Below are 72,089 nucleotides of genomic sequence, written 5' to 3'. Positions count from 1 at the left end.
ACTTCTTTACTTGATTTTTGGAGCTCTATTCCTTCATTTTACCTTCTTTCCAATGTTAAAAACATGTTTAGCCACAGTGGAAAGGGACAAACTTTCTGGATATTCATGATTTGTGGGAAATGGGTGAATTGACCTCAGAGTGACTGGGAAGGAACAGACAGTTGGTTTGTCCCACAGACGCAAGCTTTAGAGAAAGATGTGTTCTCATTCCCTGCCTCCCTTTGTTGTGAACATTCCTTCCAGGCCTAATGGTCTATGCTGCTCTTTCTGTAGCAGGAAAGCTATTAGGCTGCCTCTTTTTACAATCAAGGGCTATGGAATGTATTACTATTCATGGAGAATTTGTCATTTAAAAAATGACAACTTAACATCCTATTCAACCATTGCTTATCAAAAATGGACAACTTGTCAAGAGCAAGCCCTTAAATTGCCTTTGGTCTTTCAAAATACAGGATGATTCCTTGAATGTATGAATTTTAGGAAAGAATGCTAATGGAGTACCATTAAGCATGCTATTTTCCATGCATTTATTTAAAAGGCTACCTCAATATGAGACCCTGGGTACAAATAAAGCTGGATTCTTTCATCAGGGGAGCTATACATGGCTGCAAGTCTGGGCTAGATAGCCATAGGTGACAGCAATAACACATCTAAAATATACCTGGAGTGAGAGGAATTTTGTTTCTTCCAGATTAATTGGTTCTGACTTTGACCCCTGCTGGCAAAAATAAATTGAAGATCTGTTTTCATACATTGTGTAACAGGCAGCACAGGATGGCAAATCTTGAGAGAAAGAAAATGAATAAGGTGAGCCTTAGAATCATCTTTAAAATACTGTTTTACCATAAAAATACTCACTTATACTTCAGCCTTCATGAGCGGTATACAAGTAAACAATATCTCTTGCTTTTAGAGATTCTTTCTTGAAAATGTGCCCTCTTTCTCTTAGAGTTTAAGGACAACTTTTCCTTAATCTGCTCAATTATAGAGTAACTAATTGTTCAACCATTATTCAGCTTTGTCTTCACCAAGATTAACTATATGGTGATATTAAAATCTGTTTTTGAATATTTTTTTTCCTAGCAATTTGTTAAGATTAAATCATGTGAACAAACATCTTTGCTATACATAAGTGTATATTCAGTTTCACAAGTTTCATACTAATATAATAAGGCAAATGTCAATTCTTTAACTTTGAAAATATTAGAACTAGTCTCACAGTTTAGTTGTTATGAGTGAAAAGTAATAATTTGTTTTTGCCACAAACAATTTAAATATTAAACTTTTAACAGTAACACAGTAATACATTCCTAATTTTGAAGGTAAATAACACCACTAATCTCTAGACTATGTAAAAGTAGTTCATTGTCAAATCGTTCTAGTCATGTTCATTCATAGTCTACTACTTGTCTTTTATAGCCATTGGAGTTTTTCTCCTTAGCTCTGTTACACAGCTCTTAACTGCATTTTCTTTTTTCCCCACTAACTTCAACTTAATATGCAAAACACCAAACCTTAAAAAAAAAGCTTACAAACTTAATGAAAATTTGTCAGTGTTTCATCAGTCATATAAATAAAAATTTGAAGCCTCAAAGGCAGACAATGACATCACAAGAGATCATGGCTCTTCAGGTGTGTGAATTGATGAGATCTTGAAATTAACAGCTAACTCCTCTGGGGCATAGTGGAATAGAAAACCTATAGTCAGCACAGTTCTGCAGGTCAACAGTTCAATATGGTATAGGGAAAGAGAAACTTTTCCTCTGCCCTCTTAGGTCCTCTTATTAGGCCTAACAGTTAAGTTAATGTAAAACAGATTGACATAAGAAAAATGACATAAATTTTATTTAATGTTCTTTCTAAAAATATTTGAGAGAGAGAGAGATAGAGAAAGAGAAAATGAGAGAGATGGGGGAGAGAGAGAGAGAGAGAGAGAGAGAGAGCGAGATCTTCCATTTCCTCTGGGTATCCTATTTGCTGCTCACAATAGGTGGGGCCAGGGGACACCGAAAATCAGGAGGCAGGAATTCAATGTAGGTATCCCACATGGGTAGCAGACACTCAGGTAACCACTGCTTCAAAGGGTGCACATTAGTAGTAAGCTGGAATCATTAGTGGAGACCAGCTCAAACCCCAGCACTCTGATATGAGATGCAGGCATCCCACATGGTGTGTTAACCACTACACCAAATTACCATGGCTGTTTAATATTTTTATGTGTTCACCTTCATAGAAAAAAGAATGAAGTCCTGAAGAAGCAGTTAGGTTTGAAAGCTTATATATCCTTTTTTTTTTTTTTTAAATGGGCTTCCTATTTATGGAGAATAGAAAGGAAGAAAGAAAGATTTCAGTTTTAGGAGCGGTAGGTTGTGAGAAAGTGATTAGGAAATATATGGGGGAAGATAAGGGTTATTTTCATACATTTTCTAGACACATCAATTTTGGTGTCAACTCCCAGTCTGCAGCAACAAGAATGTTTTCTTCCTGGTACAGGAGGATATCTTTCCAAATTTCTGGGAAATAGTATGACGTGCTTTTAGGTAGAAGTAGGAAGGTCAGATAACCTTTAGGGCATTTCTAATTTCTAAAGTATCTTCAGCTCAAAAGTAATATGTCAAAGTGACATATTTTGGGTGTTATGTTATGAATTCCTTCAATTAACATTACTGGGTATCACAAAACTGAAAACAAAATGTAGGCTAGGCTGAACTGTTGTCTGGCGATTCTGGAGAACAGCCACGTTACAGTTCATTCTTGTTTTTGGCAGAGTTGTTTCTTTTTTATTGTAGGACTGAGGTTTCCAATTCCTTGTCATCTGTTATTCAAAGCTAACTCTCAGCATCTACAGGCTGATAGATGGCCCTTACATCTTTAAACCCAAAATGGAGCATCAAATCCTTTTGGTGCTTCTCATCTTCAACTACTTCTTTCTGCAATCTTCTTTTGTGTATTTACAAAGCTTAATGGAGATTGTGAACCTGCTAAAAGAGCTATAGTAGATCCCAATGTCCAAAATAAGTGTTTTGGGATTATAGTTGTCAAGTGTGGCCTTGATTACCCTGTTACTATGTAAGTTTGTAGTTGAAATGCAGACATTCAAATGTCATGGTGCTTGAAGGATATCCAATTCATCCAAATTGATATCTTCTAAAGTAATAGACAACATACATTCTCTAGTCTCTCATCCAATTTTGGATGATGAAGATCAAGTCTTTTGAGAAATAATGATAATTTTCTTCCTTTTTTATTATTATGTTTGCTGTTTTTCTACCACTTGTCACACAGTAAGTCCTAGGTACATTTTAGAATAATTATTGGTCTTTGTTATACTATCCCATCTATTTTGACTTTTTACTTATGACTCATACTTTCAGGCATTATTTATGCCAACTATGTCATAGAACATTTGGATCTTTTTTGCCTATTTCCTTCGTACTGTTGGCTTCCAAATATGCATTTACATTCCCCCATTTCTTCTTTCAATCTACTTTTTCAGAACAAAATTCTTCATATTTGATTCATAAAGATGCCAGCCTGAGTTAGGCTGGACTTTGCCAAAAATCTTGTGAGTGCTTAGCTAACATACACTCTCTCCTACAATAAAGAACTTAGTTGAGCGGGAGATGGGATGGATGCGGGTGGGAGGGAGGTTATGGGGGGAAAAAGCCACTGAAATCCAAAAGCTGTACTTTGGAAATTTATATTTATTAAATAAAAGTTAAAAAAAAGACCTTAGTTGAAAACATCAATAATTAATAATGGCTTATTAATTAATCAAAATTTTACACTACTTGTTTTGCATAGATTGAGTTAAAAAAGAAACTGTTGGCCGGCACCATGGCTTAACAGGCTAATCCTCCGCCTTGCGGCGCCGGCACACCGGGTTCTAGTCCCGGTCGGGGCGCCGGATTCTATCCCGGTTGCCCCTCTTCCAGGCCAGCTCTCTGCTGTGGCCAGGGAGTGCAGTGGAGGATGGCCCAAGTGCTTGGGCCCTGCACCCGCATGGGAGACCAGGAGAAGCACCTGGCTCCTGGCTTCGGATCAGCGAGATGTGCCGGCTGCAGCGGCCATTGGAGGGTGAACCAACGGCAAAGGAAGACCTTTCTCTATGTCTCTTTCTCTCTCACTATACACTTTGCCTGTAAAAAAAAAAAAAAAGAAAGAAAGAAAGAAAGAAACTGTTAATTTTACACTTTTAGAAAGGAATGGTTTTCTGATTTTCATTTCAAAATGTCTGATCATTAGATATTTTTCAGAATTTCACTTGTATAAATGATATTTGGCCCTTTGAATCGCCATGTGTGTAATTCAATCATCTGGATATTATGCAAGCATCTCTAAAACTTGGCTATAACGCACTACTTTCTGTATCCAATATGCTAGCCAAGTCCCTGAATTAGTATTGTTTAGAGATATGTGTCTTTCTGAGACAAGTCTGATTAAAATGAAATGCTTTTTGGTGAACAACTTTCAGGCTTTAAGACGTCTGTGCACTCTGTTCAGTTCATCACAGTAATTCAAAATATTTGGCATCAGAGAAATGATTGTAAATCCCCAAAATCATGCATTAAAACTTTTTCCCAAGTAGCCACATTATGGCAGTATTATTACAGGTTGTTATTTAATATATCATGTTTATCACACCTGCCAAATATATATATATGTTTCAAACATGGAAAAGTATGTAAAGGAATCCAAAATATTGTCTTGTTGTCTTATCACTGGCCAACATTGGAGGGACTTTTCTGATGAACGAGGTTCTTGAGCTATCTTTCATTGTTTCATTGCCCAGCAACATATTTATTTTTGCCATTCCTTAGACTTCCATTCTTCTGCACCACTACCTAGATTCTCTCAAGTCTCCATTTCTTAGGAATGTTGTATTTGTGTGGGTGTGGGCTTGTGGAAAAGTGGGAGGAGTGTAAGAGTTCCAGAAACAACCTAATTTTGCAAAGTGTCTGTAATTATCCAGTACATTAGGCAAATATCTCTGAAACGTGTGATAAGTTTCACTTTCCAAAGAAACACTGATAATCTTCGGAAGTAGTTAACTCACTGTCATTTTATATCTCCATTCCTTGGAAAATCTGGCTTTGATGTTCTTGTTGAGAAATAAGAAATATTCTACTCTGCTTCATTAAGTCAAGTAATGACACGAGAAGTGGAGGCGTCCATATCCAGCAGGGAAAGAGGTGACCAGGAGAAGTTGAGCAAATAGGAAGTTTAAATGACTTCCCAGCTTTCCTGAGTCAGGGTTCCATGGTTCACTTTTATTACTTTGTCTGAAATGCAGATTCTTAGAATGCCAGACGCTCCCATATGCCAAAGCTAGTACAAAAGCAAAATATAAAGCCAATCAGGATTGAATTTTTTATTGCCTATCACTTTGATCTTGTCCCTTCTCCATCCACTATTCACACCCTATTTAACTTAATTAATCAAAAGCCATTTAATATGGAAACCAAATGCAATAAGGTAATTTCTTTTGTAGATAGGTACCCACCACCACAAGCCTCCTCTTCTTGCTGAATTCTCTGAACACTATCAGTATTATTGATGTGTTATTTCTCACTGATACACCTGACCTTTACTGAGAGAGGAAATTCACAAAGACTCACATATTCAGACCTTTCTGCTCTTGGTTCTGTTTTCTTTTCTCACACAAGATTAAGAGGTTGGCTTACTTGAGATTCTATGTTCTGGCAAGCTTTGTTGCTGAACTTGGCAGGAACATTAAAATATCTTTATTAGGATCCATGAATCAAGTTCCATTGCAGAATTCATAACCTTCCAAATCTGGCTCCTTCTTTTGTCAACCTTACTGAAAGGTGTGGCTTAAAGTAAAGTTTATTTTGAAGTACAAAAATCCAATGATAATGGTAAATCTTGGTCTATAAAGTATAAGGTAAGTCTTCACTTAAAATACAGCAATTTGCAATTAAAAAAAATCTGTTTACAGAAGCTCCAAATATAATCTGGAGACGTTTGCCCCTGAAAAGAGTTTGGGCTGGATGAAAATAACTGCAATGGATTTTGAAAAGGACCAATATATTTTTGAGCCTGAGGAAAATCCATTTGCTTTGGTTCTTGAAAGATGTGTTTTCAGTTAGTTACAATAGGAAATTCTATTAGTTCCTTTTAGAATAAAGATTTGAAATATTGCTCTCAAAATTCCCCCTCTCCCAATAGCAGAAAACTAGCCCTAGGTATTTTAAAATCTCAGAGATCTGCAAGACTTAGCTTGTCATCAGGCATGGGTCCAGTTATCAACAAAAGCTGTAGACAACGAGTGGTGAAAGTTTAACATGTGTATAGCATAGGCTGTCCTGAGCCTGTGTCTTGCTTTTATGGAGTGAACTGTGACCAGGAGGCCCCTCATAATGAAAGGTGACATACAATCCAAGCCAGTTCCTCTATCAAAGTGAAAGTTGTAGAAAGATACAACATCAGCTCAGAGATTAATAACGGAAGAGAGCATCTTCAAGGACGGATTTGCTGTGAACTTACTTTCTGTGCAGGTGATAGTGGGTAGACTACAATAAAAAATCATGCTCAATTCTGATAATCACAAAAACGTCCAGATAAACACGATTTAATGCCATATTTTAGAAGACTGATAGGTAGTCCAATCATGTCTATGTGAGGACTGTGGATATGAATGCTTTAGAGACCTATTGCGTTGTACAAAGTAAAACTCTTCTACTTTATTGTTTATGAAAACTTCGATGAATTGAAGGCATTACCTTTGTATAAAAATTTAGCATAAAATAATTCTGTGGTAAAAGAAAAGTACTAGCCATTTCAGCTCCTATTTCTGAATGTGCGATACTTTGATAACTGACTTTTGAATTTAGTGAATTACACCATTAACGGATATTATGTCCCTTTCAGTCTCAGATTATACAGGAATGCATTTTTTTTTAAGTTGTGTAACAGCAACTGACTGAGAACACAATTTAAATCCTACTGTTTTCACAGTGTCTATTGCTCTTAATTGTTCAGAGGTTGTATGCACAGCCCTGCTATCTTTGAGAGGATAAATTAGGAAATGGAACACTTTAGCTATGTATGAGTGTGCTCAACCCTCCACCCGTGTGCTTACAGCCGATGTGTTTTACTATGTGAACATGGCTCACTGGCTGAGAAGACAACCCATATTGTTTTCCCTCTGTTGTCATCCATTAAGAACATTTTGACTGGGCAGCTTATCCTTCCCTTCCTCTGCATCTAAGGCCTCTGTCAAGCATCAGATTGAGTTTGAGCAAACTTCCGAAGATCTGGGAGGTGTTTGATTGCTTTGTACTGAAACTGTTCTGCTTGTTTTCTGTTTATTTGGCAATTGCTATGTCTGCCTCCTCTGCTACAAAGTCCCCGTCCCAGAAATCCCCTTAAATTAAACTTCTTTCACTGAGGTGGAGAGATATTTTAGTTTCCTCCATAGAATAATGCATATTTGTTTTATGTTATGAGAGGCTGACAGGTTTAGGCTCTGCTTCCAGATGTCCAGATGGTTTAATAAAATGAATAATAATACATGACATATTTTCTTTTTCTGATCCAGAAAGGAACAGCTTCATGTCAAGTCAGCTCATAAATTATAAGTTGAAGGAAACTGTTATGTAAATTTAAAAGACTGATAAAATAGAAGAAAACAGGGCAGGTAGAGGCACCCTGCCCAGGACAAAAAAGGCATATAATAAAAATAACTTCTTTTAAACAAAGGCTGAAATGTTTATATGATTTACTGCAGTCTGAGTTTATATGTAGCTCTAGCCTCTGAGGTAATCGCAATTCCAATACATTTGCAAATAACCAGTGTCCAAAGTCTTCATTTTATAATACATTAAGAAGACCATGTTTTTAGTTAAAGCTAAATGAAAAGAGAAGCAGTATGAGTAAGCAAATGAAGATTATGAAGGCTTTTCCAAGGGCACAGGCTTCACCCACACAGACAATTTGGAGCAAACTTGATTTATACTTACACAAACCTCCTAAGCCTCTAAAAATTAAAGCTTGCCTTTCCACTGTGAAGCATTTTAAAGTCTCTTGGTTTTAAAATTTAACAAAAATGGGGTCAGTATTGTGGCACAGTTAAGCTAAACTGCCACCTGCATCTCAGACATCCCATGTCAGGATGAAGATTTTGTTCCTGACTGCTCCACTTCCCATCCATCTACCTGCTGATGCGCCTGGCAAAGCAGCAGAAGATGGCCCAAGTGCTTGGGCCCCTGCACCCATATGGGAGACTGGGATGGAGTTCCTGGCTCCAGACTTCAACCTGGATCAGCCCCAGCTGTTGCAGCCATCTGGGAAGTGAACAAGTGGTTGAAGATTCTCTCTCTCTCTCCTTCTCTCTCTCTCTCTTTCTCTGTTACGCTACCTTTCAAATAAGCAAATAAATAAATAAGTCATAAACTCATTCTTTTGTTCAGTAGCCACCTAAACTAAGAAAGACTAAAAGAGATCTTAGTTAAGGATTTTGCTGTATCATATTGGATCTATCAACAATTTAGCAAGAACAAACAAGAAATAGGAGTTTGGAATCACAAGTTAAGATACTGCTTGGGGCACCTGCATCATTCGCCTGAGTGCCTGTGTTCAAGTTCAGCTTCCTGGTGATGTGCATTCGAGGAGACCAGCACCTGTCACTCATGTGCAAGACCTGGATCAAGTTCCTGGTTTCTGGCTTCGGCCCAGTCCAGTCCCTGAATACAGCAGATACTTGGGGAGTGAGTCAGTGGATAGGAAGTGCCTTCGCCACTCCAAATAAATAAACTGAAAAATAAATAAATGAGAAAAAAAAACCAGGTTTTTGAGAGGAAAAATTTGAATGTAAAATATTCAAAGTATTTTAAAAAGGAGACTTAAAAAATTTAGTAATATGCACAATACATTGTATGTGCAACCATATTTAAGACTAAAATATTGAAAGGAAATCCATTTAATGTATAAAAATGCTTTCTTCAGTAATTAATTTTGCACACAATAATTCTACCAAATTCATTACATTATTATTGAACATTCTTAGTACATGATAATGATTTAACTCATGAAGGTTCTCATATTCTTTCACTGAAAGAAATGTGTGTGTACAGAGATGCTCTTAAACTTACAATGGGACACCCAGCACTTGGACTGTCTCCCATTGCTTTTCCCAGGCACATTAACAGGGAACTGTATCAGAAATGGAACAACCAGGACTCAAATAGGTGCCAATAGGAAATGCCTCAGGTAAGAATTTCATAGAGAAAAGCAAGGAGGTAATTGAAAAAAAGAATTGGCTCTATCACAAGGGAATAAACTTCGCACCCATGAAGGAAGTCACCGTAATTAATATGTTCTTCTGCTGTCATTCAGAGGCCTTTGGACACTATCATTGGGGTAGGTGCCATATGAACTGGCCAATATATAACTTAGTAGAATGAACTTTGGATGTATATGGAAATCTTAGGTATTACTCTTAGGTCTATTAGTGAGACAAGTGACTTTAAGTATGTCAGGGAGTGTTGAGTAATCTATTAAAAACAGAAAGTAAAAGCAATATGCTAAAATGCTTTAAAGGAAAGATATTTTGAACTCAACATATTGTCATTATTATTACTAGAATAGAAGTGTAACCCATTGCTACAGTCCTGAAATATTAATCCTGGAGCCCAGGTTCCCCAGTGTTTAAAATATTTGGCCCATTTCCTTGATAGTATGTGATATGTATTTTTTTCCCTTCTTGGAAATATGCCAGTATATTGAAAGTTAGAAGTCACACTAAAGAATTTGCTCCTTTAAGCAAATTTCAGACTAAGGCTGCCACTCAGAAAAGCTTCTTTGTGACAGAGGCTTTCAGAGGAAAGTATACAAAATCTTAAGTTTCTGTCATGTCATTTTCCAAGTTACTTCTGGTCACTATTTTACACAATTTCCAGAAATTGGATTTGAATTCTTTGGCAATTAAGAATCAAGTGTAATTATTAAGTGGTTATGAGACCACACTGAGGAAGGTGGCTGACTTTCTGAACTTTTGATATCACACAAATGAATGTTTTATTAAAGATCCACAAACAAATTCAAATCTTTCTTCTGAATCTAGAATTCTCTCCTATATCTATTTAACTTATTAATTCCAAATTTCTTTTCTGGATTGTGTCACTAATTTCCAGAGTGCAAGTAAGGATGGGAATGGTGCGAGTAGGGGAGTAAATGAGGAAAATGAAGACTTTATAACTCCTGCAATTTCATAAACTTTGATGTCCTACCAGACTTGGTCTGTTTCTGCCAGAACCCCAATGACGGAAGACAAGCTGCCTGCAAATGAGCTGATCTGAGAGCTAAAATGCTAACCAGTGAAATTTTAAATATTTCTTGGCTAAATAAAATAAAAGGTTAGGATCTAAAAAGTAGGACCATTTGACATTAATCAACTGGTAAATTGGTACCATAGTGTAAAGAGACCAGAACGGTGCTTGCTTCTTTTTTTCCTCAAATCAAACCACAAACCTCACATATAGAACAGAATTTGTTATTTATAAAAATGTACACAACATTACATTTTTGAATACTGTAATTTTACACACTTATGTGTTTTTATTTTATTTTTTTTTAAATTTGAAAGAATTACAAGTAGAGAAGGAGAGATGGAGCCAGAGCCAGAGAGAGAGAAAGAGAGAGAGAATCTTCCATCTGCTGGTTGATTTCCCATATGTCTGCAATGGCTGGGGCTGTATAAGGCTGAAGCCAGGAGCCCAGTGATTCTCTGGGTCTCCCATATAGGTGCAGAGGCCCAAACACTTGGGCCACCTTCTGCTGCTTTCCAAGGAGCATTAGCAGAGAGCTGGATTGGAAGAACAGCAGCTGGATTTCAGCAGCTATATGGAATGCCAGAATCACTTGTGGTGGCTTAACTCCCTATGCAATAATGCTGGCCCCCTACTTAAGTGTTTTTTAATATTGTGTTTTTAAAATAAAATTTTAGCCCAATATCCAGCAATAGTTTTACCTCTTAATAATCTCTCTCATTCTGTCTCTCTTTTTAGAAAAAATTAAACCACGTTTCTAAGACCTTTATGCTGTAGGGAAAAATACCTTCCCCAGAGGGATTTTATAAAGATTTTCTTTCAAGCTACTTGAAAGAAAAATATTTGGAAGCCTCTCTCAACTCAAATAATCTTTTATTTGCTGCATTAGAAAAAAGGCAGCCAAAGATGTAGTAGATAGATAACAGAATGGAAAGAAAAAGAAAGGCTTCGTTTCTTTTGGCCCTTCTTTGGAAAAGCAAAGTTTATTAAATAAGAGTTGAATCAGCTTCAGTTATATCTGGATGTAATTGAGGAGTTTTTCAGAAACAGAGTGCATTTCCAGTTTGGTTGGAAAGTGCAATAGAGAAATCATGCAAATATCTTGTAAAGACAGATAACTTGAGATAATCAGTGACTGGTAGGAGAGAGTGAAATAAGAGGGTGGAGGAAAGGAACTGGGAGGCAAGTTGTGAGGTTCAAAATATGGCATCTGTCCAGATGGTTTGTAGTGAGTTCCTGACCTGAAACCCCTTCTAGTTCTAGAACATGTTCTTATTAACTTGTTGATAGTTGGTGTCAGGGTTCATATCCTATAAATAAGTAGCCCGAATATTAGAATATAATTTATCAACATTTCTACAGGGACAGGTCCTGGGGGTGATTACAGTGAGTTTAGTTTGGGGATAATTTTTGTAACTCAATTCCTGTTTCTTCACCTCCTCCTGTCCTCATCATCCCCATTTAGACTTGCTTCCTCTGAGGGTTAACATAGTCTAAAACTCTTTTTTTCATGGCCTTTCTCCTCCTAATATAATTTATGTTCCACTTATTTATGGTTCTTATATATGCTAGAGCTCATCTACTAACCTAGTGTCTCATGAATTATTTAGTAACAAGTTATAGCACATACCTTGCCTAATTAAGATTATAATTTTGAAAATTAAGATATCCCATTACTAAACTTTCTTTACCTGTATACAGACACTTAGGATTTTTTCTACATTTTGGATATTGTGAATAATTGTGCAGAGAATATGGGAGTCCAAATATCTCTTCAAATATTAGTTTTCAGCTGATATTTTTGAATCCATGAAATACTCTAGTGAATAAAAATAAATAATAGTGATTAATTTACCTCTATAGTAGGTATAGGTCCACTTTCTGGATACTTTACATGCTAGAAAGATGGTTTTGGTTGTAAAGTAACAGGCTTTCCATGCAAATCAGCACAAGAAATAAGCCATCAGTTGGCTCATGTAGCTGAGAAGTCTGGGCATGTTGTGATTAAGGTGATCTCTCAGTTTTCTGTGATTCTCCTCATTGTGCCTTCTGTGTTCTGGCTGCGCTCCCAGGTTGGTTTCCGTCATATTCATAAAATGATCGCCAATAGCAACCAACCACAGAAACATGTTACTTGGTTTATATCCAAGAGGAAAGAGAGTGTCACTTTTTATAACCATTGAACAGAAATCTTTAGGTTTATTCTGATTGGGCTAATTACTGTGGTCAGGAAGGAAGAAGTCAAATGCTGAAAGATCTGGTTTTGGGTAAAAGTCCTCTGCTGTACCAATCTTTGTTTCGGGTAGGGTACAGAAGTTTGGCTTGCTGCTGGGATAGAACCAATCCTTCCAAAGCTTATGGCTACAGTACAATGCATAGTGATATTTCAAAACAAAAAGTAAAAGTATAATTATGAGTATTAACCAAATAATATTTACCAAGTTCCTTTATGTTGAGTCTGTTCTTTCAACTTATGTGAAGCATAAAGTAAAACAGAGGTATAGTTTGTTTGTCAGGCAGAAAACCTGTATGTGTGTATATCTACTTTGGCAAAGAAGCTTCCTTTTTTCTACTTTATTGCAACCCAATCTTTATTCATTTATTAGGACTAGATATAAATACTTGACCATGTGAAAGATCCTGAATTAAGTGTAACTTCTAGTTCTCAAAGATATGGGGAAGTTGCAGATGCCTCATACAATTCATTAAAGAGGAAAAGGACCAAAGTTAGGAAATCCACATGAATTCATCTAAAGTTTAGGATACCTGTTTTGGGACTGAAGACAAGGCTTATAAGAACATACATTTATAAAAGTAAAATTCTGAGGAAAGAAAAAATCTAGTGAAGAGTTATTCCCTATTAATGAATTTACTTTATCCTAACCTGTCTTCTAGATTCTATTGCTACCACATCTTCTAATGGTTAATAGTTGTTCATTCTATTTTTATTTTAAAAAGATTTATTTATTTATTTGAAAGTCAAGAGTTTCGGGGGAGAGAGAGAGAGCAAGCGAGTTCTTCACCCACTTGTTCATTCCACAGATGGTTGTAATGCCCTGGCCAGATGGAAGCCAGGAGTCCAGAGTTTCATCTGGATCTCTCACGTGGGTGGCAGGACTCAAACACTTCTGCTGCTTTCCCCAGGGCAGTAGCAGGGAGCTGGATCAGAAGGAGAACAGCTGGGACATGAACCAGCACCCATATGGGATATCAGTATCGTAGGCAGTTGCTTTGCCCACTGTGCCAAAATAGTTCATTTTAATTTGCTGTTCTTTTTATGTCATCTTATTTTTTTTAAGCTTTATTTATTTAGTTGAAAGACAGAGTTACAGAGAGGCAGAGAGAGAGAAAGGTCTTCCAAGTGCTGGTTCACTCCCCAGATGGCCGCAATGGTTGGAGCTGCGCTTATCTGAGGCTAGGAGCTAGGAGCTTCTTCTGGGTCTCCCATGTGAATGCAGGGACCCAAGGATTTGGGCCATCTTCCACTGCTTTCCCGGGCCACAGCAGAGAGCTGGATCGGAAGTGGACTTGAACTGGTGTCCATATAGGATGCCAGTGTGCAGACTGAGGCTTTAACCCACTGTGCCACAACACCCTCATTTTCATTACAGTAGCTTTCATTTAAATAAATTAGGCAAAAGCAAGAAGAAAATCTGTCTTTAATTAATTCACTTTCCTCTGATTGTAGAGCTGTGAATTTTAGTCACTAGGGAGAGCTGAAGAGATTTTTTTTTTTAATATAAACACTCTGAAAGCAATAAGGTTGGGGGTTGGAGCATGACAACTACAAACCCATATATTGCCACTAACAAACAAAATAGTTACTTGATGCTTTCTGCCAATCTGGTTCCTTCCCATACAAAAAATTATCTTCCAGTTTCTAATAATAAAAATATATTATTCTTTCAGTAATCAGAGAGCAGATTTGTTTGATATCTCTGTTTTAACATCTTTTCACAGCTATAATCAAGGTGTTGGCTTGGGATGCAGCTTCATCTGAAGACCAAGCTGGGGAAGAATCTACTTCCAAGGATTCGATTTCTCACTTATTGTTGGATGGAGTGCCTCTGTTCTTCACTGGCTGTTTCCTGAAGGTCACTCAGCTCCTTGCCACATGGAAACTCAGTGTCACTCACTTTATTTGAACAAGCAGTCAAGAGAAGATGAGAGGCTGCCAACTCAGAAGTGGGTATTTGATAACCTAATCTTGGAAAGTGACAAAATATCATTTCTCATGCCTTCTCTTCATGAGGAAGGAGTCATGAAATTGAGCTCACACTCAAGGGGTGGAGAACTACATAGGCGTGTGCCTTCCAGGAGAAGAGGATCATTGGAAGCCATATTGGGGACTGCCTGCTGCATTAGAAAACTTAACAGTTGAGGTTTTAATTCCAATTTGAGTAAAATTTAAAAATTATTTGATCTCATTATTTGTAATGAGAGACAAGAGAATCTAAGGTTGTATAAAGTATTGGCATGCGTGAGAGAACTTCAGATTTACCATATTTATGAATTTAGTATGCTTGGTTTACTGGAGGGGTTTAAGCACCTTGGAAAATTTCGCTTACTAGGTCATGCAACTAAAATGTTAATCATACATCTTGCTTATAAGTGCTATCTAAAATGTTTGTCAATTAAATTAACAAGCTATCAGAAGCCTGATTGTATAGTTAGTTCTACAAACAATAGTCAAAATTGAATTTGAAAGTGATTCTTAAATTTTATAGAATTTAAAAATAGAATTATATCATGAATATAAAATAAAAATAAAGGATTAAGAGAAACTAAATTTTAGGACTTTTAACCCTCATATTTATTTAAGAAGGTCATAGTAACTATGACTTATGTAAACATATATACCAAGTGAAAACATGTAATATAAAATACATTTTATACAAAAATACCTCAGAGAAAACAAAATCTTACAGTGACAGAAAAAGAGTCTTCAGAAAGGAAATCAAGAAAATTCAAATGGACCAAAGAAAAGATGGCCGGCGCTGTGGCTTAACAGGCTAATCCTCCGCCTTGCGGCGCTGGCACACCGGGTTCTAGTCCCGGTCGGGGCGCCAGATTCTATCCTGGTTGCCCCTCTTCCAGGCCAGCTCTCTGTTGTGGCCCGGGAGTGCAGTGGAGGATGGCCCAAGTGCTTGGGCCCTGCACCTGCATGGGAGACCAGGAGAAGCACCTGGCTCCTGGCTTAGAATCAGCACGATGTGCCGGCCGCAGTGGCCATTGGAGGGTGAACCAATGGCAAAAGGAAGACCTTTCTCTCTGTCTCTCTCTCTCACTATCCACTCTGCCTGTCAAAAAAAAAAAATTAAAAAAAAAAAAGAAAGAAAGAAAAGAACAGTGCTAGCAGGTGGGGATCCTGGTCTCTGTCCCTGTCGGAAGCTATGTTTGTATTCTTGGTTTCTGTCAGACACCTTGGCATCCTTGTAAGAAATCAGTCATTTTGCTTAACTTAAGTTGTATTTATTCATTTGAAATCAAGAGCCTGAATTCATGCATGCTTTTCCTTGAATCTCTTTTGTGGAATTGTACTATATACAACAGCACAATGCCAAACTGAAGATAGTACCTTCCATAATAATGATACCTATGAGAGCCAGAAAAACTCTCTCAACCTAGAAAATGATGAGACCTAGTTTTTATGCCTGGGCTGTCATTAATTTTTTCCAGATCAATTTTCCTGTTTGTTAAAATAAAGACATCTTTCTCATGTGAATATGATGACAGTAAATAATAATTTTTAAAAGATTTATGTATTTTACTTGAAAGTCAGAGTTACACAGAGAGAGGAGAGGCATAGAGAGAGAGAGAGAGAGAGAGAGAGAGAGAGAGAGAGAGGTCTTCCATCTGCTGGTTCACTCCCCAGATGGCTACAATGGCAGGAGCTGCACAGATCCGAAGCCAGGAGCCAGGAGCTTCTTCTGGGTCTCCCACATAAGTGCAGGCACCCAAGGACTTGGGCCATCTTCTACTGCTTTCCCAGGCCACAGCAGAAAGCTGGACAGGAAGTGGAGCAGCTGGATCTTGAACTGGCACCCACATAGGATGCCTGCACTTCAGGACAGGGCATTAACCCACTGTGCCACAGCATCGGCCCCAATAATAAATATTAAAATGTGTTGAAAAGTGATTCTAGTACAAAGCTAAAGGTATTACAGTTACATTTCAATGATCCTCTATGGAAGTTTACACTTCATTTATTTTTAGTATTGGGGTAATAATGATATCTTACAGGAATGCTATAGGTTTTGAAATAAGTGCTTGGCACAGTGTCTGGAGCAGAGTAAACCTCCAGTGAATATCATGGATACTTCTGCTAATGGTTTTCAAACTTTGCACATGGCATCTAGAAAATCTGTTGGTTGTTACAGCTCTCGTTCTTTTTCACTGCTCAACACCCATGTGACACTGCTGATCTGATTTCCTAATTATGCTCCTTCCAGTGTTTACCTCTTCATCTCCATTGTTGATACATTTATTAAGGCCTCTATCATCTCTGCAGTATTTTTCCACTTAGTTGTCCAGACTTTCAGGCCAACCCTTATCGATTCCACTATGAACCCACCCCAAACCCAAACTTGTTCATATTACTTTTTAACATCCACAAAAATTTTCCCATTGCCAAGAAGAAGTGAAAATCTCTTAGAATGCCATTCAGAATGCTTCATACTTGATTTCAAGCCCCAGTTTTAAACTCATGAGAACAAATAACAGTTTGTTGAACTAGTTATGCTCTTGCCTGGAACATCCCTCCTCTCAAACTCTTAAGAATCTTCCAAGGCTTGGCTCAAATGTCTCCTGTTTTAAGAAGCTTTCTATTTCCTTTTCCCTCTCAGGCAGAATTCTCTTTTTAATTTGTCCATTTACCTTACACATAAATTACTTATAATTTTTATAACATGGAATTATGATTTTTTCCCCTTACATTGTGTTCGTTTCCTGAACATAATTGTAAGCTTTCTGGAGGCAAAGATAATTTACTCATCTCTGGCTCCCCTGTGTTTGGAGTTGAATGACTACTCAATAAATGCATGCAAAATTGAGGGCAGATTTATTAATATTATTGGAATTCACAATATCCAAATTAAATGTTTAAATTCTGCCAGTTGGGATGGGTGTTTGGCATAGAAGTTAAGATGCCACTTGGTTGCCTGCATCACATACTAGAGTACCAAGGTTTGAGTCCCAGTTCTGCTCCTGACACCAAGCTTTCTGCTAGTGCTAACCCTGGGAGGCGGCAGTTGATGGCTCAAGTAGTTGGGTCCCTGACACCCACATGAGGGACCCAAATTGATCTCCTGGCTCCCAGCTTTGATCTGACCCAGCCATAACTGTATTTGGGGAACGAATTAGCAGATAGGAGTCTCTCTCTCTCTCTCTCTCTCTCCTTCAAATAAAATAAATAAATAGATAAAAATAGACAAATAAATAAATAATAATAAAACATTTTTAGAAATTCAAAATTGTGGTGCAGTGGCTTAGCTGCCACTTGCAATATAGGCATCCCATACCAGAGAGCTGGTTTGAGTCCTGGTTACCTCATTTCTAGAAGGCAACAGAGGACATCTCAAGTACTTGGGCTCCTGACTTCCATGATGGAAACCAGTGTGGAATTTCTGTTCCCTTGCTTCATCCTGGCCTAGATCTGGATCTTGTGGCTTTTTGAGTAATGAATAAGTAGATGGAAATGCACTTGCTCTCTCTCTTTCTCTTCCACTCTTCCTTTCAAGTAACTATATAAGTAAGTCTTAAAAAATTAGTAAACATCCAACTCAAGAAATCTAAGAAAAAGTTTTAACTTTTCTTAGAATTTTTTCTTATAGCATGGGGAAATACTGTTTTATATTATAGCTAAATGTCAAAGTAACACATATTTTTCCCCCTTTAAATATATTTATGTATTTATTTGAAAGTCAGAGTTACAAAGAGAGAGGGAGATACAGAGAAAAAGATTTTCCATCCGCTGGTTTACTCCCCAGGTGGTTGCAAAGGCCAAGGCTGAGCCAGGCTGAAGCCAGGAACCAGGAGCTTCATCCAGATCTCCCATGTAAGTGACAGAGGTCCAAATGCTTGGGCCATCCTCTGTTGCTTTTCCCAGGCCATTAGCAGGGAGCTAGTTGGGAAATGAAGCAGCCAAGACTCAAACAGGTGCCCATATGGGATGCTGGTATTGCAGGTGGCGGCTTTATCCACTATGTCACAAGGCCCCTCCTTTCCTTTTCTTTAGTTAGTGGGACAGCGAAAAAAAGAAAAGTATTTTTGTTTTTAATTTTTTTACATTCAGGTACAATATCATTGAAGTAGTGTTTATTACAAATAAACTGGAATATAACAAAGGGAAATTTAAAGAAGGGCTAATTTTTTCCTTTTTAAGTCTTTGTTTCTGTGTAAAGGGAGAGAGCACAAATATGTATGAATTAAGAGAAGTTTATGATTGAGAATTAGTGTGGGAATGAAATACTTGCATAGTCATCAGGAAGTAAGAATTTTCCTTAGAAATATCTGAAAAACGAGAGTCTTTAAAACAGAAAGTTTAATCAGAAACTGCTGTTTCTACCCATTCTGATCTTTTACTCATCAAGTTGTGTTTTGGGGTATTTGTCTATGTGTAAAGAGATCCCCAAATAATGTTATTCTATGTAGTTTCCCGCCCCCAAGGATTGAATATATTATTGTAATAACAACAACAACAAAAAACGGATTGCTTAGAGTTCAACATTCCTCATTAGTCACTCACCACAAGTTGTAATGAAATGAATGAAGATAATGGGAAGCAGAGATCAGTTACTGCTCTGTTGTACTGTGTGTGTGAAATGATATTAAGGTACAGGATCAGCCCAGTAACTCTGGGACCTGACTCATGATATTTCAGTCCACAAGAAAAAAGAGCTGTCCAGGAATGATGTCCTGTGCTAGACAGGGCAGCTTTAGATTATGACTGAGAAACTGTCACTACCACATGGTCCCAAACAGCCAAGTAAGAAGCATGTTGTGTCTCAGTGTGCACAGTACCATGAACAATGGGGAGGCCTGCTTCGCTGTCTTAAGTGCTATGATTATAATGTGAAAAGCTTATTCATGGTTTAATTGAACATGAATCAACAATGATTGCAAACATCTGTATGGAGAAAATTAAATTCAGAAACCTATTCCTTATGCTTTGATACTAAATGTGAAAAACATATTTCTCTAAGGTTTATTCAATTCTCTTCCTAGTGTCTCTAGCTTAGAACTACCATTGTCCTCCATATGCCCTTCAATTTTAAGTTTCTTCCATTTGCAGGAATTGCATCCTAATCATCTCCTTAACTCTCTCCTATTCCCTTCATTATAGGGAGGATCTACCGATGAGGATAAAAGGAGAAAGGAGCAAGCAAAGATGGGATAGAATTTGGAGAAGCTGGTAATGTGCTAAGGAGTGGCACAGCTAAGGCCAGGATGGTGAATGAATTGTGGGCTGACTGTGAAAGTCCTAGCACATCTGGCTGCAGGTCTGGACTTCATGTTTCTGGAAAAGAGGCAGAAGGCTATGAACTGGAGAGTGGATTAGAGGCATGTGTGGGATAATTGACACTAAAAAAAACTTTGGGTTTAATTAAGACAGAAACTAGAGTCTTGAGGGTAGTTACAAGTAAAAAATATTAAAGCAAAAAAAAAATTATAGTAACTCATGTAACAGAACTTAGAAAATTTTCTTGTGGGCCAGAGAAAAAAGAATAGAAAAAGATCCTAGGCTAGAAAGATCTGACTTTCTCAATCTCATAATCCTCAAAGGCAGGATGTGCATTCCCCTAAAACCCTAAGAATCTGATTGAGTTATTCTTTTGAACTTACACCATTCCCTCACTGATAAGATACAGAGAGAGGAATCAACAAAACAGATAAATTTTATCCTAACTGTTTAGTGACCGTCAGATAAGGACAATAACATTTACTTAAGAAAATTGTTCAATGCCAAAACATCCTCCCTACCAGAGAAACCTCCCTAGTCCCACACCCACCCCAATCGGCAGGAAGAATGGAGCAGGCCATTAATCAGCTAACATTTCATAAACTTTTTGCCACAAAATAAGAATAAAATGACTATTTATCTAAAATTAGGTAGCCACTGTGATTCATTTGGAAATATTCTTGCCAAAGGCTGGATATTGGTACCTAGGTGGTTGCATGAGTGGCAGCCAACAAGGACCACCCAGTCCTGGAAACATTCCTGCAGAACACTCAAGCTGGCTAGTCAGTGGACTGGGGACACCAGATTCTATAAGTAATATAAATAAAGCAAAAGAGTGCAAAAAGACCTTCATGGACCTTTATGATTAAGAAAGCAACACCGGCACAGCCTTGTACCACCAGGAGCTCCACTCCTTTCCATGCTGACTCAGCACAGCTGCTTCCCATGATGCACCTGAGCCTCCTCCATCATACAGAAGATACCATAATGAACACCTGTATGCTGAGCTCCATGTGGAGAAGCCATGAAACGTTCTCAGATGTGTGCACTGAACTCTGCCTAAACTCCACCCCATTTGTATGTTTAATTAGGACACCACTCCCTACCTGATAACGAGAGCAACTGAAGCCTGTATTCACTTCTGAGTGTGTACTGTCTCTTTAATCTCTTTAAATAAATACTGCTCCCATCCTTGGACTTCATCCATGTCCCTGCTTGGAATTCATCTCTTACACTGAGACAAAAGCCTTGAAACAAGTCTAGCTGGGGGGCTGGCATGTGGTGCAGTGGTTTAAGCTGCCGCCTGTGATGCCTTCATGCTGACATCCCTTATCAGAGTGCCAGTTCCAGTCCCAGCTGCTCTGTTTCCTAGCCACCTCCCTGCTAATGTGCCTTGCCACCCATGTGGGAGACCCAGGTGGAGTTCTAGGCTCCTGTGTTCAGCTTGGCCCATCCCTGGCAGCTGCAACATTTTGAGGAGTGAAACAGAGGATGGAAGATCTCTTTCTCTCCCTCCTTCTCTCTCTCTGCCTCTGCCTCTCTCTTTGTCTCTCTGATTTTTAAATAATAAAATAAATTTTAAAAAGATATCTAGTTGGGGACCCCAGTCCATCCCCATAACAATAGTACTGTCCAAATTTCTTCTAAATAAGACTTTCAGTTTTTCATTTTTTATCTTCTATATTGTACTAGGCTTTCTTGAATTATTACCATCTAATATTTACATTGTATAAAATAAGCATCAAAAACATCATATGGTATTGAAGAATATAAATAGAGTCAAAGAGCTTTAAAGGACATTTGGTCCGACTTATCATTTCTATAGTAAACTTTGTATGTTCTCAGCCTTATTCTTCTAAATGATCAGTGCATTTTCCATGCAATTCATTCCAGGCGGTACATTTCTTAGGGAAAGTATATTTCACTGGGTTCTGCCTCAATGTCTCTTTCCTTTTGTAGGATCATGCTTATACCTGTGTTAGTCTGTTTTAAAGGTATATGTCATATGTCTTTTACTCTCTGATATTTTCAGTCAACCTTTCTTTTTTAGTTTGTTTAATTCTAAATATTTTCTTCTGGCTTTTTTCTGATTCATAAATTGGATTCACAAAATCCTCTCTTTAGCTGTGCTATCTCTATCAATCACTTTCTTAATTTCAGTTATTGCATTTTCAGTTTTAGAACTTTTATTGTTTCTAGTTCTTTGGCAAAAATCCCCTGTGTTGTCATCTAGTTTTTGAACATAATTAATCACCATTATTTTTTAAAAAATATTTATTTGTTTGAAAGACAGCATTACAGAGGGAGGGAGAGAGGGGTGGAGGAGGAGAGAGAGAGAGAGGGAGGGAGAGAGAGAGAGGAAGATTTTCCATTTTCTGTTTACTCCCAAATTGGCCCCAACATCTGGGGTAGGCCAGGTTGAAGCCAGGAGCCTGGGTCTCCTATGTGGGTGGCAGGGACCCAAGCACTAGGGCTATCTTCTACTCCCTTCCAAGGAGCATTAGCAGGGAGATGGATTGGAAGTGAAACAGCTGGGACTTGAACTGGCACACCAGTGTCACAGACAGCAGATTAACCCTGTTTTTGATGATGCTAGCATCTATCCTCCAGGAACTGCCTTTTAATTTTTGTTCTGTTTCTGCGTCTTTGTATGTTAATTTTAACTGAATGCTAGAAATCACGTATGAAAAGTTGTAGCAGCTCTGACTCATAAGTTGTCTTCAGAGAATGTTTCCCATTAGTTTATAGAACGTAAGTAGAATAGTAGTGTATGGGTTAAATATGTTAAACATTAAATTGATCTGAGCTGGGTTTTAGTCCTTATAAAAGTCTGGTCTTCATTTTCGAGTTACCCTTACTTGTATAATATAACTTTCTGGGGGCCTCAAACAAAAGTCTTGGTTTTAATCTATTACCTCCTCTACCATAATGGGAACTGACTTTTTTCCTCTCTCACATATGAGACTAATTGATCTGCTTAGCTTTCCAATTCTGTTTAGTTAGTTTCCCAAACCAAGTTGCTTATGGATTGTTGAATGACTTGTGATGAAACTGGCTCAGATCTTTGGGCTTGCTTTCTTTTACTTCCTTTGTGATTGTTACCTTTTCCCCTGGAGTCTTTACTCTTTGGTAATCCTAAACTTCAGTATCTTCCCCAGTTCTGTAACAGTTTTCTTCCATTCTACTCTGAGACTTACTAGTCACGCTCTGCTCTGGTTCTCAGCATCTATGTTCATTTGAAAAATTGACCAATTTCTTCAAAGAAAAATAGCAAACACGCAAGGCTCATTTATATGAGTTTCTCTTTTCTCCAGTCTCTTGGGCCCTCAAATTCTGTTTGCCTTTGTAGTTCCTCTATGCCATCTGTCAGATTTTTTTTATTTTATTTTTTGCATTCAGTCAAGCTTTTCTAGTTTTCTTTTTTCGGTTGCTCCCTTCTTCCTTTCTTTTGTTGAAAGAGGCTATCAAAGTCAGAAGATGCTTCATAATATAATGCTATTGATATACTGTATTTTAAATTTCTTTCTTCTGCTTTAGGGTTTTCACAAATTTTCCTTAAGGTCTTTGCTTTCAGAGTCTTCTGTATCAGTTAGAATTTGTTATCTGACAAACCACTCATACACTGGTGAATTAAAACAATCATTTATTTATTTTATTTTATTTTAAATTTTTTGACAGGCAGAGTGGATAGTGAGAGAGAGAGACAGAGAGAGAAAGGTCTTCCTTTTTGCCGTTGGTTCACCCTCCAATGGCCGCTGCGGCCGGCGCATCTCGCTGATCCGAAGCCAGGAGCCAGGTGCTTCTCCTGGTCTCCCATGCGGGTGCAGGGCCCAAGGACTTGGGCCATCCTCCACTGCCTTCCTGGGCCATAGCAGAGAGCTTGCCTGGAAGAGGGGCAACCGGGATAGAATCTGGCGCCCTAACCGGGATTAGAGCCCGGTGTGCCGGCGCCACAAGGTGGAGGATTAACCTGTTAAGCCACGGCGCCGGCCTAAAACAATCATTTATTTATCTCAGTGTTCTGTGGGTTAATGACTTGGGCTGGGCTCAGTGAGGCAGTTCTGTCCCTCTGAGTCAGGCTTAGCTAATCTTGGATGGGATTCACTTATGCATCTGTTGTTGGCTATTGGGTGGGCTGTGTGCTGGCTGGCTGGGGTGTTTTGAGTGTCTAGTTGAAAGAAATTGGTACTCCTTTCCGTGCCAGCAAGCTAGCATTTAGGCTTATTCATAAAGTGACCAGATTCTATCCACAAAAGCAGATTCATGCAAAGACCTCTTCAGAAATCCCATGATACCAGTTCCCCTGCCTTTTTTTTTTTTTTTAAATAAATGAAGTCACAAGGCCAGCCCATAATCAAGGTGTAGAGAAATAGAAGAGTATAGCTCTTATTGGGGAGAAGTTGCAAACAATTGTTGCCATGTTTTGATAGATTACCATACTTGCTAAAGCCATTATTTCACTCTGGTAATCTATTGGATTATTTTTTTCTTTTTGGACTTTGTTACATTGCCTTTTTTTTTTTTTTAAAAGAACACATTTATTTTATTTATTTGAAAGAATTACAGAGAGAGGTAGAGCCAGAGAGAGAAAGAGGTCTTCCATCCTCTGGTTCATTCCCCAAATGACCCCAATGGCCAGAGCTGAGTTGATCTGAAGCCAGGAGCCAAGAGCTTCTTCCGGGTCTCCCACGGAGGTGCTGGAGCCCAAGGAGTTGGACTATTTTCTACTGCTTTCCCAGGCCATCGCAGAGACCTGGATGGGAAGAGGAGCAGCCAGAACCAGTACCCATATGTGATGCTGGCACTGCAGGCTGGGGCTTTAACCCGCTGTGCGCCAGTGCCGGTCCAAACTTCTTTACACTGAAAGTCTCACCTGCTGCAAATAATGACAGCTTTACTTCTTTTTCCAATTTTACATTCCCATTCCCATTCACTGCCTGGCTGTATTGGATAGACCATTCAGTACATTTTTTTTTTTTTTTAAGATTTATCTATTTATTTGACAATCAGAGCTATATATAGAGAGGGACAGAAAGAGAGAGATCTTCCATTTGCTGATTCACTCCCCAGATGGCCACAAGGCAGGGCTGGGTCAGGCAGAAACCAGGAGCCAGGAACTTCATCCAGGTCTCCCATGTTGGCACAGGGGCCCAAGCACTTAGGCTATTCTCCGCTGCTTGTCCCAGGCTGTTAGCAGGGACCTGGGTCAGAAGTAGAGCAGCCAGGAAATGAACCAGTGCCCATAGGGATGCCTGCATTGCTGGTGGTGGCTTTACCAGCTGTGCCAAAATGCTGGCCACTTTGCAATGACTTTTAAGTAGCATGGATTTTATTTAAACTTTAAAATATGGGAGGGATATGGCAGATTTATCTAGCTCTCCTCCCAAAATAACTACTCACATTACTGTTGCTTGAAAATTACTTCATAGGCAAGGATTACCCTTCCTAGTACTATGCCCTAACCCTTGAATGCAGATGAGACATTTGAGTTGCCCTACAAATGATATTAGAACCCTTGAAGAAGCATGTATACCTTATCTACCCCATCGAAAAATCTGAGACTGGATGGTGGTAAAAAAATGAAAGGAACCTTAATTTTTGAATCATCCCCTGGGGGTGCTGCCCCTCTTTGCCTGAAATGAATTATTGTTCCTGAAAGGGATAAATTTCTATCTTACCATGTCCCTGTGACTTGGGGATCTGCCTCTTGTAATGCAGTATTCCTCTGTAGTCACAGGTTTTACTTTCCATGATTTTTGTTTTGTTTGGTTTTATTAATCAGCTTTTTATTACTCTAACAAAATACATGGAACAAGCTGCTTATGAAGGAAAGAGTTTTGATGTGTGGTTCTGGAGGCTCACAGTTCAAGATCAGGCAGACCTCATTAGTTTGGCGTCTGGTTATGGAGTTCTTGCTGTCAGTCATAGTGGCACAGAGCACCACATGGCAGGAGACAGAGTACACATGCCATGTCCACGTGACCTCCTATAAAGTCATCAGAATTTAATCATAAAGCTCCTCTCCAAAGACCAAAGTCAATCTAATCACTTCCCAAAGGTCTTGCATCTAAGCATCCTAATTGGATTGTTTTCCCCTCTCAGTCCCATTAGTTTATGACTTTGGGGTTTAACTAACTGTATGAGTTTGGGAGGCAAATCTTGTTAAAACTATAGCACTGATCCAAAGTATTGCATAGAAAATTTCTGGAATAAGCAATCCATAAGGTTTAAATTGCACCCCATTTTGACTAGCATGATCAAATCTCATGGCTTCTTGTTGCTGCCCAGGATGTGAACCATTCATTTGTCCAGCATATCCACAATGTATTTGCTACCCACCTATTAGTCATTTATTAGTCACTTTGTTATCAGACTGTTGGAATATTGTAGTGCTTTCGTTCAAGGAAACTTATCTTACCTAAAATGATTTTTATATCAGAAAATTGTGTTGGAAAGTGTAATGTTATTCTCTCTCTCTCTCTTTAAATATTTACTTATTTATTTGAAAGGCAGAGTTACGGAGAGAGAGAGAGAGAAAGAAATATCTTACTGTTGGTTTACTCCCCAAATTATCACAAGTGCCAGGGCAAGGCCAGGCCAAAACCAGGAGCCAGGAGCTGGATAAGAAGTAGAGCAGCCAGGAATTGAACCAGGGCCATATGAGATTCCAGCATTACAGGTGGTGGCATAACCCTCTGCACCACAGCCTGCCCCAATTATCAATCTCTTAATCTTTTTTTGAATATCCAAATATTTGTTGTTTTACTGTTCTTAAAATTTAAACAGCATTTATTAAGAAAAATACATTAAAAAGGAATACATATTATTTACATTAAGATCCGTATGAACAATACAATTAAGGAAACCAAGTGCCCCTCCCCCAAATTGATTTAATTAGTTTTCTCAACCAATTACATGGAAATATCAAAAATCACTATAGCTTTACTTAAAGTGATTTATAGAAAGGAAGTTTAAAGCAAAGTAAGCTTTTAACATACACCTTTTTTCCAGTTCTATTTAGTAAATATCCAAAAGGTTTTTGGATTAAAAAAAAAAAACTAATTCAAAGCATAAATTATAGTGAAATTGCCAGTAGAAGAAATAATCCATAAATGAAAAGTTCCAAGCATATATTTACATTAGAGTGACATAATATTAGTAAGATAAATGAGACTGCACACACCTACATCATTCACTGGTTGGTCACTGCCAGAGTACACAAACAAGTTTGTGCCTAATATTATATTTTATCTCTATCAGATGTTCACTGACATCCATTTTTCGATGTTGAATATCTTACATGCAACTCTAGACTAATATTCATATTCAGATTATCCCTTTAAAATGTAGGCAACAGTTCCCTGTGGTAGAATTAAAAAAGCAAAGTACGATAACATTACAATCTCTAGGAAATCCTTATCAGTCTCACATGGTTAAGTTTTGCTATAAGCTAGGTTTGGAGTTAGCAGGCAGAATGAGTCACTTACACAATATTTGTTTGAGGAATTGATTAATCTGGGAATCTTGTGCTTTTGCTGTTATGAACATTAATTATTGCGTGAGAGAGTGTTGTCCAGAGCAGGTGCTTTTAATCACTGTACCTTAAAATATCTGACAGTGAGAAGGGCAAAACATTACAGATAATTTTTCCTCCATGTTACCATGAATTTCTGCATATATACAAAAACATTTATACTTGTGGCTACGACAAAATTGGTGTATCTCCTCAATAGGTATACACAAAGTTCTAAGTAATTTGTGAGATTAGAATAAAGAATTTTATTGAAAGGTAAACACTTTTGAAATTGATACAAATTTTAAAAAGTTTATTAAAGTTTTAATGAGCATATCTTAAACATAACATTTTATAAAAAATTTTAATGAGCATGTCTTAACTATAAAATTTTAGGAGCACTAGCATACTTTTCTTCTATAACTGTTAAAATTTTCATTCCTGAGATTTTTTGAGTCAATTAAAGTTCTTTAAGTTATGAAGACAGAAACATATTTCCTACTTGGGAGGCTGAATGAACGGTGACTCAACGGTCTCCGTGGGTTGCTTTTCATCATTTTTCTGTACACCAGAGTTCCCAAAATACTCTCATTTATTCCTAACCACTGGCTCCAAAATATGCCACATCTTTAAAAAAGTGAAAATTTCATCTTAAAGATGGCACATAAGTAAAACTATTATTACTATACATTTGTCATTATGAACTAGCTTCCCTCTTTTAAAGTGTGAAAATATAAACAAAATGAGTTTTCTACATCTGGTTGGATTTAAATAGTAATTCAAGTATCTCCTTTAAAATTATTCTCTGAAAAACAGTATTTATGAACTACAGATTTTAAATACATTTTCTGAAAGGCAGAATATTCCTTGGATATCCTTTGCTTTAATCAGTACTTACACTGTAAAGGCCACATGTTATTGCATCTTAGCTTTTGTCTATTACTTTTTATTTATATTTAAGTATTCCTATACTTAAATAATTGCATTTAGAAAAATGTTAACATCAAATGCATGAAGGAAAGACTCCAAAAAATTAACAGCAAGTGCATGAAAGAAGGCTTCTAACATTTCATTTAAGAAGTTATAGACAAATGAAGATAATGGTGTGAATCAGTCATTTGCACTAATTTTCATTTATGGTTCATATATAAGATGTTCAAGGAGATGGAAATGTATCATAGTCTTGAAAATGAATTCCCTTTGAAGTTGTGATCTTCATAATAGCACCATTTAAAGCATCATCTTCAATGAGTGTTATTAATCCATTAGCAATCATTGATGGGCTAAAAATAAGAGAAACATTGGAAGTTGTAAACTAAAGAATGAAGCACAGAATCATTTCATTTTAAACAATTTTCTGAATAACCTACAACTTTAGACAGGTAAGAAGGAAATATATGCTAGTAAGTTGTTGCTAAAGCCAATCTTTATCCAGTTGGATATTAATTAAATTATATACAAAATTTAATGGTATAGTTCCATGTTGAACCTAGTATTTTGATAGGAAATATTTATATTCATTATTTGCACTTAGAATCTGACAATTTTTCTCATTTTTATCTTATCAGTGTATATTAGACTTACCAGATAGAATTATTAGAGGAGAAATATGATGAATTATAACTAGCATTTATTTTTTACTTATTGATATTGTAAATATCTTACATGTATCATCTTAAAAGGTCTTTAGGTTTGTTTTAGTATTATCACTACTTTCCATGTGAGAAAATTGAAGTACCTACAAATCTAATGAATAAGTTCAATGTCAGTGGTGGAGCTGGGATTTGATCCTGGCTATGATTCAGTGCTGTGAAAGCCTAAACTACTCTGATTCCAACACAATTTCCTATGTGTGGGGGGAGGGTGGAGGCAGAGGGAGAGGGAGTGGGAGATGGAGGAGGAGGAGAGAGAGAGAGAGAGTGAACAAATTGGTCAACTGTTTTTATGAAAGTGGTTGAAATTATGGGACCAAACAAAATTTCACAAAGGTATACTTGAGTATTGCTCAGAATTTACACAGATAAGCATCATTGCCTTCAATGATGACTAAGTTAAGGTGACTAAATACCACCATTTAAAAAAGAAAATTTGATTATGGCTGAAGGTATTAATGAAACTTCACATTTCAAAGTAAAATTCATATTATATAGCACATTGTATTCAGAAGCCTCCCAAATTTTTATTCCAGAGAAGACATAATCAAAACTTGAAAGTCTGCATTAGTTTCTCAAATGTAATTTCTTCCTCTTTATTGTTATCAGATAAGAGAAAGTTCTACTTACTCCAAAATTCCATAGTATTTCATCATATCCTTGATATGATCCTTATATTCTATATATTGTCCCATGTTTTCTTCTTTTTCAATGGATTCAAGGATGGGCGTGTTGACAAAGGCTGGGCAAATGGCATTCAGCCTCACACCACTGTTCATGAGATTAGCAGCCATCTGTCAAGCAGAAGCAGAATGTTGCATGTTTCAGCAGTTTTGTAAATGGGCGGGGTAATTAAGTCCACTTAAAAGACTCTGATGTGAAAAAATACTAGTTAGGTATCCTCCCAACTTTGTAACATGACTGGTAAGCAGAAGGACAGTAAAAGAACACATGGCCTGTGCTGTGGCATAGGATAGCCTCCGTGTGCAGCAACGGCATCCCATTTGGGCAACAGTTTAAATTTTTCAGTTGCTCCACTTCCAATCCAGCTCGCTGCTAATGTGTCTGGGATAGCAGTGGACAACAGCTCAAGTGCTTGGGCCCTTGTACCCACATGGGAGACCCGGATGAAGTTCCTGGCTCCTGGCTTTGGTCTGGCCAAACCCCAGTCATTAAGGCTATTTGGGGAGTGAACCAGCGAATGAAAGACCTCTCTCTTTCTGTCTCTCTCTCACTCACTCGCTCTGGCACTCTGGCTTTGAAACAAATAAAATAAATCTTCTAAAAACAAAAGAGCACATACATATGGTAGTGAATTTTATTCCTGAAAGTCTTGCCTACTTAATATTTTAAAAACTATTAATACTGGATAACTCTGGGAATACTTAAACACCTAAGCTGCTCTTGGATACTGAACTTTGAGGAACCTGAAGATAAGTAACAGAGGCTTAGAATTTATATCCTGTTTTCATTGAAAGATTATTTTTGTATAGCTGAGAATATTTGCTTAAAGCACACATCTAGTGGAAGATTTTAGGATATTTGTTGACTTCAAAGATAATCTTAAAAATCTGCACTATCAGGAAGACAAAGTATTTTCAGACTTACATTCTTTGGCTTAATTTTCAATTGCTAGATTTTTACTTAAATTGTTTGTGAAACAATTTTTCATTATGTATACATTCCATATTTGCGGATTCACTTACTTGCTAAAATTTATCTGGACCTCAAGCGAAGAATCAATGCCTGCGGAGTATTTGTGGATATGAAGCGAGCAGTGAGAAACTGAGGCACTGATGTGCATGTTGCTGCTGAGGTATGCCTTGCCATGGTTGCTCATTTTTCTGCTTTCTGTGATTTTGCTGTTTTTTTAAAAAGAGATTTATTTTATTTATTTGAAAGACAGAGTTACAGAGAGAGGGGTCTTCCATCTGCTGGTTCACTCCCCAGATGGCCGCATCGGCTGGAGCTGTGCTGATCCAAAGCCAGGAGCCAGAAGCTCCTTCCGGGCCTCCCACATGGGTGCAGGGGTCCAAGGACTTGGGCCATCTCCCACTGTTTTCCCAGGCCTTAGCAGAGAGCTGGATTAGAAGAGGATTAGAAGAGCTGGATTAGAACCGGCGCCCATATGGGATTCCGGTGCTTCAGGCCAGGGCTTTAACCCACTGCGCCACAGCGCCACCCCCAGATTTTGCTGTTTAACATGATCTTCAAGCATAGTGGAAAGAGTTGTGTGGTGACAGGTGTATGAAGATTGTGAGGTGTGTTAGTGAAAATCTGCATGTTAGATTAGCTTTACTCAGGCATGAATTACAAGTGCTGATAGCCTTGAGATCAATAGTCATATGATAATAAAGTATCTTTAAGTAGAAATACACAGAAAGTGATTGATTGAGTGGTTTATCAGTGTTGTGACCAGAGGCTCTCAGGAACTTAGCTTTATATTTCTTCCAAGAACAATGGTTTGTTAGTCATTAATGATAATGTGTATACAAGTGGCTGCTTAAAACATAACGACTATTAATGATGATTTTAGAAGTTTCTTATCTTGTGCTTTAAGTAAAACATTTCCAATCTTTATGATTTACTTTGCTTAAAATAGCTTTATATATTCATAAAAGTTGGGTCAAAGGTTAAATCTTTCCAATTTAATAAAAATTTCCAATAAATTTAAGAGTCTAAGGATTATTTTATTGTCTTTTTGATGGAATGATTACCATTCACATTTATGTTTGTTCTGTCTCCTAAGACTTCTTGTGTCAATGTTTTTCTCTTCATCAGTTTTGCTACTCTCTTTGTCTCACCTGGGGTACTGGAGCTCTCACAACCGTTCTTTGCTTGTCTACACTTCGCTTTGTATTACCTTTCCCAAATAGCAGACAGAATGGTTTTCTGAAGTAGAAATACGATCATGTAACTGTTGAAATCTTTACTTAGTATATACTAAATTGATCTTCTGTATATAAAGATAATTGAAAATGAATCGATGTGAATGGGATGGGAGAGGGAGTGGGAGACGGGATGGTTGCGGGTGGGAGGGAGGTTATGGGGGGAAAGTGCTATAATCCGAAAGTTGTACTTTGGAAATTTATATTTATTGTTTTTTTTAATAAAAGTTAAAAAAAGAAATATGATCATGTTACGCATAAAAGACCACGGACAGCTGCACTTGGAAAAGATCTTAGCTCACAATCATGGTTCATGGTTCATAAGTCATTTTTGGTCTGACTTCTATTTATACATCCGGTCATACTTCATCCTCCTTGCATTTGCTTGCCAGGATCCATTCAAGCTGCCTTTTGTCAGTTACTAGAAAAGGCAAGCTTTCTCACCTCATGCTATCAGGGCCCTGTAGTCAGGTAGATCTAAAATATTGTTCTAAGCTCTGTATCCCTTTCACCCTAGGTCTCCATGGAGACGTTGCCTTTGCTCTACCAAGTAAATCCCTGACCCCACCGCTCCTTTCAGCCTCCTGTGCACTCACTTTCATTGTCTTTCCAGTGAAAGTAATGTCTGGAGCCTACTGCATGTTCTGCTTAAGGAAGCCTGAAGGTAATGTTTAAATTTGGAGTCATTTTAAAAAAAGGGTGTCATCATTTATCTTTAGAATATTTTTCAACAACACATCTGGGTTTAGAATTATTTCATTTAAAAATAGTATATTCTTTAATTGCTTCTTTCTGTTATCTAAAAGTGATTTTCATAATAAAAATTGAAATATATTATTTTTCTACCTTTTTAGATATACTGCATTCTTAAATTATTAATCTCTACTTTATAAGATCCATGTTTCCTGTGTGTACACAAAGCGAAATAGATATAATGATTATATTCTCACCGCAGCTGAGCGTGTGAATCCAATTATTCCATGCTTTGAAGCACAATAAACAGGTTGTTGTGCAACAGGCATGAGTCCTGAAACAAATAAAAAATGTAAAAATTTGATTTAAAAGTAAGTAGACTCTACCCAATAATGGCTATCAATTAAACATTTTTATAGCTGTTTCAGTTTAAAATTAATTTGGAAAAGACAGCTTTGTAAAACTCAGTTGCCTTGGCTAGTTTAGACTTTACAGAATTTACAGTAGGTAAGTTACATCTAGAGATACAGCCAAGTGAGATGTAAAAGTTTTTCTGCCTCCCTAGCTTTCTGGAAAGTCAGGGAAGTCAACACTATCTAAAACACACGGAGAATCATCTTCAATGTCAGTAAATTATCATCTAATTTTTAGTTTTTAAGCCTGGATTTTAAAAGGTATATATTTTACATTTTTAAGACTTTTAAATGACTATAAGAATTGACTAAAAGGGATTTGGATACTATTAGCTTCTGTTATTAAATTAGTATGCAGTTCCCTGTCAGCAATTTGTCTCAAATGATGCCTCTAAGAGTTTAAGAACATAATTTATTTCAATTTTTATTTGTAGTAGATATCTAGACATTCTTGCCCTCTAATTTAGGATGATAATATGGAAATAAAAATTATTGATCATTTTTTATTTCCTTTCAATAGAATTCAATTGATTATAGAATTTTAAAATTTTCTACATACAAACCATAGTAACTAATTAAACTCATGGTCTGGAGAAAAAAGCAGTATTATAGATTAGATGATGGTATTTCAAAATTTTTGTAAAGTGGAATTAAAATATTAGCTATCCTGGTGCAAAAATTTTGAAATGCATATTTTTTTTCATAATAAAACATTTTCCATGAACTTTTTGGAAGACCCTTCATATACCGTATTTCTCCCCTAATTATCAGCTTACTCATTTTCCTAAAGGAAACAAATAAGTAAATATAACTTATTTTACCAAACTATTATGATCAAGCTTATTTTTCTTAATATGTCATTTGACTAGATATTTATGTATTTCAGTTTTTAGTTAATTTCTTAGATTCATTTGTAATAATGCTACTAAATTTTTTAAAGATTTATTTGAAAGAGTTACACGGATAGAGGGAAGGCAGAGAGAGCGAGAGAGCGAGAGAGAGAGAGAGAGAGACCAACAGACAGAGATGTCTTCCATTCGATGGTTCACTCCCCAATTGGCGGCAATGGCTAGAGCTGTGCAGATCCAAAGCCAGGAGCCAGGAGCTTCCTCTGGGTCTCCTACGTGGGTGCAGGGGCCCAAGGACTTCGGCCACCTTCCACTGCCTTCCCAGGCCATAGCAGGGAGCTGGATGGGAAGTGGAGCAGCCGGGTCTCGAACTGGCATCCATATAGGATGCCAGTGCTTCAGACCAGGGCATTAACTAGCTGTGCCATAGCGCCAGCCCCATAATACTACTTTTAAAATCTGTGATTTCTGAATCAAGAAACAATGATCCCAGATTATTATAATGTTATTAATATCAAATGTCATGCTAATAATACTAAATTATTCTGCTGAAGCATGTTTATCTCCACCCAGCTAACTATTCCCAGAACACCACCACTCAGTCGAGAGTGTTGTGCCAAAGTTCAGCAATAAATGCAGACCTTAACCACTCCCTTGGTGGCTGCCAGGTCTCAATTTATAAAGTATGTTTGCTCAAGAGCAGTTTAAATCCCTGAGGATGGTAGATCACAGGTAGCATGTCTAACTAGTGATCTCAAAGTATATCACATGTTGGTTCTCTTGTTGTTCTGGGTTAAGTAAAATGTGTAAGTTAATTAAGTTTATCAGTGGTAGTCAACAAGAATTTATAATGTCTCCCCAGGGTACATAGGTATGCTAGGAGTTTGTGAAAATAAATAGGTGTAGCCAGACATTACTGCTTCTTGTTCTTTTAAGTTAGTCCTTGTCTTACCCATTCTTTTAGTGTTTAATGAGACAAAGGCATTGGTTGTAGGATGATGTTCACTGCTGCAGAAAATGCAATGTGAACTTTAATCAGCAATAAGTTAGTTGACACATCCACACACAAAAATCACAAGATATTGTTCAGGAATGTTGTCAAAAATGAATTTGGAATTGAATTTTGCTGCATATGCAGAGATGATGAACTTCTGAATTTGAGATAGCTCAAGATGTCACAAAAGTGAAAAAAATCAAATACAGTTTTGTGTGTTCAGGTATAAGCATAAGTAGCACAAAATAGATATTTCCTTTAAAGGTAGAATTATAAAAGCAGACCAGCATGTGAAAGATCCTACTTGCATTTTTAAAATGGACCTTGGTTTTATGAATCTCATAACAAGCTAATGACATTTTTATTGTTATCCTGCAAAATGTTTGTTATCCTGCAAAATGCTTACTCTTATATTGCTTTTGCTTTCTAATGTTAGACTAAGGCTATGTAAATCAGTTTTAGACATTTGGAAACCTAGCTTTCTTTTTTTGTTATTTCTTTGCCCTTTTTGTGGTTTTATTTTATGGAGATATAATTGACGTGCATTTAAAACTGTATATGTAAAATGTACAATTTGCCAAGTTTTGACATACGTATGCACCAATGAGACCATGACTACAATCAAGACAATGAGTATACCCCTCATCCTAACAGCTTCCTTGCACCCTTTGGTAATCTCTTCTTCATATCTCCTTCTCACCAGGCAACTACAGATCTGCTTTGTGCTTCTATAGTTTGCATTTTGTAGAATTCTGCAATCATGTTTTCTGTGGTTCTTTCAGCATAATTATTTTGAGATTCATACATGTTGTAGTATGTATGAATTGTTCAGTTTTTTGGCTAAATAGTAAGATTATACCACTGTAAGGATATACCATTAATTGCACATACTGCTTATTCACTAGTTTATAAATGTTTTTTGATTTGGGTTATGTTTGACAGTATTAAAAAGGTAAATGGGGGCCAGCATTGTACTGTAGCAGGTTAAACTGCTGCCTATGATGCCAGCATCCAATATAGGCTCCAGTTTGAATCCTGGCTAATCCACTTCCAATCCAGCTCCCTGATAATGCTCCTGTGAAAGCAGCGGAAGATGACACTAGTGCTTGAGCTCCTGTCACACATGGGGGAGACCTGGATGGAGTTACAGGCTCCTGGTTTAAACTTGGCTCAGCCCTAGCTATTGTAGCCATTTGGAGAGTGAAACAGCAGATGGAAGATCTCTCTCTGCCCTTCAAATAAAGAAATATAAATCTTGAAAAAATAAGAAGGTGTCAAAAGATAAAAATAAAAAAATAGAATTCTCTTTACCTTCTTAGAGAAAATAGAGAATTCTATTTTTATTTATTTATTTTTTTGACAGGCAGAGTGGACAGTGAGAGAGAGAGAGACAGAGAGGAAGGTCTTCCTTTTCCGTTGGTTCACCCCACAGTGGCCGCTGCGGCTAGCGTGCTGCGGCAGGCCGGCGCACCACGCTGATCCGAAGCTAGGAGCCAGGTGCTTCCTCCTGGTCGCCCATGCAGGTGCAGGGCCCAAGGACTTGGGTCATCTTCCACTGCACTCCCGAGCCACAGCAGAGAGCTGGACTGGAAGAGGAGCAACAGGGACAGAATCTGGTGCCCTGACCGGGACTAGAATCCGGGGTGCCGGCGCCGCAGCGGGAGGATTAGCCTATTGAGCCGCGGCCCCCTGCTGAGAATTCTATTTTTTAAAATATTTGTTTATTCTATTTTAAAGCTAGAGTTACAGAGAGGCAGGGGCAGAGAGAGAGAGAGAGAGAGAGAGAGAGAGAGAGAGAGAGGTCTTCCATTTGCTGGTTCACTTCCCAGATGGCCGCAACGGCCGGAGCTGCGCCAATCCAAAGCCAGGAGCCAGGAACTTCCCCAGGTCTCTCAAGCAGGTTCAGGGGCCCAAGGACTTGGGCCATCCTCCACTGCTTTTCCAGGCCGTAGCAGGGAGCAGGATCAGAAGTGGAGAAGCTGGGACTCGAATTGGCACCCATATGGGATGCCGGCTCTGTAGGTGGTGGCTTTACTGGCTATGCCACAGCACTGGCCCCAGAATTCTATTTTTCATTGTATTTAGTCCAGTTGTAGTTAATTTAATTAGAGAGTTTTCCTTTGATCTCCCTAACACTTGTGGAATTAAAAAAATATTTATTTTTTATTTATTTGAAAGATGGATAGGGAAAGAGGAAAGGAAGCAAGGAGAGAGAAAGAGCAATGAGAAATCCTTCTTCTATATGCTGGTTAATTCCCCCAATGCTTACAAGAATAAGAGCTTAGCCATGCCAAAGCCAGGAGCCAGGAATTCAATCTGGGTCTCCAAGGTGGGTAGCAAGGATCCAACTTCTTGAGCCATCACCTGCTGCTTCCCAGAGTCTTAGTTAGCCAGAAGCTGGAGTCAGAATTCCAATGTGGAACGTAGGCATCTCAATCAGCATATTACTAGTGTACCAAATGCCTGCCTCTATTGTGTCTGTTATGTTTTGAGAAGATGAGGTACTTTAGTGATTTGCAGTGCTTTGTCTCCAACTTGCCAGTTGACTGTCAATATAGAAAATACTATCTGTGCTTCCAATTGCTGAATTGAAAATGGAGGCTAAAAGGAGGAAGAAAAGCTTTCAAGTTTTTTTTTTTTTTCTTTTGGCAAAGACTTTTTTTTGAAGGCAAAGTTTTTTTTTAAGCAATCAAACATTTACTATTGGGTCTCAAGATCAATTTTTCTTTTTTAAATATATTACTGCTATTGTGATTTAGCTTCAGAATTGGTTTACTATCACTTTAGACTTACAACACCAACATATGTTAGTTTTTTGTCTTTCAAATAAAAATTGTGTTCTGAGCCTGGTGATCCAGGTCAGCATATAGAATTGGGATGAGTGTACATGATATGACACTTGGGATACCACAAGTGTGATAGTTGATTTATATTGTGCTCCCTAAGGTTCCTAGAGTTTCCAACCTATACACATACACATGACAGTCATCTGGATCAAAAAGAAGGGTCAAAAAGAAGGAACTATCAGAAGTGGCAATAAACGAGCTAAGTGTTGTACCACTGAAATTAAGGAAGTTTAAGAAGCTTAAAGTAGTTACTGGTGTCCAGGACAGAATCAAATGAGACCCACTCTCAGAGATATGAAACATGTCTCACTACCCTCATCTGAAAATAATACCCCTTTGACCTCATATATTTCTGTCTGTCATTTTGCTCACCAAAAAATATCCTCAAAGGAGTTTGCATATTCATGATCCCCACTTTCCTTAGCTTTCCCTTATTCCACACACTCTAATCAGGACCACTGTTGACCACTCCAAAGAGAGCTTTTGGGTGGTGCCAAGCAGCAACATCTTGCTAAGGCTTAATCTCTGTCTTTACCTTGCTTGATCTCTTTCTTAGTAGCAACTCACACTATGCTCGCCTTGAAACACCTCCTCTTTATTCCGGTCTCTCTTGGCCTCACACTCACTGGCAGCTCCTTCTTCATGTGCTTTGCTGGCTCTCCCTCCTTTCCCAGACCCACAACATGCTTGAAAAGTTGTTCCTGCCTCCATTTTTTGTAGACATTCTCTTCCCAAGTGATTTTATTCACTCATAGGGATGAAACTTCATCCTCTCAAATTTTCTCTTTGACACACACACACACACACATACCCCCTACACACATTATTCTCAAATTAAAACTTCAAATACCCAGCCATGATCTTTTACTCTGCCTTGACCTCTTGAGAGGGATATTTGGAGTATTTATTGTTGTGTTTTCTAATTTTTTCTTTTGCATTAGGGCTAATTCAAAAATTTTGTTAAGATGTAATTCTTTTCAGAAATACATGTTCAGTACCAATAAGTGCAAAGTAGAGTAAAAATTTGTTTTAAATATAGTAAATCAAAGCACATAACAAATGGGCAGACCACTATTTCATCAAAACATCATTTCTTACACTATTTTACCATTTAAAAAATCCTTTTATCAAGAGAATAGCAAGTTTCATTTCTGAAACTTTGAAAATTAGACAGCAGCTAATCCTAATTCAAAAGGATTTAGAGGACTAAATTCATACTGGGCCAGTGCTGTGGCATAGAGGGTTACACTGCCATCTGCAGAGCCAGCATCCCATATGGGTTCTGGTTTGAGTTCCAGCTGTTCCACTTCCGATCCAGCTCCCTGTTAATGTTCCTAGGAAAACAATGGAAGATGGCCCAAATCCTGAGGTCCCTGCACCCATGTTAGAGACCCAGAAGAAGCTCTTGACTCCTTGCTTCAGCCTGGCCCAGCCCTGGCTGTTGCCACCATTTGGGGGAGTAAACCAGAGGCTATAAGACCTCTCTGTCACTCTTCTCCCTCTCTGTAACTTTGACTTTCAAAGTGAGTAAAATAAATCTTCAAAAACAGAAAAAAAATCAGTTTAAAAAGAAGTACATTCATGTTACAAGTATGTGTTTATAACCTTTTAAGTGCAAAGCACAATGAAGTCCTATTTTAAATGTATTCAATTGAAATGTATAAAATTAATAGGATGACTCATGGTGCAGCAGTGGAAATCAACAGGTTAAATAGGCCACTCGATTACCACTTCTCAGGGAGCTTTAATAGCTAAATGACTATAGAACTCGTTGCACAATAAATATGTTTTTTTAAAATATATATATAATATATATATAAAATATATATATAGTGAGCCTCCCATCGTTCAAGTATACTTATAGAATTGAAAAAAGATTCTTTCCCAAAGTATCAGATTTATGTTTGTTGTAACTGTAAGTTTACAAAAATATCAGTAGGGGGAAAAATTCTACCCACAAACAAAAAAAATTTACTCTGCATAATATGAGATTGATAACTATCTATGTTTATATCTATATATTAATATCTATACTTGTACAGCATTAAAAATAACTGAAAATTTCATATACCTTTATAGAACAAATAAAAAGTCATTTAGAAAAATGAAATTTAAATTCAATGTCCACATTAATTTATCGATACTTAATAGTCTTTCTACCAATATTTGTTACGAATCAAGTCAATCTCATATTTTACAGGCAGTAAAAAATTCCAAAATATTTTGTGCAAAATCTCAAATCTCTTCATGAAGAAAGGGCAGCTGTACTGGATCTTTAAATGCATTTCCTTCTAAGTGGATGGAAACTAAGTAGAATAGTTGAAATAAGAAAAATGATTCAACGTAAGGAAACAGAATGTGAATTTAAGGATACCAATCCTTGTAGCTCAGCAGTTTTGTTAGCAAGCAAATATCTAAATCTCTCATAGTTTTTCTACCATCAGAAAATAAACTGCCTACCCATCTATCTGCTTTCAACCACTACTTCTCTAACATGAGAAAGAAGAAAGAACTAGTGCGGATCTATTTATTTAAGTGCATGCATAAAGCTGACCAAAGTAACATGGACTTCCTCATTGTATTATATTCTACACAATGAGACATCTTTGATGCTTCTTCCTCCACTCATTCTCATATTTGCCATTAGGTTAAGTTCTTTTTTAAAGATTTATTTATTTATTTGAGAGACAGAGTTTAGAGAGAGAGAGAGGGAGAGGGAGAGACGGAGAGAGAGGTCTTCTATCCTCTGGTTCACTCTCCAAATGGCCACAAAGGTCAGAGCTGAGCTGATCCGAAGCCAAGAAGCCAGGAGCTTCTTCCAGGTCTCCCAGATGGTTACATGGGCCCAAGGACTTGGGCCATCCTCTGCTGCTTTCCCAGGTACATTAACAGAGCAGAGGATTGGAAGTGGAGTAGCCAGGACTTGAACTGGTGCCCATATATGATGCCAGCATCACAGGCAGAGGCATAATCTACTATGCCACGGCACCAGCCCATAGGTTAAATTTTAGAGTGACATCACATTAAAAAGTGACATAAAGTTTCATAGCCTCTATATCTTCCACAATAAAAATATTTATGGAAAGATAAATCAAATTGCAAATTCCAGTGATTCATTCTCAGAAAGTTGATCCTAATGTTCCACCAAAGTCCTCCTTCCTAAAATTCAGTCATTGCTTGTACTGTAGTCAGAGGAAACTGAAATGGAGTCTTAATCAATCAAAGAATATCCCCATGCATAAGAAGCTAGCTTCTTACAATGAATGGAGTCAAGGAATGGATCAGCAATGTTTGGGAACAGAATCAGGACCCACTTCAATCATGTTGATATCTTCTACAAGGCTATTAATTTCCTAATATTCCTGTCTTCCACATACTATTAAACCCTAAATATTTTATCCATTCCACAAAGAGCTCATTAACAAATATTTAATCTTTTCTACTGATTCCTTTTAATTTGTGTCTTCTTAATTAGTTTAGGCCAATGACAGAAAAATGGATGCCAGTCTCCATGGACTGGCAGGGACAACTTTACCAGGACTAAGCAGGAGTGGGGTTCAGGAGTGACCATTGGCATCTTGGCAATTAAGGCTCAACAAAAAGAGATAACAGTTCACTCATTCTATGACATACATTGAAATACAGCGATGTAACCACTACTAATTATCACTGCATTTTTAAGGTTATGAGGCCATTTTGAAATTAGTTGTTCAACTATAAATTGGAGGTAATTAAACATTCTTATTGAAGGGATTGTTAATAGTTAAAGTGATATCGTATAGGCAATAGTGTATCACAATGTCTGGAATTGGCAGTTGCTAAATATGTGTAAGGCCCATTTTCTTATATCAAGAGACGTTGTAGATGGTGGTACCAATGTAATTTTCTTATTCTTGGCCTAGAGTTAAAGGACAAAGGTCAGTGTTTTATCTAACCTGAAATTTCTGGTCTGTTATGGCATTCCTGTACAACTATTATTCTTCAGACTGTTGGAATCCCAAAGACCTGGCAACTTAAATATTATGGCTTATTTAAATAGTTTGTGGCCGGCGCCGCAGCTCAATAGGCTAATCCTCTGCCTGCGGTGCCAGCACACCGGGTTCTAGTCCTGGTCGGGGTGCAGGATTCTGTCCTGGTTGCTCCTCTTCCAGGCCAGCTCTCTGCTGTGACACGGGAGTGCTGTGGAGGATGGCCAAGTCCTTGGGCCCTGCACTCCATGGGAAACCAGGAGAAGCACCTGGCTCCTGCCTTCGGATCAGAGCGGTGCGCCAGCCCCAGTGCATCGGCCACGGCGGCCATTGGAGGGTGAACCAACGGCAAAAGGAAGACCTTTCTTTCTGTCTCTCTCTCTCTCACTGTCCACTCTGCCTGTCAAATAAATAAATAAATAGTTTGTTTCACAATAATTGTAGATATGGATCTATAGATCATAGGGTAGAAACTTAGCCTATTTACTTTTTATTTCCATTTTCTTTCTGAAAATCCTCAACAAATATTTACTTCAGTTGAATTTATTATTTGAAGTGGTAATTTTAGCACTTTCACCTTAATACAACTTATAAATTAGTCATTATTTTAGATAAAACTTACAGCACAAATGGATATGTCATTGAACTCTGATTTATGACATGGCTGAACAATTATTTGATTTTCAAATATTTTATTTATTTTAAATTCTGAGTAAGTAAGACCTACAACATAAAAAAGTGTCACTGTGGGGCTTGTTTCTGAGGCACAGAGAGTGTCCCTCATTGACATCAAAATCCAAGGAGCTAAGTATATAGGTAGGTAGAAGAAGGGTTGGTAGGTAGACTCCTTTTCCTGTGACAATTACTTTTTCTTTTCCACTGTTTGAAGCAACTGAAGATGAAAGAAGCATATTTGACCTTTGAGGAATGACTTATGAGAGGCCAACTGCATAAATATCTGCATTAAACCATAATTTGCTCAGCATTGTTGTTCCTTCCAACTTTTTTTAATAGTTAGGCTGGAGGTGACAAAATGAGTGCATGCTTGTATATTGCATTCATAAACAAAAACTCATATAGAAGAGTCCATGTGGTTAAATGATCAAAACAAGCTCTGGAGCTCCGGGTTGGAGCACACCCATCCCTCAATACGCTGAGGAATCACTCTCCACTTTAACTACTCTTGTTTGTTAAATCTATTAATTACATTTGAAACTCTATCTGCGTCAGTGGTCATTACTCATTAACTTCTCTGCCCAAACCAGTGTTTCAACTTAAGCTTTAACTATGACAGGAAAAAGACTACTGAATCTGTGAACGAGATGATGAGGCTAGAGCCTCGTTGCGTTGAATATTACCCAGAGCTATTCTTCAAGATAATCCCCAGTAAGGGGAAAACATCTGAGTAAGGAAGGTTTAGAAAATATGGAATAAGCAAGTATTAGCAATACTTTGGTAACTCCTCAAAGGCGTTTTTGGTCCTCCCACTTCTTTCTAAGTGCTCAGATTCAAGAGCATAAAATCGGTGATGTCATTTCTGAGAAAATGATGAAGACAGCAGGTAAGCAGTAGACTTGGAATTCATACACAGACAATTGGACTGAAGTTTCTTAATTCTTAAACACTAGACTATCTGTCTTTTCTATCTGTGAGTTGGCTATTAATCTGTCTTTCCATCTGTAATCATCTCAGACCAACAGGAAAGTAGAAGAAATAAATGCTATGACTTGAATGGACTAGTGCAATCTGCTAGTCTCTTCAGGCCTCCTGGGCATTGCTTTGATCTCAAGGTTACATTACTAAACCTTCATTGAAATCTTCAGTATTTGTCTCATTTAGTACAAATTGTGAAGTTTTGAAAACATTTGGGAAGCTTACCTGGCTCACAAGCCAAAGCTTACAGTGAAAAAGATTAGATGTCCTTTTTGCTTTCTTCACTAAGAACATGCTTTGTCACACTACCCACTCCTAATTATTAATCCTCTTCTTACGTATCTCAGATATGATATTTGGGGTCATGTGTGTGTCTTTATAATGCAGATAATGCAATGAATTCATATAAATTTAATGACATGACTATTTGGGTTTTAAATTACCTTTTCTGGCAAGGTTACAATTTAATGAATATGGTAGCATTCCAAACTGCTGCTTCCTCTTATTTCCTTCCAAGGTGGAAGGTGACTTCATTTAAGATCCATAAGTAGTTTCTCTTTGTCCAATCTGGTTGATTTGTTACCCTCTCCATTTTTACTGTTTTTCTTTCATGCCAGCCTCCATACCTACTGTACTGATACTGCTTCCTTGTTGCCGTTGGCAAATCTGGTCTCTCTTACCTCTCTTCCCACCCTGGGTTTTCACTAACATACTTTCATCTCATACTAGTTGTTAATAAATTGATTGTTCTGGATAACGTGGTTTTGGATTGCATAGTTTAACTAAGATATTCAGCTGTCCACTAACTCCATTCTTCTCTTAGGAGCACAGTGAGACTAAGACTACATTTTGCAGACTTTTTTGCAGTTAGGTGAACTACGTGATCAAATTCTTTATGGCAATAAGAGCAGAAGTAACACTTGCTCTTATTAGGTTGGAGGTTTAATGAGAGCTGCTGTCTATGCCTCCTCCATGTCCTTTTTCTCTTTTATCTACAGAGAAAATAGTCCACCATTTGGAGACCCTATGTTGAAGATGAATACCTTCTATAAGCTAGATTTTTCTAACTGATATATAAAAGAAGAACATGAGACAAGAATATTGTCTTGAAAGAAATATGGATGAGCAATAAGCTTATTAGCCATGACATGTTTGAGTCTATAGGTTATAGCACTTTAACATATCCCAGCTCCTACATATGACTTTTTAAAAAATTATAAACGTTTATTAAAATCACATGGGAACAGGGATACCTTAATTCTGCTTTAGTGATTTTACTTTGTCAAAGGTGCTTTTAAGTGCTTAGAAGTGCCACAATTACCTTTGAAAAACAGTTACTTTTGGAAAAATATATATGTGTGTATATATATAAATATAATTTTAAAAAATAGTGCTTTAGTGAGGTAACTTAAAAAGCAAAATTTAAGATAACAGAAATAAACATATGGTTCAAGGTTTAGATGTTATGCAGTAGAAAATTCCAGAGAACCATAAAAAAACATAGCTTCAATTTCAAGCTTCATTTGATAATAAATATACTTAAAAGATTTACTTTTATGATCCAAATTACAGTAAGAAACTTTTACAACTAACTCAATACTTGTCCTTACCCGCCATTGATGACATATTGATAATGATGCCGCCTTCTCCTCCATTTTGCTTACTCATGTAATCCAAACCAAGGTAAGTTCCACTGATAACAGAAACCTAATCCAGAGGCACAAATGGAAAAAGAAACAACCATTATTTTTATTGCATATTTATCCACCAAAATTTGTATTGCTTTCTTAGTTTCCTATGGAGATTTCTGAAGTATTATCAGTGAAAGGGTTTGAAAGATTTTCCTTTTTTTTTTCCTTAGGGTTGTCATCATTAGCCCTAGATTTTCTTTTGTTTGCTCAATAGCTGTGGAACTTAATATATGTCTGCAAAATTTGACTTAGTCACCTGAGACTTTTTGATAAAGATTATGCTCCAGTAGCGTTCTATCACTTTCACACAACTTTTCTTTTTTTCTTAAAGACTTTATTTATTAATTTGAAAGGCAGAGTTACAGAGAGAGAGAGAGAGAGAGAGAGAGAGACAGAGACAGAGACAGAGACATAGAGGGAGAGAAAGAAAAGTCTTCCATTATCTGATTCACTCTCCAAATGGCCACAAAGGCCAGGACTGGGCCATGCCAAAGTTAGGAGCTTTATCCAGATCTCCCACATGAGTTGCAGGGACCCAACCACGTGGGCCATCTTCTGCTCTCTTCCCAGTCACATAAGCAGGAAGTTAGATGGGAAGTGGAGCAGCTGGGACCATTGGTGGCAACTTAAACCATTATACCACAATGCTATCCTTTAACTCAGTTCTTAACATCTTCCAGGCTTCTATACATATTTTCTCTTCTGAATAATGAGTACACATTTATTCCTCCTTCTTTGCAGCATGTCCAAGGCTTTTACATTAATCTACTTGGTTTAATTTTTTTGTGTATGTTAGAACATAGATTAGTCGATGCCTTTGATTTTCTACATAGTTTGCATTTTCTCCTCTATTTTTTCTAATAAAAGTCCTATTTTGCTTTTGTGTCTCCTTTTCTCCATGTAATACAGAGGAAGGTGATCTTCCCAGCCTTAGTGTACATAATGGTTAATTTAATTCGGTCACAAAAATGAAATTAAGAAATCCCATTCTCCTTGACAGGGGATGATTAGGAGCCAGCATGTTCCGGCCAGAGTGACCTGAGGGGCAGTCAGCTGGGGTTTGAGTATAGGGGATAGGATGTTGCTGATAATTTTTTGTTGTTGTTCTTAAGAACACCAGGATAAAAGAGTTACATTACTCCCTATCCATTGCCTTGTATGGGTTGCGTGACTGGAATGAACAATAATATTGCTACTATCTTGAAGATGAAACCAGTGAAAGGATGGCAGTCGGGAGAGATGAAAAGACACTAGGCTCTAATGATATCATAATCTGTATTGTTAAGCAGTTCTGAACCCTTTGGTGAAATCATAGGTTTTTAAATCTTGCTTGAGTGGAGATTTTCTGTTCTTGGCCTTAGGGCCTGTACTATGTTTGTCATTGAATTTTATCCTTTAGATAGTTAACTGTTTTTCTACCTACCTCCATGCAGGTACTTGCTCTGTTTTTAATTTTTTTCTGTCATTTGAGTATTCACTACTACCATCAACAACCTATGAAATGAAACTTACCTCTGAACCCTTTTATTTCCATTTAAATTGAAGAACTCTTCTGTCTTCCGGCTCATACCTTTAAAAAGAGATACCTTAATTCCTACATCTTTCATACTTTAAATACAGCAAAGAAAATGATATAGTATGTTATGAATCTAAAACTGAAGGTCTCTATCGGTATTAATCATTTTATTTTAAAAAGCCCTTTAGGGATTTCTTTCTTTCTTTCTTTCTTTCTTTCTTTCTTTCTTTCTTTCTTTCTTTCTTTCTTTCTTTTTCTTTCTTTTTATTGAATAAGCTTTTGGAGATGCCTCCCCTACTTAATAGTGATTACAGAATAGAAAAGTAAATTGAATATTCTATTCCCTTAAGCTATCTGTCAGTTTGATGTTAAATAGGCTTTGGGAGAATGAATAACATCTCCAGGATTCTCTTTATAAAGGAAAAAAAAAACCATTAACTGTTTATATAAGAGGGAAAAATGTACATGGCTAAAATTGCTGAAGTCAGTTAGATTCTGTTAGTTTCTGCCCCTGTCTTCAGCATGCCTGAACAGAAGTGTTGTTTATAGGTATTGGTGCTTTGCTTTCATTCTCAGGCATTTATAGCCATCTTTGCTGACACTTGCTTTTGTGGTTCCAGAATCTATGATATGTAGTCACATAGAAAATGTGATAATCTTTAAGCTTTATTTTTATTTGTTTTAAAAATTAAAATATATTTCTAGGCTTTTGGTTATAAGCTCAATAATATTTCAAACTGTTCATAGTATGCTTTGGCTATGTATAAATGATATTTTTCATTATTTGTGATTTACTGCAGTAATTTCATCCTTATTCCAGATCACATATATATGTTAGATGAACTGTTAGATAACCATAGAATGAAATGCTTCCAGTTTATAATGTAATTTTTGGTCACTTAGTTTCTACATATATTATAGATTGACTCATTATGATATCAATTACCCAGGAAAAATTGAAAATTACAGATGTTTCTAGATACAATCACAAAACAACTGGAATCATTACAATTATTTTAACTCATTTTGTGAAAGAAGTTAAATTTTTGTATTGGACTTTCAAAGACAAGAAGATCTTATATCTAATTTCACATAGAGAATTATGGACAAAATAATCTAATTAACACACTTAATCCTTTTGGTTATAAAGAGACAACTGAAAATTATACTGAAAATATTATTGTACTCCAAATCTTGTTTTGTTTCATGAATTAAACCATTCGGTAACTTAAAAAATGCTTTCACATATTCCCCTATACTAGAAAAAAATTCCCTAGTAATTAAGGTAAATGCACAATTGGTAGTGATCTACTTTTTAACTTTCTTCTTATCATCGTCAGGTCTTCCTATCATACACAGATGCAGGACTGAACTCTGGTTCTTAATGGTTCAAAATAAATATCTTTTCCAGCACAAATCTTGAGTCAACTAATGTTTTCTATTTTAAAAATTTATTTGACTTTGTACTTTGTGTGTCTGTGTGGGTGCAAACTGTTGAAATTTTCACTTAGTATGGAGTTGGTCTTCTGTATATAAAGATAATTAAAAATGAATCTTAATGAAGAATGGGATGGGAGAGGGAGTAGGAGGTGGGGTGGGAGTAGAGGTGGGAAGGTGGATATTGGGGGAAGAACCACTGTATTCCCAAAGCTGTATCTATGGAACTTATATTTATTAAATAAAAGCTGCTGCACCAGTAGAAATGAGGATTTGCAAGCTTTGCAAGCTTTGCAAGCTTGTACCTTCTATATAACATGTGCTCAGTTGATGGCCATGTATCTTCAGTCAAATTTCTATACAACTATTTGCACAAGGTTCTCAAGTGCATACAATCTAGACCTAAAAATCCTTAATGGTCAGGTGAAACAACAGAACCAAGAGGAAAGTCATACTGCAGAGGAATGGCTCTGCCTGAACAATGGTGGTCTCAGCTAAAACGTCAGATGTGATTTCTTTGTCCTCTTATATTCTTTGGATGTGGTTATGCCATTGATAGGCTTGCAGGTGAAGAACTGAAGATGACTGGTGCTGGATAAAGCTTTCTAAACAGAATTTAACATGAACTCATGAATAGAAAAAAAAGTTTTCTATAATATTTTTTGGCAAAAATAAAATATTAATTTTCCCTCAAAAAAAGAAAATAATGATACTACCCACCTCCTCCCTCCTTCTCCTTTTTTCTTTTAATTTTTGAGATGACTCACTTTCAATTTACTTTATAATCACAAGCTTAATGATCCACTAAATAAAAAATTCTTCCTATAAATAAAAAAATTTGAATATACTAAGGGATTTCATATATGCTAGTTATATGTCAAAATTGTATTATAAATCCCACTTGAATGAGAATGAACTATTTAGGTTCATTAAAGCATGGAAAAATTAAAGAAGTACAGTATAGAATTGCCTTATCAATATCCAAGGACAAATCTAACTCCGCCCAATTGCCAGTGTTCTTTGGTTATTTTACAAAGACTCATTCTTTTCTGAACATTCTTTATGAGTTATAAATAACGAAGCTGTAATTAATACCACTACTGTTAGCCTTAGGCAAAGGAGAAAGCATAGAAAAACCCAATGGAAACAAAAGACTAGAAGAGGTTTAGTGTATCTTGAATGGCAACAGTGGTGAGATCAAAATGAAGAATAAAGTAGGAATATGTTTGGTAAGCAGTAAAGGTGGAAGGACAGACGATACTGTTTGGCAGCACTGATGCATAAAAGAATCACCTGGTGGTTGGTGTGTGGCCTAGTGGTTAAAATGCTGGTTAAGACACCCACATCCCACATCTGAGTGCCCAATATCCAAATGCTAGGCTCTGGCCTCTGATTCCAGTTTCCTGGTAATACATACACATGAAAGGCAGTAGGTGATGGTTTAAGTATTTGGGTCCCTGCCACCTACCTGGGAGACATGAATTGAGTTTCTGACTCATGGTTCTGACTCCAGTCCAGCCCTGCTGTTGTGGACACTTGGGGAGTGAACCAACATGTGGGAACTCTCTTTGTGTCTGTCTCTGTCTCTCTCTGTTTGTCTCTTGAACTAATTTTTTAAAAAGAAGAGTGACATAAACATGGTATGAAAACCGAGCATATGCAAAATATTACTTATTAGCAGTATACCCAATAAATATTAATTGAATATGTACTCTGTAAGGATACAAAGCAATAGTTTTACTCTCCTTGGAAGAACTTACAGTTGACTAGCATAAGATATATCTATAAAAATAATCCTAATAATATTGTAAAATGGCAGAAATGTTGTTTACAAGATTTCAGAAAAGGGAGAGATAGGGGTAAAGTTCTTTAAGTGGTTACTCTGAATATGGGCAGCAACATAAAAAAATATAAAGTACAAATGTGGAATTGTATAAGACCCAAAGAGGAAAATCATATCCAGGGCAAAGTCTAAAAAATAAAATCAGTTTATAAACCACACACAAATATTTGCATTACACTTACACAGATAATCAAGTTGAAAGGACAATGATTGGTCAGACTCTAATTTACCCTTGCAATGATTATAGGAGGGGAAGTGATATTTTTAAGTCACATATGGTTCACAAAGGTTATGTTTTATTTTCTCTATGTAAAATCAAACAAAGGTTATCAATCCCCAAAGTTAAACTAAGAAGTGGCCTATTTCAGCAGTGCTCCAAGAAAAATGAAGACTGGTTAAATTTAATGCAGGAAGGCAAAATCCAGGAAAGTTAGTTTTAAGGATAGGGGTCACAATAAAATTTCTCTGACCTTTTAGAATTTTCAATTTTTAGAAGATATAGATATGTTTCAACTTAGAGGAGGTACATATTCACTTAGGCAACATAAAAGCAAACATTTCCTCCCAACTAGATGGAGGCAGAGGATTCAAATCTTGTACATTTGTGATAATTGCCTAACTACTTTTCATGTATCTTTTAATTAACTCTAGCCATTTCACACTATTTGTGACAACTATTTCTCAAAAAAAAAAAGACACAGTAAGCATGTCCATTATGAGTTCATTGAATATTGGAATCTTGTCTATGATTATATTTGCGGCTATTACAAAGCTATTAAAAGTATCAGTAGAGAAAATTGCCTTGCAATTTGTGCTTTTGAACTGGTATGGCTTGACTAATAAAAATTCTCTTCACTTCATGTGGTTCTGGAAAGTGGCATAATTTTATAAAAACATATTCTTTAAAATTTCTGAAGTTCTCCTTTGGTTGTCCAAATTTTTTATCTTATCAAGCAATCAAAGGTTATAATGGGTCTTAATAAACCAGGAATAACCACTGTAGATTAAAAAGTAGTTTTCATTTCATCAGACAAAATTTAAAGCTATTAAGTAGATTTAGGGAAGAACTTAAAATAATTTTTTTAAAAAAATGTAACTATGATAATAAAAAATAGAGAAATAAAAATAAATATAAATGGCCTAAATTTACAAATACAAAAAAGGAAAATATTCCCAGCAGTAATTTTAAAAATACATCTCATAATATATTGTCAGCAAGAGACAGATTTAACATAAAAGATCATGTATATTTTCAAAATAATAGAAAAACATATACATATGTAAATATGAATCAAAAGAAAATGATGGGATATTAATTTTATACCTGGAAATATAGAACAGATTGGCAGCATCATAGGTAGCGCATTGGGTTATAACTTTAAAAAATAAAGACCAATACTTTTTAATGTATACACAGAACACTATAGGTTTACTATTTAGAGAATCTAAGCTGACAGAATTTCTACAAGAGGTCTCTAAGCTCTTGTAGAAACAGATCAAGACTATAAAAGCAAGTCAAGTATTACTGACTTGAATTATACAGAAAGAGAGATATCAGAGATATCATGAGAAAAGAAAATCACAAGGTAAAATTTATTAACACAGAGATACAAGTTTAATATTTAGATATTAACTAATAACACTCAATGGTGTTTTAAAAGCTATGTATCATAATAAAATAAACTTTAGCCAAGAGATGTATTTATGGTTCACAGTCTGAAAATATTTCAATTTATTTTACTACATTAAATGCTAAAGTAGAAGGAAATCATAAAATTGTCTTAACATAGGAAAAAAACCATCAGATCGCTCCAAACATATATTCATACTTAAATTAGAATTCCAGAAAGATTTTGAGGAAAACTTGGCAAATAGTTTGTAAAGATATTTCAGAACTAATGAACCAAGAATACAGGAGTTGCATTTTCAAGAGAACTGCAGGAGAGTTTTTATTCTGTAAAATAGTACATTTTGCTCTTAAAGGAATTTTAGGAATCTGTCAAGTTTGGAAAGCAACTTTGCACCCTCATCAAGCCTCTCAGATTCAGCTCTTTTTGTGAGGTAGTTTAAGTTTCATTACTCCACCAAGTTAGTGTAGTGAGGTAATTACTCATGTGAGTTTCAATTTAAGCCAGACATTTACTGAACAAGCATTATCATCAAGATATTGTGTTGATTACTGAGAGAGGAACAAAGAAAAACACAACACAATTCCTATTTTAATGGAGTTTGTAATCCTTTAGAAGCATATTATGAAGAAGAAGCCACTCCCTGTACGTTTATACACACACAGTAGCCACATCATACTTAAACATTATATTTTATACTTTGCAAGACTAATGAGAATGACCTTGCTAAGAGCAATCCCAGGACAACTCATCAGACATTTTGTTTTAGATAAGTTTTATTGAACTCTATTATCTTACATAAAGAAGGTTCATAAAAGGAGAGAAGCATCAAGTTTGTGATGCAATGGACAAGACAAAAATTTTTTTCTTTCTTTAAGTAAGAACTAAATAACCACCAAACATTGTGGAAATTATACATACACAAATTTCAAATTTCAGTATAAAACTCTTACTCCCTACAAACTTCAATGACCACTTTAACTTTGTTTTCTATTACATTCCTAGAAGTTAATTAAGATTTATGTTTTTAAATAAATAACTTAAGGTGGGGGTTGGCAAACTATTTTTTAAGGGTCAGATGGTGAATATTTTAAGCACTGTATGCCATTGAGGTTCTGTCACAGCTTTGAACTCTGCCATTGTAACAAGAAAAAAGCCGTTGACCATATATAAACAAACAATTATGGTTGTGTTCCAATAAAACTTTATAGATGATAAAACTTAAATTTTAAATGCTCATATATTTCCTGTGATTCTTATTTTGACTTTTCAGCCATTTTAAAATGTAAAAATCACTTTTAGCTTGCAAGTCCTATAAAAACAGATGGCTTTTCCCATCCCAGCTGCTCCACTTGGAATCCAGCTGCCTGCTAATGTGCCTGGGAAAGCATCAGAAGATAGCCTAAATCCTTGGGTCCCTGCACTCACATGGGAGACCCAGATAAAGCTCTTTGCTCCTGGATTTGGCTAGGCCCAGCCCCAGACCTTGCAGCCATCTGGGAAATGAACCGACAAATGGTACATATTCATCTCTCTCTCTTTCCCCATCTCTCTATCACTCTACTTTTTAAATCAATGAAAAATTACATTTAAAAAAATGAGGTGGCACTGTGGTATAGTGGGCAAAGTCACTGCCTGCAGTACTGGCATCCCATATGGGCGCCTGTTCAACTCTCGGCTGCTCCACTACCAATCCAGCTCTCTGGTATGGCCTGGGAAAGCAATAGAAGATGGCCCAAATTCTTGGGTCCATGCACCCATGTGGGAGACCTGGAAGAAGCTCCTGTTTCTTGGCTTTGGATAGGTCCAGATCCTGCCTTTCTGGCCATCTGGGGAGTGAACCAGCAGTTGGAAGACTTCTCTCTCTCTCTTAACTCTGCCTTCAAATAAATTAATTAATTAAAAGAAAAAAAAAAAAACAGATGCAGGCCATCTTAGCCTGTGGATTGTAGTGTGTGAACCTTGAGTTAAGCAATCACTGATGATTTTCTTCATATTTCCTTTTAATATTTTAATACAGGCTCATTTTCATAATTAACATTAAAATATCATACTATTTATAAAAGGAAATGCATGCCTTTTTAGCTTTTTATAATTTCCCTTTTTCTATAATTTAGATTATAATTTTGTTGAATGTAGATCATTGCTTTGTTTAGATTAATATTTTATAATATTTTACTTTCTTTATAAGTATCATGTTATTAAATGATTTTAGCCAATAAACATGACTAAATAGCTTACCAAATTAATTTGCAGAGTTTTTTCCCAGTTTTTCTCATTATTTACTCCAGCGTTATTGACCAAAATGTCCAATCTTCCAAAGTGGTCTACAACTTTTCTAAAAGTATCTAATTGAAAAAAAAAGACATTAGAAAAACATTCTTATTTTCCACATACACATTTAAATTATACCTTATGCTATGAAATTAATTTTTATTTACCTAACCTTGTTGTGAAAATTACACCTGAAGGCTGTTACTTAATTTTTGCTCCTCACTATGTGGCTTATGGGCAAGCAGCATCAATTAGCATTCCCTGGGTGCTTGCTAGAAATGCAGAATTTTGCATACATCATGGATCTATTGAATCAGAAACTTTAATATAACCTTAGGTAGTTTGTATGTACATTAAAGTTTCATGATTGTTGAAAATTTTAGAGAACTGAGACCTCTAAGCTCTTTGAAGTCCATTTGGCCAGCCATCATCTTTCTGTCCTCAAGAAGTGATGGGAGCTTTGTGGCTTTCACCATGACAAGTAACCTTTCTTACTAAGCTATACTGTGTTGATAAAGTTTTATATTAGCACAAATCTTTTTGTGGATTCAGATCCATTAAGATCATTTCAGGGCGTTTTGATATTTTGTTTGTTAAATAAAAGTATAGTGTTTCAATTAAGTTGACTTGATTACTGAAACTTCAATGTGTACTATTTCAATTTTTTCTCAGTTTTACTAATATTAATATTGTATATTACTAGTTTGTAAAAAACACTATGTTCAACCAGGGAAAAGTTTATATCGATCTGAGGCCTGAATATTATTCATTACATTGTCCAACCACATACCCAATCCTTGCAAATCCTACTTAGCCAATTCAAATTAGGCTCTACCATGTTAGTATTGAGTAAATCAGTATTTATTAAAGCAGACTTTTATGTAGTTCTGATTTTAAAATTTGAGCATTCATTTTAGTTTTATGATTTGAGACGACAGAATACAACTGTGGTTGTTCTTCCATAGGCAGAAATGCATACTCAGGTCTCCAGATTAACATACAAGTTCCATGAATAAAGAAGGTCAACACGAAGTGAACTTTGATAGAATAAAATTAATGGAATTAACAACTAACAAATTAATTTAGGAAGGCAACATTCAGATAGATAAACTACTATGCAAGTTATTCACTAAAAACATTGTCAAGACTTATTAATATGCACCCTTCACATTCACTGTACTGGAATGGAAAATAACAATAAAAAAAACCTGTTTACTTTTTCATGGAATTTTAAAACTGTTTCTTAAGATCTCAAATTGGTTCCAGAAAAGGTCATCCAGGGAATACTAATTTTTCTTTTTCTTTTTGCATTTCATCTCAAGTATGTTTCCCTCTTCATAGGTCCACAGAAACAACCTCATTTTATAGAAAATCAATTTGTTATATGTATGCCTAATTTTTCTTTTCTTTGATTCTCATTCTGATCTTCACTACATTCCTTACATATACTTTGCACTTACCGATGTACAATATGCAATCTTCCTGTGACATGACATTGAGTTTTGAGCTCATGTGATAAATCATCTAACCTTAGGTGACATTTATATCATACAGTACTCTTTATAATTTACCTAAATTCCCTGCTCTGCAATTTGTCAATGTGTACAACGTCATGTTTAGAGTTTCTTCAAAAATCTTTCCCCCCTTGTATTTTAACAATTTCAGTGTAACAGTTTTCAAAGATGTAGGCAGCATTAAATACTAAAGCCAAAAGAATCAGTGCTGTTTTCCTTTGATGTACATAAATGCTGGTGTCCAGGCAAACGTGAATTTCTCATGACCAACATGCCTTCCCCTGGACATTTATTATGTGTCTGAGTTTCCTCCCCCACAATCACTTATTCTCAAGGAATGTGTTTACAGCCAAGGTACTCATTTTAAAAACTGGGAAGCAAAGCAATGGAGACCCTAACAGTGGCCACATGTGAGACGACATACATGGAGAAGAAATGGCCTTCAGATGATTTACACTGTCTCTATTTCCATCAGAATAGATTTGACATGATTTCATTCTTGATTCAAAAACATCATGTGCAATCAACATAATTGTCCTGTGGCAAAATATTTTCCACTAGCACTGTGTTCTTTTCCTGCTTGTAATCTATGTTATAGATTTTTATCAGCATTTTCAGATTTTAATTATGTAATATTCTTTAAAACAATTTCTCTTAACTGTAGGTATATTCCCTTCTAATACACTAGTCCATTTTTATTCTCCTATAGAATACTTCACAATTTTAAAAGAAATTCACACCTCAGTGTCATTCTAACAAAAGGAGCATCAGAATGACTTTTAAAGAATTTTTCTGATCTCTTAATTAAAAATAAACTTAACAATTAATCTGGTATTCTTGGAAAAGATAGTGAAATATAAGCATTTTATTGTTCTGTTTTCCTCTGAAAAATGATTTTTGATGCAAATCTATTGGATTTCCATATGAACAAGACTGTTTATTGTCTCTGCCAATATTGTCCCTGATATTCCACTGGCGGATTGTTCTATTTTAAGTGAGCAGATAGAAACAGGAAAGCATTGAGGAAAGGCTGATAGAGACTTCTCTTCCGCAATTCTAACGCTGTATAATTATTATTGTTATTACGTTAAAATACCATATCACAGGGGAAAAACCGGAGCAAACATCTGTCAAGGCTGTGAGGATGATCCTTGAACTTATAGTCTAATGTGCTTAAAAGAAAAACGCTGCCCCCACTTCACTGGACTCTGTCTTTCCAGCCTTCTGGGAGAAGTTGTTTGCCACAGTCCTTTAGCTTACTTTAACTTTCCAAGTTCTGTCCGTACTTTTAATCACTCAATAATTATTGTAGCAAAGCTGTCTTTGCATACACAGTTTTTGATTACATTATGTAGTGCCAAATGACTAAAATGAAAGGATTTCTCAAGCAGTCCTGCCTTCTCTTAGTGTTTGTGGCTATTGCGTTGTCAGTGGGTAAAATAACAGTCCACGCTATCTTTCTGAGCTTAAGGTAGCTTGCTCTCCAGGGGGTAGGACCCTGGGCCATCCGCCCTGGCTGTTTCCCTGTCTGGCTGCCTTCCGGTTGCTGCATGCTCCCGGCATGTTCAGAGTGCATGCAACGACTCCCCCGTCTTACCTCTTAGTTGCTGCTGGTCAGCCACATCACACTGGATGAACAGAGTCTTCTGGGGTTCAAACTGCTCATCCAGGGCGGCTTTACACTTGACACCTGCTTCGAGATTCCAATCCACCAGCGCTACCTATTGGGCGACAGGAGAGCAATGGAAGTCCCGTGCAGCCCACGAAGCAGACGCACAAACAAAAAACATAGCAAGACGCTCCCCCTCTTGGACCTGAAACGCTGCAATTAAAGTTCGAGTTCTCCCGCAGCTGGTTTTGCGGTCTGCTGAGCAGCGGCAGCTTCTGCAAGGGGCAAGGTGGGCACGCTGAGCGCGGCCTCGGTGCCTCCCTGGGGGACCCCTCGGGTGGCAGGACGCGTGGGGGGGGGGGGCAGCCGCGCTTACCTTGGCGCCCTTGTGCAGCAGCGCCTCTGCAAAGGCTCTGCCTATGCCCTGCGCTGCCCCGGTCACCAGCGCCACTTTGCCGTTCACGTGCATGGTGAGGCAGCTGCTCTGGCTGGCGGTGGGCGAGCTCCGCGTCTCCGCTTGGCCGCTGCTTTTATGGCCCGCGGCGCGCGCGTGTGCAAGCCCGGCCGGGCGCTCTGCTGCCAGGGGGCGGGGAGGAAACTGTCAAGCCAGCTCCGAGAAACCCACAACTGTGTCACCTGCCCCTGAACGCTCCGCGGCGCCAAGCTTCGCGATCTTTGGCTCCTGGATCCCGGGCCAATGTCTCGGCTCTGTGAGTGTGGCTGTCAGCTGCCGGAGAGGCAGAAAGTTTGTTCCTGAGTTTCCTTCAGCGCTCTGAAGACCAAGCTGACAGAAGGGAGCAGAGACTGGCTTGGGAGCTTGGAGTCCTCCTGTTCCCCAACAAGAAAGGACAACAACAAAAAGCCAAATTGTGGAGATGTTGTTCTGTCTCACAGTCTGAGTTCCCATCTCAGGACCCTTGGGAAGGGGATGAGGGACGTCGTTTGGAAGTCAGTGGCGTTTTTAACAAGCTTGCAGGGAGACTGGATATGAAACCCTGCATCCTATTGCTTCTAGAATCTCCTTTGGCAGTCGGTGTCAGCTGTGTGTCATTGTAAGGGTGTCCCGCAAGAACTGTCATCCCCTCCAGGACTCCCAGAGTCTGCGCGAGCCTGGGGAATTGCTGGTTCAATGGAATGCTTACTGGTTGAATCACACTGGCCCCAGCGGCTCGCAGCAGAGTGTGGGACAGAGGTTCCTGCCCTCCAGGAACTTGAGTGCTAGCTCTGTCTTGAGAAAGGCATTCAGGAGGAGCTACTCCGCAGACCCAGTCTCCTTTTCTCCTGTGATTAGCCACAGGCTCCGACAGCTCAGCATTAGTTTCGTAAACAAGGAAATCTAAGCTTGGAGGGGATGGCGCTTGGGCAGAAGAGTGAGACCAGGAGCAGGAAAAAATCTTCCATGTAGGGTCTTTGCTGGCTTGCAGAAGGAGACATGGAAGGGATCCGCTCAGCAGGGAAGGGAAGTTTGGGGTGGCTGCGTGAAATGTATGTTGTTGATAATCCACCGAAGCACAAGTCTTCAAACCTGACTTGAAATCGGGTCTTGAAGGAATGTTGAGACATTAAGACAGGAAGATAGATATTTTCATTTTGTCATGATAATTAAAATAGTCACACAAAGAGTAACTTGAGGATAGTAAATACATTTATGAAGGTAACAAATTCCTGCATGTACAGGACAGAGAAGAAGTTCCCTCAGGAAGGTACTGCCAAGCAGAAAAGGACAGCCAGAGTCACCCAGGTGCAAGTGGGGGGAGAGAGTGACAATATTTATGGGGGGAAATAATGTGAAGAATAAAGGAGTGGTTAAATAACACAAAGTACTCTGATGGACATGAGAGAAGAAAGGATGGAGAAATATTTTTAATTTGTCATGAAAATAATTAGTGTGAGACAATGTAAAAGGTATAGAAACTAAATGGTTGACATTTAAAGAGAAAATGGCTAGTGAGAAGATGGTTATTACTATGGATTCAAGACCTGCATTACATGGCAATGCATAGACTGAACAGCAGTTGGAATGAGTAGAGGCGACTAAAGTTTTCTTCTAAGAATGGGCAGTAGGATAGATTCTGATTAAAAGGTCGGACTCAAGGAGGATGAGAACTGAAAGAACAGGCAGCAGGAGTGAGGAGTGAGACGTTGCAGCACAAGCATTGGATTCAGACAAAGGCAGTTTGGGTCTGATCTCCGCTACTCACGTGCTGTGTGATCTTGGGCAAGTTGCTTCAACTCTGCACGCCTCAGATTCCTTATTAATAAAGCAATAATTAGGCAATGCATAGAAAGCACTATCTTCCTGATGTAAAGTAGTAACACAATAATGCTGATGGGAGCTAATTGTTTTTTGATTACTAACAAATAATACATGTGAGATACAAGTAGTGAAAAATGTGAGGAAAAGCGCTTTGAGCACATGGGCAGGATTGGTATCTAGGGAAGAGTTAACGTTCCTTAGTCCTTTTCTTTCCTCTCATCTTCCACAGCCAATGTCTTTATTCAGACCTTTATACTTTGTCCTATGATACAAACAACAGTTAGCCTCTTGATTTCTCTCTCTCTCTCTCTCTAGCATCCAAATTTCTTCTTCCATTCAGCTTTTTCAGCTTTCTCAGGAAAAGTTCTAAAACACAGTCCGATCATATTTAGACATTCTCATGTTAAATCCCTTAGGATTAGGGAAGGCATTTGCCACAGCAGTAAATATTCTGCTTGGAACATCTGCATCCCGTATCAGACTGCTTGGGCTTGCTGCTGATTTCGACTTCCTCCTAGTGTACGTCACACCCTTGGAGGCAGCAGGTGATGGCAGAAGTAGCTGGATTCTGCTATCTACCTGGGAGTTGTGGATTGAGTGTCCAGCTCCTGTCTTTGGCCTAGCCCCAGTTATTGCTAGCATTTCGGGAGTGAATCAGCAGATGGGAGATCTCTGTGTCTCTCTGTCTCTGCATTTCAAAATAAATACACAAAATCCTTAAAATCTCCTAGCTCCAGGAAACTGTATAACGAGGGGTTATATGTCCCATATAGTTCTTGAAATCTCTCTTTATTTGTGTTCTAGGAACCACTGTCAGTTACAATTTACTCCATTCTCCAAGCCTTCAGACCTTTGCCATATAATACCTGCTCACCTGAGTATCCTTCCCCTCCCATCTTCCTCACCTGCTTGCCTCCTCAGCTGGCAAATCTGAGAACACAAATCACATCATGATGGGTTTACTGTTCCTCAGTGTCTGCACAGTGGGTTATGTCCTTGTCTCTGGTTATCTGCCAGGATCCAGCACAAGGTCACCAAAGTGTGTGCTCAATACATGCTGAATGAAGGAGAGTACAGTTAACATGAGATTAGAAAAAGTGGGAATTTTCACTAGATGATGAGATTTCTCATATACTGTGATTATACCTCTATATAATAGTGAGATTAGAAAACAAATGTTGCAAGGGCCAGAAGCCCTGGGAAAGCAAGGCAAGGGTTCCCTGCTCACATTCCTCTCGCCAGCCCCTCAGGCTACCTGAATATACAATCCTGGCCTCCCCTAATGCACAACTTCAGTGTTTTTTTCCAGCTTGACGACCATCAGAGGCAGAAGCCTCTACAACCAGGGCTTCTCCTTGTTGATCATGAAGAACTTGAATATTGACATCTTTGAACCTCCAACCCCTGTAGGAGATTAGTGCTGGGCATATCTTTGTAAGTGTCAATTGGCAGTAGTGCTACCACCATTCTCTGAACTGAACCTGGATGCTCTGGGGGCCTGAAGAACAGAGACTTGACATCAAGCATAATTGACTATGCAGGGAGTGTGTGGCAGAGGTCAGAGTGTGTGACCCATGGTACTCCCCTGAGGGATGCTGGGTCCCAGACCCCAGTCAGTGCCTATTCTGTCAAAACTACAGCTGAAGAGGTGTCTGTGACCCATTGTAGCTTTCTGAATGGGGAGCCTCATGAGTTTGCCGAATGCTTTTCCTGCCACCCGGTATGCCAACTCATGGAGGGCACTGCCATGTGCAATGGTTCAGGCTCTGATACTTGTGCCCAATGTTCCCACTTTCGAGATGGGCCGCATTGTGTGAGCAGCTGCCACAGTGGAATTCTAGGTGCTAAGGGCTCTATCTATAAGAATCCGGATGGTCACAGTGAATGTCGGCTCTGCCATGAGATCTGCACCCAGGAGTGTAAGGGAACAGAATTACAAGATTGTTGAGACCAAACACTGGTGCTAATCAGAAAAACTCATCTGGCAATGGTTGTGACAGTAGGATTGGCTGTGATTTTCCTGATCCGGGGAGGGGACACTTTTCTCTATTCAGATTAAAAGGGCTGTGAGGCACTACCTGGAATGTGGTGAGAGCATAGAGCCTCTGGATTCCAATGAGAGGCTAACAGAGTCTTGGTCAGAATCTTCAAAGAAACAGAGTTGAGGAAACTTAAAGTGCTTGGTTCCAGCATCTTTGGAACTGTACCCACAAGGGTGTGTGGATCCCTGAGGGTGAATCCATCAGGATTCTAGTCTGGATTTAAAGTCATTGAGGCCAAAAGTGGACAGCAAAGTTTTCAGGCCATGACAGATCACATGCTGGCCATCAGCAGCCTAGAGCAGGCCCACATCACATAGCTGCTGGTACTGTGCCCAGGGTTATCTCTGTAGCTCATCATTTGATACCTGCCTCTGGGTTCCCTGCTGGATCCTGTGAGGCAGCAGCAAGAGTTGCTCAAGCCACAGTTGCTACTCAACCGGGGAGTACAAATTGCTAAGGACCTGTTCTGTCTTAAGAGCATGGTATGGTGCACAGGAACCCAGCTGCCTGCAATGTGCTACTCAAGTCACCCAGTCAGGTTCAGGTGGCAGATTTTGGTATGGTTGACCTGCTGCCCTCAGATGATGATAAGCAGCTCCTACAGAGTAAAAGCCAAGACTCCAATTAAGTGGATGGCTCTTGAGAGTGTCTACTTTGGAAACTACATACACCAGAGTGATGTCTGGAGCTACAGTGTGACAGTTTTTGAGCTGGTGACCTTTGGTGTAGAGACCTATGCAGGGCTGTAATTAGCAGAAGTACCAGACCTGTTGGAGAAGAGGGAACAGTTGGCACAGCCCCAGATCTGTACCGTTAGTGTCTACATGGTCATGATCAAGTGTTGGATGACTGATGCAAATATTCGCCTAACCTTTAAAAAGCTAGCCAATGAGTTTACCAGGATGGCTTGAGACCCATCATGGTATCTAGTCATAAAGAGAGAGTAGGTCTGGTGTACCTCCTGCGGCAGCGCCCTCTGCTCTGACAACCAAGGAACTGGAGCAAGTAGAGCTAGAGCCAGAACTTGACCTAGACCTAGACTTGGAGACAGAAGATCACAGCCTGGCAGCCACACTAGGCTCTGCTCTCAGCCTATCAGTTGGAACTCTTACTCAACTACATGGGAGCCAGAGCCTTTTAAGTCCACCATTTGGATACATGCCTATGAACCAGAGTGTTCTTGGAGAGACTTGCCAGGAGTCTGTAGTTTGTGGAGGTAGTGCATGGTGCCCTCATCTGGTTTCTCTGAACCCAGTACTGTGGGGCCACCTGGCCTCAGAATCATCAGAAGGTCATTTGACAGACTCTTCTCCCAGAGAAGGTGTCGGTGGGCAGGAGCCAGAGCCAGAACCACAGCCCATGATGGAGAGGAAACAGTGCCTACCATAGCACCATAGCCTGCTTATGCCCATAACCCCTCTTGCCCCACCAGGATTAGAGGAAGAGGATGTCAATGGTTATCTCATGCCAAATACACACACCAAAGGGATTCTTTCTTCCTGAGAAGCTACTCTTTCTTCTGTGGGTCTCAGTCTTGTCCTGGGTACTAAAGAGGAAGATGAAGATGAGGAGTATTGACACATGAACCAGAGGAGAAGACTCAGTCCTCATCCCCCTCATCCCAGTTCTCTTAAGAAACTGGGCTATGAGTACATGGATATGGGATCAGACCTCAGTGCCTCTCTGGCAGCACACAGAGTTGTCCTGTCAACTCTGTGCCCATAATGTCCACTACTGGCACAACACCAGCTGAGGACTGTGAATATATGAATCAGTGACATGGTGGAGATGGCCCAGGAGAGGATTATGCAGCCATGGGGGCCTGCCCATCAGCTGAGCTAGAGTGTGGAGAGATGAGAGTTTTCCAGGGGCCTGGTCATCATGTCCCCAATGTCCGTTATGCCCTCCTCAAAATTCTCTGCAGTCAAGAATCCACTGACTGCCTGTGAGCACCCTGATTACTGGCATAGCAGGCTTTTTCCCAAGGCTAATGCCCACCCAGAGAGCACAGCCTCAACTCCCTGAGGCACTCAGGGAGTATCTGATGGCAGCTAGTTCCTCTAGATGGAACCCTTATTCTCCCTACTTCCTTTTCCTCCCCTCATTACAGGTGTCAGCCCCATTTCTTTAGTCCTAAACAATTACATTCACCATTTGGAGGTTTTAAACCCTTTGACACAAACACCTTGTGGTTTGTAGCCAGCTGTGCATTTTCTTCTCTTTCCCAATCTTGGAGGGAGAAGGTTTTCCTGCTTTGTGTGCTTTCCCAATCACATTCCTCAGGACTCCCTGGAGAGGATTATTCTCCGTATCCCTTTTGTTACATTTTACACATATGAGTAGTCCCTCACCCCATCCTCAGGGGCTAATGTTCCAAGACACCTCATGAAACTGCAGATACTTGCAAATGCTAGAATTTAATGCCCTTCCTTCTTAGCTACTTACCATGTGCTATGGCCATAACTTTAGCATTCCGTGGTACAACAAAAAAAGTAGCACAGAATTCTTTTTCCATTTCCACAGTTTCATGGTTAAAAGAATTGGTCACAATGGAAATCTAGCAACTTCAGCATACATTTTTTGTTTCTTTCCTTATAGAAAATTTTCACCTTTTCAGTTAAAGGAAGCACTCCTCTTTGGCTTATGTGACTTGCCAGTATCACTGCTCTAGCACTTTGGGGCCATTAAATGAGTAAGGGTTACTAGAACACAGCCACCGTTCAATGCCATAATAGATCTGATAACCGAGATGGCTACAGAGGGACTAAGGTCAGATAGCCTGTAAGGCACGAATACACTGGACAAAGGAAGAGCAGGATGGTGTGAGATTTTGTCACACTACTCAGAACAGTATGCAATTCAAAACTTATGAATTGTTGATTTCTGGAAGTTTCCACATAATATTTTTGGGCTACAGTTAACCACAGGTTACAAACTGTGGCCAGAAAGCAGATCAGGGGAAACTGAGCCTTAAATATTGAATAAATTAAGCAGCAGGTCCAGGTTTCAAAATCTTCCCAATTGAATACATGTGTTCTTACTGTAAGGTGTCATGAAAAACTAAGATAAGTCAGAGAACCCTTCTAAGGAGCATCTTACTCATTTTTTTTTGCATTGAATCAAGCTTAACCCAAGTCACATCCTCCTCTAAAGCCAGACTTCTCATCTCAGCAAGTAATGGGTTGGGTGTTGGACATTTTTGTATAAACTGTAACTCTTGTGCTCACTCCTTAGCTAAGGGCAGATTCACAAAGGTCCCCAGATCCACCTGCAGGATCTGTTCTCATCTAGTAGTGAGACACTTTCAGGCAGGAGAGAGAAGACCCTGCTTTAGACCTCCATCCATCCCCTTGGAAGGGGAAATGGGGCAAATGTCTGTTATATCATTGAAGTTTTTATACATGTCTCAATAAAAATGTCAAAGTTTTTTTCAAAAAAAAAATAAAGAAGACCAATCACTGGAATGGTTATTTTTGAAGAAGAGATTTCCAATATTTTATCATATTTTATATTACAAGTACATTTTAACTTAAAATGTCCTTAAGACATTATATATAGTATTGTAACCAAAATAACACTTTTACCCAGTAAATATATTCCTTACTTTGCTGTGATTTTTGATGTGCATTTCTCAGCTTCTATGTTCATAGCGTTATTTACTTTCATTTACATTAGGTGTATGTTTCTGTCATTGTTCTAATTTGTGTTATTAAAAATATAATTATTAGCTAAAATCAAATTAAATCAAATAAATAGTTTTTTAAAAACATTTTTATTTAAGGATTATATATATATATATATATATATATTTGACAGGTAGAATTAGACAGTAAGAGGGAGAGAGACAGAGAGAAAGGTTTTCCTTCTGTTGGTTCACCCCCCAAATGGCCAGGAGCCAGGTGCTTCCTCCTGGTCTCCGGTATGGTGTAGGGCCCAAGCACTTGGGCCATCCTCCACTACCTTCCTGGGCCACAGCAGAGAGCTGGACTGGAAGAGGAGCAACCGGACAGAACTGGCACCCCAATCGGGACTAGAACCCAGAGTGTTGGCGCCACAGGCGGAGGATTAGCCTAGTGAGCCGTGGCACCAGCCCAAGGGTTATATATTTTTAACAATATTCTTTTAAAATAAAAACAAACAAAATAATATAAAATTAAAATGAATGGGGGCTGGTGTTGTGTACTGCAGGTCAAGCTGCTGCTTAAAATAATGGCATCCTTATGGGAGTGCTGGAATCCTGGCTGCTCTGCTTCCATTCCAGCTCCCTGCTAATGTGTCTGGGAAAACAGCAGAAGATGGAACCAGGTGCTTGACTCTGCCACACATGTGGGAGACTCAGATGCAGTTCTGGCCTCCTGGCTTTTGCCTAGACCAGCCATAGTCATTGTGCTCATTTGTGGGGAGTGAACCTGAGGAGAGAAGATCTATTTCTCTCTCCTTCTCTCTCTGTAGCTCTTTCAATAAATATTTTTTTTTTTTTCAAGTAAAGGGCCGGCGCCGCGGCTCAATAGGCTAATCCTCCGCCTTGCGGCGTTGGCACACCGGGTTCTAGTCCCGGTCGGGGCACCGGATTCTGTCCCGGTTGCCCCTCTTCCAGTCCAGCTCTCTGCTGTGGCCAGGGAGTGCAGTGGAGGATGGCCCAAGTACTTGGGCCCTGCACCCGCATGGGAGACCAGGAGAAGCACCTGGCTCCTGCCATCGGATCAGTGCGGTGTGCCGGCAGCAGCGCGCCAGCCGCGGTGGCCATTGGAGGGTGAACCAACGGCAAAAGGAAGACCTTTCTCTCTGCTTTCTCTCTGTCTCTCTCTCTCACTCTCCACTCTGCCCGTCAAAAAAAAAAAAAAAAAAGTAAAGGTATTAGGTATTGGATATCATACTTGAGCACTTACTCAGGGGCAGTCGTTCCGCAATGATACAAGCACAGCCTCTGGAATCAGACTGCGTGGATCTGAATGCAGCTGTAGCACCACTAACTGTGTGACACTGGGCAAGTTACTTGACATCTCTGTGTCTCAGCTTATTAGCAGTGAAATAAGGGTAATAATAGTATTTATTCAAAAAAAGTTGTTATGAAGACTGTACTAAATTAAGTAAATATAAAAGAGCTTGGACCAGTGACTGGCACATAGCAATGTTATATAAATACTATTAGCATTAAGCAGTATACATATATGATTGCAATTGTTATTTTCTACCAAGCTGTGAGGTGGTTATTATTGTGGGCATTTTATAGATGAGGAAAATAGGTTTGGGGAGCTTGGGGAATTTGGTTAAGGTCATTTATCTGGAAAAATGAATGATGACGCTTTGACTCAAATTGTGGCTGACTCCTATGTCATAGTACTTTTTAAAATTAAGCTGTGAAGTAATTTTAGCCATTCTGTCTGAATAGTTGCTTAAGAAATACAAACCGAGGCCAGTGTTGTGGTATAATGAATTGAGTGCAGCCAGTGATGCTGGCATCCCACAAAGGTGCAGGTTCAAGTCTCAGTTGCTCCACTTCTGATTCAGCTCCTTGCTAATATGCATAGGAAAACAGTGGGCCCCTGCCACCTACATGGGAGACCTGGAAGAAGCTCCTGGCTCCAGGCTTCAGTCTGGCACAGCCCAGGCCATTTCAACCATTTAGGGAGTGAACCAGTGGATGGAAGACCTCTCTCTCTCTCTCTCTCTCTCTCTCTCTCTCTCTCTCTTTCTCTCTCCTACAAATATTTGAAACAGCAGATCTGGGCAAGACTGAAGCCAGAAACCAGAAAGTTACTCTCTATCACCCAAACTGCAGTAGGGACCCAACCACTTGAGCCTTCACCTGATGTTGCCTTCCAGGATGTACATCAGCAGGAAGCTGGAATCAGGAGTAGAGTCAGGTTTGGAACCCAGGAATTCTGCCCTGGGATGCTAGCATCCCCAGAAGTATCTTAACTGCTGTTCCAAAAGCCTGCCTGTATTCACATAATTTTTAAATAATCACATACAAGTCAATAGAAAAATAAGCTTTTTCTTCATTGAAAAAAAAAACATTGGAGCCGGCTTTGTGGTGTAGCTGATTAAGTGGTTACTTGTGACATAAGCATCCCATTTGGCTGTTCCACTTCTGCTCCAGCTTCCTATTAATTCTCCTGCAAAAGCAGCAGAGAATGGTGCAAGTGCTAGGGCTACCGAATTCTGAGGCTTGCTGCCTAGGCTTGCTAATGGCAGTCTCTTGCTGTGTCCTCAGATGGTATTTTCTCTGTGTGTGGTGCCCCCGTTTTTTCCCTTTGTGTTCAAATTTCCTCTTCTTACAAGGACAAGTGGCTAGACCGGCTCATTTCAATTTAAACTCTTTCTAGGCCCTACCTCCATTAGGTACTGGGGTTTGGACTTGAACATAAGAATTTTGGAGAGGGGCACAATTCATTCCATAACACAAAGGTTTTTCCATGGAATCAAAGTCTCTTAATTGATTAAACCATATGGAGGAGTCTTATAGATACATCAAGGATTAAACGAATCTTGTGACTTGTGGTTGACAGGAAATCTTGTATTTCTATGAATGGCAAGAACTGAAAGGTAGGAGAAGTGGAAGAAGACTTGAGTGGTCAAGACCTCAGTTACCCAATGGTCATGATAATCTGTGATAGGGAAGAAGAAAAAAGGAAATTCATCTCTTGCAGGTGAAACTGAGGATTGGGGGAGAGAAATAGGAATAATTGCTCTACTGTGTTTCAGTATTGGCTGACATCAGTTTTAAACAACTACTCTTAACTTCTGCTTCATGTTATGTTTATATAATTTGCACAATTTATTCAACAAATGCTTCTGAGGCACCAGAGGTTTGCCCTGCTCCAGGACATGAGGACATGAAACGAATGGAATAAATAGTCCTACTCCCATGGGGCTTGTAAGCTGGCTGAAGAGATAGACAGCATTCTGAGCATAGGCAGATCCATGAGCACATGAATTGAGGTACTTAACACAGGGAGACGGAAGACGCAGTCTCCTGAAACATGAAAGAGGTTTAGGAGTCGATTGGATATAAGCAGACAAGGAGAAAGGTCAGTGTAATCTGAAGTTTCCGGAGGTCTTAGGGCCTAGAAGAAAGAGTGAGCACTATGTATTATTATAAGAAAAGTTAGAACTTCGAGTACTGGTGAGAGGTGAGAGAATGTTAGGTGATAAGACTGGAGAAAAAGGCAAGAGGCAAACCATTAAAATCACTTTAAACCCTAAAATGAATTTAGGATTTCACTTTCAGAAAAGAGAAAGTCACTCATTGGCTTTAAAAACCAGAATCATCTCTTGGATTTGGGCACTGAAGGTTTATCTTTGTTTCCATCACAGAATGGATTACAGCCAGGCACAGGGGAAGCAGAACAACATTGTTTATCCTGTTTTATTGCTATAGAATCTAGGGTGTGGGGAAGACACAGAGGATTCAAATGACTGGTGAATGCAGCAGGCTAGTGGACTCTGTGGTAATGCAGCACAGAATCGATTTGACAGGACAGAATCGGGGACACTCTTGTGCCACTTACTCAAATCTACATTTTCTGCTTTTGAGTTTGTCATACTGTTCAAAGTAATGAAATAAAAATATATCGTATGTAATACTTGATGGTAGTTTGTATGCTTGATTTTTAAATCTGGGGAAGGGGAACTTCTTTGCCCTTGGCTGAAGAGTTTTATCTTTGAAAGATTATTTAGTCTCTCTGAAATTTTGGGCAATAACCTAGCATATCTTGTAGCACTGCTCTCCCCTCCCTTTCTTTTTTTTATTTTTTAACTTTTATTTAATGAATATAAATTTCCAATGTACAGCTTATGGATTACAATGGCTTCCCCCTCCCATAACTTCCCTCCCACCCACAACCCTCCCCTCTCCCACTCCCTCTCCCCTTCCAATCACATCAAGATTCATTTTCAATTCTCTTTAATACAGAAGATCAATTTAGTATATATTGAGTAAAGATTTCAACAGTTTGCACCCACATAGAAACACAAAGTGAAACATACTGTTTGAGTACTAGCTATAGCATTAAATCACAATGTACAGCACATTAAGGACAGAGATCCCACATGAGGAGAAAGTGCACAGTGACTCCTGTTGTTGACCCAACAAATTGACACTCTAGTTTATGGTGCCAGTAACCACCCGAGGCTCTTGTCATGAGTTGCCAAGGCTATGGAAGCCTACCAAGATCGCAGACTCTGATCATATTTAGACAAGGTCATAAAAGACAGGGTGAGGATAGTAACCAATGATCCTAAGAGTGGCATTAACCAGCATTAAGTGGGGAAGAGGACCATCAGTACACACAGGTTGGGAGTAGAGCCATTGGTGGTAGAGTAGAGGTTATGATTACAAAGGAATGAGGCCCAAGTGCGCTAGACAGGGTCTAGAACAAAGGACAGAGTCATTATTAGAGGAGCTAAGAAAGGTGCTGTCTAAGCTACAATTAAGTTTTCTGATTGAGAGGCAAATAGAACCTGATAGAAGGGGCTTGATAATAATCTGGTGGGCTTTAGGCCTTGCATGTTAAGACGCCCAGACTTATCTATCTCTTCACATGGGGTACATCCTAAGGGAGGTGTGAATCTCCTAGGGGAAGGCACTCTGTTGACTTTCATTACTTAGCTGGCCTGGGAGGAAAGCTGGCCAGGATAAGGCAGGTGGCATCTCTAACAAGAAATTTACAGTTCTGCCTGCAATGTTGCTGACTCTACTTGACCATCCCCTCAGCTGCAGTGGTCACTTTGGAAGTTGGGCTGAGTGAAGGGCTTTTCAGCTTAGAGCCAGTAAGATCTGTGGCTCTGACCTGGGCATCCTTCGACTCCAGGACAGGTCCATCCCCTCCCTTTCTATTTAACAACTTAATCTTGGTAGAAGAAGAGTAATAGGATTAGTCTTTTCAATTTCACAATATTATGGGGAGAAGGAAATGCAAGTAAGATCCCACACTTAAGGAATCCTATGTATCATTTAGCCCTTAGTATGTGCAGTGGAGAGAACAGCTTTATTAATCCTATGGTTATCTAATAGGAGGTCTTATAAGAAAGGAGGACCACTTGAAGTTCTGGTGTAGGACTCAACTCTCAGAGATATGTATACCTTGGCTAAAGTGGAAAATGAAAGGAGCCAATGTGGGCTGTGGGAGAGAGGGTGGCAAAGGTCAGAACATACTGAAGTGGTTCATACCTGTCCATTTCACCATGTGCTCTCTGCTCTTGACATATTATTGAAGATCAATGTTGCCTTCTAACCACATATTGAAAACCATTTGGAAGCTGGATATAACATTTGTTAATTCTACAAAATTTTCAATGTACATCTCTGTTATGTTGGATCAAAAAACACTAATTTTTAAAAAATATATACTAGGATGTGGAACCTAAATTGGTCATGCTGTGTAAGAGGCCTCGAAGACACGTTTATGAGAATTTTAAATGAAGACAACTAGGAAAACATTTAAGATAACAAGGAGAGTACACAAGATATTATCTTTGACCTGGAGCTATTTTTTTTAATCTATATATTTTTTTATTTTATTTATTTATTTATTTATTTTTTTTTGACAGGCAGAGTGGATAGTGAGAGAGAGAGAGAGACAGAGAGAAAGGTCTTCCTTTTTGCCGTTGGTTCACCCTCCAATGGCTGCCGCAGCCGGCACATTGCGCTGATCCGAAGCCAGGAGCCAGGTGCTTCTCCTGGTCTCCCATGCGGGTGCAGGGCCCAAGTACTTGGGCCATCCTCCACTGCCTTCCTGGGCCATAGCAGAGAGCTGGCCTGGAAGAGGGGCAACCAGGACAGAATCCGGCGCCCCAACCGGGACTAGAACCTGGTGTGCCGGCGCTGCAAGGCAGAGGATTAGCCTGTTGAGCAAAGGCGCCTGCTGACCTGGAGCTATTTTAAAGAATGGACTTTTTAAAGTGGACCTAAGAACAATAAGTAACATCTGTTAAGTTGACTGGTTTATTGAGTACATCTCATGAGCATTCTCATTGATCTGGGAATATGCTTGAATTTCTGGCACTACATGTTATCATAGCAACCTTTCATCTTTCATTTGTTCTTGGGCTCACTATGATCACAAATAGTTGGGGAAGTCAAGACAAGTATATTTTTCTATTTTCTTTTTAGAATTTTTTAAAAAATATATGCTATATGGATATATCAAGATAATTCAAATTGTGATTTTGCAATTGAATCTTGACACTGGCATGATCTTGTCAAGACATTCTTGTAAATATGCTGGGTTGCTTCCATTCTGATTTAGAATTAAATTTTCCTAATTGTTGTCAACCTTTTGAAGTTACAATAATGAGGCCTTATAATGTGCTGTGTAAAAAACTGTACACAAAAATTCTTACTGACAGGCTCCAGGAGATTTTGACTGTAACTGTGCAAGTAACCTGGGTATCTTGTGGAATTAGAGGCAGTAATCTGGCTTGGAAAGAATAGCAGAGAGGAGGTGAAGGTAGAGACAGGAGAAGAGAAAGGAGGCAGGAGCAGAAAGGTGAGGAATGGAGGAGAACAGAGGAGAAAGAAGGCACAGAAAGACCAAGAGAAGGAGAGAAGGAAATAGAGGGCAATGTGGTGAGGGAGGCAGAAAGGGAGGGCAGGGCAGCATTAGCACAAGTTCCCATAAATAGATGTCTCCTTGCTTTGCCCAGAAATCAAAGTCTCCATGTGCTATGAAGCCCAGTGCCTGTCCAGGAAGGGCAGCTCTAACAAACCATAACAACAAGCCAGGGGATGATAGTAAGATAAGATCTTGCATCTTCCCAATGACCCACTGTGAAGGAAAATTCAGGTGTTTTTTTTTTTTTTTTTTTTTTTTTTTTGCACAGTTTCATTCTGTGCAAAATTTATTTTTACTAAAGGCATTTGGATCTGGCTGAAGAGCCCATGAGAGTATTGTAGGCATGGAAAGCCAAGATACCATGGAAAAGGAAAAAAGAAGACCTAAATGAAAGATCTCTGTGAGTGAGATCCCAGTGGAAAGAACGGGGCCATCAAAGAAGGAGGTACCTTTCTCTGAAGGGAGGAGAGAACTTCCACTTTGACTATGACCCTATCGGAAT

At 38.4% G+C, this 72,089-nt stretch overlaps 1 protein-coding gene and 1 pseudogene across 4 annotated transcripts; one reads left to right on the top strand and one right to left on the bottom strand.

The window, feature by feature from the left end:
• Positions 1-26,547: 26,547 nt before the first annotated feature.
• On the bottom strand, positions 26,548-57,822 carry HPGD (15-hydroxyprostaglandin dehydrogenase). 4 transcript variants are annotated; one of them, XM_062213472.1, is made up of 7 exons: positions 57,106-57,802; positions 56,718-56,841; positions 53,574-53,680; positions 44,828-44,924; positions 32,753-32,829; positions 29,545-29,708; positions 26,548-28,545 (listed from the first exon to the last, which is right to left on the bottom strand). In XM_062213472.1, exons 1-7 carry the CDS (start codon positions 57,196-57,198, stop codon positions 28,419-28,421), a joined length of 789 nt encoding a protein of 262 aa, XP_062069456.1. In that variant the 5' UTR covers positions 57,199-57,802; the 3' UTR covers positions 26,548-28,418. The 4 variants fall into 4 exon arrangements, with proteins under 4 accessions (XP_062069456.1, XP_062069458.1, XP_062069459.1 ...); XM_062213473.1 differs by lacking the exon at positions 26,548-28,545 and adding an exon at positions 30,621-30,776 and having other exon boundaries at positions 29,623-29,708; positions 57,106-57,822; XM_062213474.1 differs by lacking the exon at positions 29,545-29,708 and having other exon boundaries at positions 28,426-28,545; positions 57,106-57,806.
• LOC133775064 (receptor tyrosine-protein kinase erbB-3-like) lies at positions 57,197-63,053 on the top strand (annotated as a pseudogene).
• Positions 63,054-72,089: the final 9,036 nt, after the last annotated feature.

The sequence above is a fragment of the Lepus europaeus genome, chromosome 16 (assembly GCF_033115175.1).
Source record: "Lepus europaeus isolate LE1 chromosome 16, mLepTim1.pri, whole genome shotgun sequence".
In the NCBI taxonomy this organism is placed as follows: Eukaryota; Metazoa; Chordata; class Mammalia; order Lagomorpha; family Leporidae; genus Lepus; species Lepus europaeus.
Note: the sequence above shows the minus strand (reverse complement) of the source record. Positions and strands in the feature narration are given on the sequence as shown.

What these genes read in the sequence shown, in the direction of transcription:
- HPGD (XM_062213472.1), bottom strand. Translation starts at nt 57,198, where the DNA reads ATGCACGTGAACGGCAAAGTGGCGCTGGTGACCGGGGCAGCGCAGGGC. An exon ending in AAACTCTGCAAATTAATTTG is followed by an intron (nt 44,925 to 53,573) that starts GTAAGCTATTTA and finishes CCTCTGGATTAG; the next exon opens with GTTTCTGTTATCAGTGGAAC. An exon ending in GATTCACACGCTCAGCTGCG is followed by an intron (nt 29,709 to 32,752) that starts GTGAGAATATAA and finishes TCTGCTTGACAG; the next exon opens with ATGGCTGCTAATCTCATGAA.